At 42.8% G+C, this 72,089-nt stretch overlaps 2 protein-coding genes and 2 long non-coding RNA genes across 4 annotated transcripts; all 4 read right to left on the minus strand.

The window, feature by feature from the left end:
• Positions 1-5,405: 5,405 nt before the first annotated feature.
• LOC127302511 (uncharacterized) lies at positions 5,406-9,398 on the minus strand. The gene is made up of 3 exons (XR_011746121.1): positions 9,240-9,398; positions 5,932-6,004; positions 5,406-5,705 (listed from the first exon to the last, which is right to left on the minus strand). It is a non-coding gene; the product is annotated as an uncharacterized lncRNA (long non-coding RNA).
• Positions 9,399-9,479: 81 nt separating this feature from the next.
• On the minus strand, positions 9,480-10,317 carry LOC127302509 (uncharacterized). Its single transcript, XR_007852905.2, has 3 exons — positions 10,222-10,317; positions 9,945-10,040; positions 9,480-9,751 (listed from the first exon to the last, which is right to left on the minus strand). It is a non-coding gene; the product is annotated as an uncharacterized lncRNA (long non-coding RNA).
• A 4,753-nt stretch (positions 10,318-15,070) lies between these two features.
• On the minus strand, positions 15,071-16,031 carry LOC127302504 (dehydration-responsive element-binding protein 1A). Its single transcript, XM_051332969.2, has one exon. It carries the CDS (start codon positions 15,907-15,909, stop codon positions 15,190-15,192), a length of 720 nt encoding a protein of 239 aa, XP_051188929.1. The 5' UTR covers positions 15,910-16,031; the 3' UTR covers positions 15,071-15,189.
• A 21,516-nt stretch (positions 16,032-37,547) lies between these two features.
• On the minus strand, positions 37,548-45,130 carry LOC127302508 (dehydration-responsive element-binding protein 1A). The gene is made up of 3 exons (XM_051332974.2): positions 44,531-45,130; position 43,439; positions 37,548-37,967 (listed from the first exon to the last, which is right to left on the minus strand). Exons 1-3 carry the CDS (start codon positions 44,971-44,973, stop codon positions 37,692-37,694), a joined length of 720 nt encoding a protein of 239 aa, XP_051188934.1. The 5' UTR covers positions 44,974-45,130; the 3' UTR covers positions 37,548-37,691.
• Between the last annotated feature and the right edge of the window lie 26,959 nt (positions 45,131-72,089).

The following is a 72,089-nucleotide window of genomic DNA, read 5'->3' on the forward strand; positions in this document are numbered from 1 at the left end:
TGTTCATCATCCAACAAGAGAGTGTAGAGTCTAGCATCTATCTATTTATTTTGTTAAGTGATCAATGTTGAGAGTGTCCACTAGTGAAAGTATGATCCCTAGGCCTTGTTCCTAAATACTGCTATCGCTGCTTGTTTACTGTTTTACTGCATCTTTACTTCCTGCAATATTACTACCATCAACTGCACGCCAGCAAGCACTTTTTCGGCGCCGTTACTCTTGCTCATATTCATTCATACCACCTGTATTTCACTATCTCTTCGCCGAACTAGTGCACCTATTAGGTGTGTTGGGGACACAAGAGACTTCTTGCTTTGTGGTTGCAGGGTTGCATGAGAGGGATATCTTTGACCTCTTCCTCCCTAAGTTCGATAAACCTTGGGTGATCCACTTAAGGGAAACTTGCTGCTGTTCTACAAACCTCTGCTCTTGGAGGCCCAACACTGTCTACAAGAATAGAAGCACCCGTAGACATCAAGCTATTTTCTGGCGCCGTTGCCGGGGAGGAAAGGTAAAAGGTACTCACACTCCGGATCTCGGCTACTAAACTATTTTCGCCGTTGTAAGTACTCGAAGCTATTTCCTTTAGATCCTGCAATTGCATCTTTTTGTTTCTTGTTTACACTAGTTAGGCATAATGGACAACAATGAGCTTCTTATTCTATTTCCTGATTTAAGACATGGATGGTTTGATGCGAAAATTAAAAAACCTATGGAACATATTAGTATGAACGCTTTGAACACCATTGTTGCTAATGATATGGAAAATTCTAAGCTTGGGGAAGCTGGCTTTGATGAGCATGATATTTTTAGTCCCCCAAGCATTGAGGAGAAAATTTACTTTGATGATACTTTGCCTCCTATTTATGATGATTATAATGATATTGGTCTTTTAGTACCGCCTGTTATGGAGGATAAATTTGATTATGATTACAATATGCCTCCTATATTTGATGATGAGAATAATAATGATAGCTACTTTGTTGAATTTGCTCCCACTACAACTAATAATATTGATTATGCTTATGTGGAGAGTAATAATTTTATGCATGAGACTCATGATAAGAATGCTTTATGTGATAGTTATATTGTTGAGTTTGCTCATGTTGCTACTGAAAGTTATTATGAGAGAGGAAAATATGGTTGTAGAAATTTTCATGTTACTAAAACACCTCTCTATGTGCTGAAATTTTTGAAGCTACACTTGTTCTATCTTCCTATGCTTGTTACTTTTTTCTTCATGAACTTGTTTATTTACAAAACTCCTATGCATAGGAAGCATGTTAGACTTAAATTTGTTTTGAATTTGCCTCTTGATGCTCTCTTTTGCTTCAACTACTATTTCTTGCAAGTGCATCATTAAAACTGCTGAGCCCATCTTAATGGCTATAAAGAAAGCACTTCTTGGGAGATAACCCATGAGTTTATTTTGCTACAGTAACTCTATTTTATATTTGTGTCTTGGAAGTTGTTACTACTGTAGCAACCTCTCCTTATCTTAATTTTGTTGCATTGTTGTGCCAAGTAAAGTCTTTGATAGTAAGGTTCATACTAGATTTGGATTACTGCGCAGAAACAGATTTCTTGCTGTCACAGATCTGGGTCTAATTCTCTGTAGGTAACTCAGCAAATTATGCCAATTTACGTGAGTGATCCTCAGATATTTACGCAACTTTCATTCAATTTGGGCATTTTCATCTGAGCAAGTCTGGTGCCACTTTAAAATTCGTCTTTACGGACTGTTCTGTTTTGACAGATTCTGCCTTTTATTTTGCATTGCTTCTTTCGCTGTGTTGGGTGGATTTCTTTGTTCCATTACCTTCCAGTAGCTTTGGGCAATGTCCAGAAGTGTTAAGAATGATTGTGTCACCTCTGAACATGTGAATTTTTATTATGCACTAACCCTCTAATGAGTTTGTTTCGAGTTTGGTGTGGAGGAAGTTTTCAAGGGTCAAGAGAGGAGGATGATATACTACGATCAAGGAGAGTGAAAGCTCTAAGCTTGGGGATGCCCCAGTGGTTCATCCCTGCATATTTCAAGAAGACTCAAGCATCTAAGCTTGGGGATGCCCAAGGCATCCCCTTCTTCATCGACAACATTATCAGGTTCCTCCCCTGAAACTATATTTTTATTCCATCACATCTTATGTACTTTACTTGGAGCGTCTGTTTGTTTTTGTTTTTGTTTATGTTTGAATAAGTTCATCCTTGTGTGAGAGAGAGACACGCTCCGCTGGTTCATATGAACACATGTGTTCTTAGCTTTTAATGTTCATGGCGAAGGTTGAAACTGTTTCGTTAATTGTTATATGGTTGGAAACGGGAAATGCTACATGTAGTAATTGATAAAATGTCTTGGATAATTTGATACTTGGCAATTGTTGTGCTCATGTTTAAGCTCTTGCATCATATACTTTGCACCTATTAATGAAGAAATACATAGAGCTTGCTAAAATTTGGTTTGCATATTTGGTCTCTCTAAAGTCTAGATAATTTCTAGTATTGAGTTTTGAACAACAAGGAAGACGGTGTAGAGTCTTATAATGTTTACAATGTGTCTTTTATGTGAGTTTTGCTGCACCGGTTCATCCTTGTGTTTGTTTCAAATAACCTTGCTAGCCTAAACCTTGTATCGAGAGGGAATACTTCTCATGCATCCAAAATCCTTGAGCCAACCACTATGCCATTTGTGTCCACCATACCTACCTACTACATGGTATTTCTCCGCCATTCCAAAGCAAATACTTCATGTGCTACCTTTAAACAATTCAAAATCTATTATCTCTTATTTGTGTCAATGTTTTATAGCTCATGAGGAAGTATGTGTTTTATCTTTCGATCTTGTCATTTACTTCGGATAGACTTTCACCAATGGACTAGTGGCTCATCCGCTTATCCAATAACTTTGCAAAAAGAGCTGGCAATGGGGTTCCTAGCCCCAATTAATTAACTTTCATTAATAATTCTCTTCACATGTTTTCCTCTGATTCATCAGTAAGCAACTTAATTTTGCAAATAGACACTCCTCCATGGTATGTGATTCTTGGAAGGCACCCGAGGATTCGGTTAGCCATGGCTTGAGAAAGCAAAGGTTGGGAGGAGTGTCATCCATAAATAAATAAATAAAAACTAAACTAAAGTGCATGTGTAAACAAAAGAGAAGAGGGATGATCTACCTTGCTGGTAGAGATAACGTCCTTCATGGGAGCCGTTCTTGAAAGTCTGGTTGATGAGGTAGTTAGAATACCCACTACCATTCGTTGACAACAACAAACACCTCTCAAAACTTTATTTTTATGCTCTCTATATGATTTCAAAACTTGAAAAGCTCTAGCACATGATTTAATCCCTGCTTCCCTCTGCGAAGGGCCTTTCTTTTACTTTTATGTTGAGTCAGTTCACCTATCTCTCTCCACCTCAAGAAGCAAACACTTGTGTGAACTGTGCATTGATTCCTACATACTTGCATATTGCACTTGTTATATTACTTTACATTGACAATATCCATGAGATATACATGTTATAAGTTGAAAGCAACCGCTGAAACTTAATCTTCTTTTGTATTGCTTCAATACCTTTACTTTGATTTATTGCTTTATGAGTTAACTCTTATGCAAGACTTATTGATGCTTGACTTGAAAGTACTATTCATGAAAAGTCTTTGCTTTATGATTCATTTGTTTACTCATGTCATTACCATTGTTTTGATCGCTGCATTCATTACATATGCTTACAATAGTATGATCAAGGTTATGATGGCATGTCACTCCAAAAATTATCTTTGTTATCGTTTACCTGCTCGGGACGAGCAGGAACTAAGCTTGGGGATGCTGATACGTCTCCGACGTATCGATAATTTCTTATGTTCCATGCCACATTATTGATGATATCTACACGTTTTATGCATACTTTATGTCATATTTATGCGTTTTCCGGAACTAACCTATTGACGAGATGCCGAAGGGCCAGTTGCTGTTTTCTGCTGTTTTTGGTTCCAGAAATCCTAGTAAGGAAATATTCTCGGAATCGGACGAAATCAACGCCCAGCATCCTATTTTTCCACGAAGCTTCCAGAACACCCAAGAGTCGCCAGAGGGGGGCCACTGGGCCCCCAGATGACAGGGCGGCACGGCCCAGGGGGGGCACGCCCCCCTAGTGTGTCACCGCCTCGTCGCCCCTACGACTCCCCCTCTTCGCCTATATAAAGGTCCCTGACCTAAAAACCACGACACGTTCAACGAAACCAGAGAAAACCTTCTAGAGCCGCCGCCATTGCGAAGCCAAGATCTGGGGGACAGGAGTCTCTGTTCCGGCACGCCGCCGGGACGGGGAAGTGCCCCCGGAAGGCTTCTCCATCGACACCACCGCCATCTTCATCAACGCTGCTGTCTCCCATGAGGAGGGAGTAGTTCTCCATCGAGGCTCGGGGCTGTACCGGTAGCTATGTGGTTCATCTCTCTCCTATGTACTTTAATACAAAAATCTCATGAGCTGCCTTACATGATTGAGATTCATATGATGATGCTTGTAATCTAGATGTCATTATGCTAGTCAAGTGGATTTTACTTATGTGATCTCCGAAGACTCCTTGTCCCACGTGTGTAAAGGTGACAGTGTGTGCACCGTGTGGGTCTCTTAGGCTATATTTCACAGAATACTTATTCACTGTTATGAATGGCATAGTGAAGTGCTTATTTATATCTCTTTATGATTGCAATGTGTTTTGTATCACAATTTATCTGTGTGCTACTCTAGTGATGTTATTAAAGTAGTTTATTCCTCCTGCACGGTGTAATGGTGACAGTGTGTGCATCGTGTAGTACTTGGCGTAGGCTATGATTGTGATCTCTTGTAGATTATGAAGTTAACTATTGCTATGATAGTATTGATGTGATCTATTCCTCCTTTCGTAGTGTGAAGGTGACAGTGTGCATGCTATGTTAGTACTTGGTTTGGTTATGTTGATCTGTTATGCACTCTAAGGTTATTTAAATATGAACATTGAATATTGTGGAGCTTGTTAACTCCGGCATTGAGGGTTCGTGTAATCCTACACAGTTAGTGGTGTTCATCATCCAACAAGAGGGTGTAGAGTCTAGCATCTATCTATTTATTCTGTTAAGTGATCAATGTTGAGAGTGTCCACTAGTGAAAGTATGATCCCTAGGCCTTGTTCCTAAATACTGCTATCGATGCTTGTTTACTGTTTTACTGCATCTTTACTTCCAGCAATATTACTACCATCAACTGCACGCCAGCAAGCACTTTTCTAGCGCCGTTACTACTGCTCATATTCATTCATACCACCTGTATTTCACTATCTCTTCGCCGAACTAGTGCACCTATTAGGTGTGTTGGGGACACAAGAGACTTCTTGCTTTGTGGTTGCAGGGTTGCATAAGAGGGATATCTTTGACCTCTTCCTCCCTGAGTTCGATAAACCTTGGGTGATCCACTTAAGGGAAACTTGCTGCTGTTCTACAAACCTCTGCTCTTGGAGGCCCAACACTGTCTACAAGAATAGAAGCACCCGTAGACATCAGCAACCCACACACCTTCCGCTTAGACATAGAAAGGAGGTCGTGGCAGCACATAGGACCATCAGTGGGTTTGGGTCCTAAGCCAACATCTTCGACATACTCCTCAAAATTATATAGAACCTCAGTTCTTCTAACTCAGAAGTGTTCTAGTACATTCTGAGTTACCTGCCAATAATACATTGACAATAGAGTAATAGGTCAATACTCTAAATTATTTCAGTAATACTACCTAGACCAGTGCAAGGATTGACTTAGAATACGAAAGAATTTGTAAAAAGAGAAAGTGTATAAAGAAAAATATGTATCAACTAAATTTATCAGCAGCACAGAATGCAACAACAACAAGAATTGTTGTTTATTGACCTAAGTACATAAAGAATACACCACTTACCTATTTAATAATTTGGAGTTAGATAGTCAATATGTGAAGGAAACAACATCTGTGGCACAGGTGGCCCCTGAACCTGCAAAATGTGTGGGAGTCATCAAATAAATCAAATGTTGCATACCACGACAAACTGTAGATTGCTATCTGAATAATTCATCTTTCATACATCCAAAAATTTCTTCATAGTAAGGTCACACTATCGAAGATCACACAAGTTACTGACAAACTGTGCATCACATCTCTTTTAGTTTGATCACAATTTGGAGCTCTTCAACACTTCAGAGCTCTTTTGCTGCTAAAGCTATAACAGAGATGAACCTCTACTATCAGGCTATGGTGGTAGAGCGCAGTGAGAAATTCTCCAGCTGGTTGAAGTACAAGCTGAGGTGTCATAAAATGATGCGGTTTTGGGCTCTACTTGGTTAAGTACAAATTGATCCACCTACAATTAGCGGGGATGAAACCTGACCACCTTCCATATCATTAGGAAGACAAAATAAACCTCAATTCAAGCACCAGGTGCAATCAAAGCAATAGTTCTCATATAAAAAATATCATGTGTAGAATGAATTTCATACAAATCCACCGCAAGAACAGGTCATTTTTACTACTGCTGCTGAACAGCACGAGGTAGAAAAATGAATAAGAAACTTCATTTGTTCAACAAAGTGATATACCAAAGGAAGATTTAATGTGGCCGTTGTCATGGATGCACCGGCAACAGGTATGCTGATGATGCAACTAACAAACAGAGCCAACAGAGGATGAACCATCTCATATAAAATGATGTGTCTATGTCTAACAGATTGGTTAGCAACCCAGGTCCGATATGTAAAAAAGAGGCATGATTTTTGGGCCGGGTCAGGCTGTCCGGGCCAGGCTGCCCATGCCCAACTGTAATTATTGCTATAAGCCTGTAAGCTATGAATGACATTGACAGCTTAGTCAGTATATTCTTATTTCTGCTTTAAGTTGCGCTTTACGAAAATTAAATCATCCACATTATAAATATTTATCCACATATGGAGAAATATCTGTAGACGGGTTATATTCATGTTTTTTTGCAAAGTATATTCCTGTTTCTAGCCTTTAAAAAAATTATATTATCTCCAGAATTTGTATCAGTGAAGATACATAGAACAATATGCCCTGAAGTGTTCAGTTATATCACTCTTAAATTTCATCCTTTCGATTCACATATCATCAAAATTGGTAACTATTCACCGATTCCATTAATCGGGAAATTAACCGGAGACAATATATATCACGATGAAGCCACTAAAACCTGTGCAATTATGCTATTATTCAACAACCCCTATCATCTTGGTTAATCTGCACCACTCAGGTGTTTTGACGTGTCAATTTTTGTTCTTATAGGTTGTACGAAGATATTTCAGGAAAGTGTCAGGTCAAATTTCAAATTTTAATATCATAATAAGTGTACTAAAAGGCAGGTCATCCGGATATGGTTGGTAAAAGCTAAAGAAGGAATATAAGATGCAATACTTATACACAAGTAGCAGCACCTTGATACCTAGGTTCTGGATCATATAAACTGGGATATGTACCTACTGTATGGGGCATCTCTGAGAGTTAGTATGGTGATTATTTATAACAACTCCCCAAAATGAAGGGAGTGGCGGTGAAATAGAGAAAGCATATAATAGCCATTTACCTGAATTAAATCAGAGAGAACAGAGGATGAAGTAGTGCAGTTGAGATCTGCAATGAACCAAATCCACACAGGATTGTTAGATAATCTCGCTGATAGGCAAATTGCTTTCAAAATTTGACATAGTGAAATGTTTCAATACCCCAGAATACTGAAAACAAACACCTACCCTATAAAAAAATAGTGGACCTACTCAAGCACTCTTTAAATTGAAATAATATGACGATCCATACAGCTGGATATATGGAAAAAAAAAGAAATACAGCCTAGGCGGTTTATCATTCCCTGGTGCGAGCGGAGAAACAATGTGATATGCTTCTGAGAGATCTATGTAATGAGCACGTGATCAAACTGAGAAATAAAAAATCAAGAAAAAAAGGATTGAGAGCATGACCATCTCTGTAGTTTTCCTATCCTAGAAAAAGGCAGAGAGCGAAACCAGAACTTATTTCAGATCACGGCACAAGAAACATCAAAATCAGAAAGCATTTCTTAAAACAAAGGAGAATATTGAAGAATGATAAATATACTAAGTATTCCCAATTGTAGCCTTTTGCCCAAAGTCACCTGGTCCGCTCATAGTAGCCGGAAACAGGGAACGGTGGCGCGTTCCCTGAATCGGGAACGTCGTCCCGGATTCGGGATCGGGATCGAGAAGAGGGACGGAGGGATTCATCTTAGAAACGCGACCCGGTACAGTCGGTACGCCTCTCTTGCAAAACTGTTGGAGTCGATCTATTTTTGGAGGAAACGAAGCTGGTTGTGCGGCTACGTAATAGGGATTTACTCAGGTGGAGTTGGACAACGAAAGGAAACGGTAGGGTTTGTACTAACTTCCTACCTTCGGAAACCTACCATTGTTTCTATGCAGTAGCAAAGGCGTAGCATGGAATCTTGGCAGGTTCTTGTGATCATGCTGGCAATCTGTGCATCCTACAGGTTACATGTGAGGACGGTGATCATGCCGGTTAAAGCACAAATTGAGGCCTCATACAAGACTGCAATTTTGGGCTTCACCTGGTTAAAGTACAAACTGATACACCTAAAAAAAGAAAACACACAACTCAAGTATAGCACAATTTTGTGTTGAAACCATGTATGCATGTGTTATGTTGTGCATCTTCATAGGCTCCACAATTAGCGTAAGAAAAAATTGGATGAAACTTGATTGCCTCATATACAATTAGGAGGACAAGAAAAGCCTCAATTAAAGCACCAGATGCAATGAAAATTAAAGTTTCCATATAAATACATCATGTGCATAATGAATTTCTCTACAAATCCACCACAAAAACTGAGACTTCTTTATTTATCATGCTAAATAATGCGAGATCAAAAATGAAGAAAATTAATTCAAGTGTTTATCCGTTCAAAAAAATAATGGAGTTATCCATATATGGACATTCAATAGCCTCAGCATAGACAGTTATATTTGGCACAACGAATGTTAAAATAACTACAACTGTTCATCCGTAACTACTATTTAGCTTTTAGATATTTATCTGCAATTGCAAAGTAACACTCTTTGACATGGTTAAATATAGACTATGCAATGACATTTGTCGTCTCCTTCAATTACCACTGTCATGAAATGAACTAAAGGTGCTACAGAAAAAAAATCTCAAGTACAGCTGCTTACTTGATGGCACATTCATTACATGCTACAAACTAATCGATTTGATAGCTCTCTCTTTCAGCTCCTGAGATACCATTGAAGGAATGATGTCAATATGACAAATATCATCAAACACACCATCTTCCTGCTGGTACTGGAGGGTAACAATACTGCAAAAGAAACAAAAAAAGGTCAATCACCAGGAAATTATAGTAGATAAATGCAAGTTTGCCCACCCAACTGCAAACCTGTAAAAATTAAAAACTAACATGTATTCAGAAAACAAAAGTAATGCCAGAAGCCTCTCTGTGTTATAAACTTGGACATTAATACTAAATTCAATCTGAACTGAATTAGAAAGAAAGTTTGCCTTATTCAGGGATGAAAGAGAACGCAAATGATCAAATCCAAGGTCCAGATTTCAAAGATTTATACTTTCTGCAGATAATCCACTAATGTCTCAGAACAGGCCCGGTGTTCCTGTAGGACTTGAGATACAAAAGCAGCTTCGGATGAGCGATGGTTGCATCCGACACCTAGCAAACGAAAAACAAGCAACAACCCACATTAGAATAGAAGTGTCCTCATCTAATCATACCACAACTATCTAACAACGTCAACATGTTGCGATAGATGGGACAATAGCATATATAATGGTTCGGAAATTATCAACATAATATAGAAGATCATTTAAGTAAAATCTATGACCAGATAACTTTTCAGACTCACCTTTCCAGTTGGGACATGGATGCCCACTTCCTCAGCACCAGATCGTGGACTGTCAAAACTTCGAGCGGCAAGCGTAGGTGAATCACCTGCGTCAATCTGAGAAAAGATATGATTTCTAATGCCTTTAGCGAGTATGTAATCATCCAAAATAAATGGAAATGAAACAGTACAATTGATACTTCACTATTCCTAAATAAATGAAAATAACAAAGGAGTATGCATCTTAATCTTAAAACGATCTCTTGAAGCCACTTGAGAAAAATCCTCGAAAATGTACCATTATCGATGCAAACAAACGAAATGCTGATGCATGCCTCTGCACGGGTAAAAGAAAAACTTCTTTCCATGGATACTGCCAGGAGAAAAGTACATATTAAATTCACAAGCATTGGATTCAAGAACTTTTGGAAACATGATACAAACCTAATGAAAAGACAACAAACTAAAATAAGCAGATTTGTTCAGTTGCACTATTAAACCAACCAGGGAGGGATTGTACGGGTATGGAAGAAGAAAATAGCATCAGATAATGCACACTTAGTGATTTTCCTAGAGATTTAGGTGCTAATACAAAAAATAAAAATCCTCCTGCTTATCATCTAGGGCGACATAATTTTTCTTTTCGGCATCCAAGGCGGTGCATTCCTTCTCGTCCTCCTCGGACTTCCAGTCCCAAATCCAATTCAGCTAGAGAAACGATACATACAAATCCAGAGTAAGCAAATGAATAGTCTACACAGAGAACACAATGAGCCAAGAAATTAGCACCACAAAGAATTATATATATCATATCCGTGACTCAATCTAACACTCCAGGCTTACATACCATCACACCACAAAGAATGAAACAAACAAAGGTCCAAGTAGGGGATGAAGCCATACCTGTTGTCGATCCACTACAACAAGACATAGGTTTATGAGAAGCCTCACATCTTGCTGCAAAGTTAGAAAAGGTTAAACCATGAGGAAAGCCTCGATACCTTGGAGATCTGCTGCACAAAAAGGGATTCAGAGATAGAGATGATGGCTGAACCTGGCTATTGGTGGATGGAGCTGCAGGCCATATGAACACCAGCTGGTTGAAGAGCAGCAGCAACGCCACCTGCAGACCACGATCCTGTCCGATCCCACACATCGTTCCTCTGCTTTCCCACGTGCTCCTCCATGGCAGGTGTGTCGGCGTGAGCTCGGGGAAAGGGAGGGTCGTGGAGGAGCTCCGATGGCCGATTGCCACATCGGTTCGATAATCCCCTCCAGCCATGGTCGTGCCTCCTTTCCGTGTGGGCGCTGCCTGTCCTCGCGTGTGGCTGCCGAGCCGGCGGCGAGAGAGAGGAGAGGAAAGGGCAGCAAGGGAAGGGGGGGCTGCGGGATGGAGGAGGAGGAGGAGCTCGTGGCGCGGAAGATTTAGGGCCGAAAGGCAGCTGCGTGGATTGGGGAAGAACTGCTAGGGATTGGCTAGGCTTTGTCTCACACACGACCACACATCAGCCAATCCCACTCCTGCTGCCTCCTTATCCCGTGCGCGCCAAAAGAAAAAGAGGGTGTGGAGGAGCCGGGCTCGATGAAGACGAGCTGGAGGCTGAGCTTCCTCGGCCGACTCGCACGACAAGGGGGGGGGGGGGGGAGGGGGAGGCGAATCGTCCGCGTCTGGATTGGGGAGGACATGGCGAGGGGATTGGCGAGGACGAAGCGTGCGCGTCGGTTGGGAGCCGACGGCTAGGGTTTCGCTAAGTGGGTTTCGTTTTATACTGCCGTGGTAAAAAAATGAACGGTGTGGATTAGCTGAAGGCGGATCTACCGGCCAATAAAATCTGATTTACCTGCTTGCCCCATGGGGTTGCCTCTATTATACCTTTAGATACGGAGTACATTTCTTACAGGAGAACCGTTGGTTTGTAACAGCACTCTGTACGTGGTCAGTTTCATAATACTGAACTCTCGATCACTGAATCTGGCCATGGAGAGAACAGTTCTTGTTCAGGTTTAATTAGTCAACAGCATATGGCTGACGCCTGACGAGACGGTCTGGCATCCAAGTTGGAGATGAGACCGAAGATTAATATGCGTCGCTGTTACGAAATACGATCAGCGATGACATCATCGATCGGCAACCAACAAAACAAGCAGCTAGTCAGGCGGCCTTTCGTGGCTTCTGAATACGCAAGTGGTACGACTGCAGCAAGTGTGGAACGCCTTTGACGACTGGGCATTGAGCTCACGCTGTTGAGTTGACTGAGCAGAGGAATTCTACAAACTATAAAGTAGACGCTGACATTTTGTTGGGCAATAAAATAGGCGCTGACTTTTTTAAGCTACGGAGCCGGATGTGAACTAATTTTTCTATGCGAGCGAGCTGTTGACTTTCTAGGAGGTCAAAGAAAACATCAGGGTTAGCTTTTGCGTCTTGAAGATGCAGGTGAGATGGACGGGCTGGATGTCAACGGGGCTTGCGACGTCACACCTCATATATACAGGGTGTTGGTCAGCATACTAAAATTCCAAAAGTTGTTCTTGCACATGAGCTCGACTGATCTCTCTATTTTGTAAAAGCATTAAAAAGCATATTTATATTTTTTTCTTAAAAATGAAAATAATTCTAAACTTTGTCAATGAGATATACCCTACAAACATGCAAAATCACATTACTAATTTGTATTATGGACTACACAGAAATAATAATAAATAAATAAACACATTATTTTTAATTAATAGTTTGCATGTAAGTGGTATACATCACGGTCTTCATCTGGATTTGTTTTCATAATCTTTTGAAACTGTTCCTACATTTCTTACAAAAATGGGATAACTGGTGCTCATGTTCACCAAATCTCACCACACACTAAAATTCTTCTACATTCGCACATGGCAGCACACACTAAAATTCTTCTACATTCTCACATGAATGCATGTTCATATTTTCCGTAGTGTTCCCGTGCTGATTTCTAACGAGCGAAAAAGGATACTTGAGTCAATGGGCTTTGAACCTGCTCCGTTCATCAGTTTAAAAGAGAATGAACAAGAAATGCATCTTTGTTCAAAAAATGCATCGTGCATATCTCACCATTGTCCCAAACTGTCCGTGGTTTTGTCCACCCTCATCCATGCTCCCATATTCATGGGAAGTTTGGGGCAGCCCGCTTGAGGGTAGACATGTACCGCGTAGGCAACATCCTCCCAACCCCACATGTCGTCGGCTCTAGCCTATATGTACCCTCTCTATCTCTTCCTCATCACTCGCTTACTCTACTGAGGCTCTACCCTCTCTCCCCCTGTACAACCATTCACTGAATTGGTTCATCATCCATAAATGTCATCCTCATTTTTCTTTATATTGACGTCTGGATTTCTTATGATGGAAAAGGTGGACTTAGGTCTTGGTCAGAGAAATTTCAAGGGATTTCCCGTGAACCTTCCTTGGAATCTTCAAAGAAAGAGGGGAGGCGGAAGGCAAGCCAACGGGAGGCCAAGAAGATCGCAACCACCAAGTGGCTAATGATAGAGAGTGTCGATGTCTAAGAGCACGAACGAGCCCACTTCAGATGGAAATGAATGACACTGTAGAGGAAAAGCGGGAGGACTCCACCGGGACGCCACTGCCCCTACGACTGAAGATCGTGGTTTTCATTGCACAGGTAAGGCATCGAACCCTCGTATAATTTCTCATCACAAAACATTGATGACTCCAAAGAAGTTGAAGCTATGTCAATTGAAAGCACTCGAGCTATGTTATGTGTATTATCGTTTCGGCTTGAGTTTGAATCATCGGAAGGAGTAGTAGTTTAAATTTGTGTTTGAATGATGTATTTGGGCCTGTAGTGGATGATTTTCATGTAGAGTGCACCATCATATACCGATCCAAGGGGCACATGATTTTGGTGGGGCAGTAATTTATCTTTCTTCTTTGAAGTTTCTTTTTAAAAGAATGTAAGAACTGTCATCTGCACTAGAAATCGCCTTTTCGGAATGGGGAGCAGGCCCTGGCCTATGCATCAATTACACACAATGTTTCATAGTTCAAGAGTAATACATCTCATGGATCACCCAAGGTGTACATAAAGATCCACCAGCGAATAAAATAAATGTGTGACGCTTATGCATGTTGAATCCTCTTAGTAAGCCGCCAACCACCCTAGCTGTAAATAACCTGAGGAACCATCTTCAGTCAGCTTCATCCATAATCTATGTGCCCCCGTTGCGCCTCCGGTATAAGGTAGGACCATTCATGTATCAAGTGGGAACCATACAGATAAGATGTAGAAAATGAGCATTCGTACTTTTGTTAAACACAATTTATTATGCCAATTTCATATAGCCCACATTAAAGCATAAATTCAGGTTCATATCTGTTGTTTAGGTTTTTTGTCAATACCATTTAGTCAATTTCCAAACATATTTATATCGTCACTAATATCCTAAAGGCAAAGATTAATATATACGCAAGCCAAAAGCAGTTTTCATCATGTGTAGACATGAAAATGGAGCGGAAACTTTCTCACTTTTATGCACAAAAACAAAATGGAAATATGACATAAATAGAATTTTGCAAAATAGAAATGGAAAGGAAAATGTTTTAGCGGAAACGAAAAGGAAATGGAACAACATGTTCCGGCACAACAGACAAGGAAATGATATTTCCGTTTCGTGCAAATATGAATTTTTAGTTTTAGGGTTGATGTGCATGGCCAAATTCAATAGACCCATTACATAACCTACTTGTCAAGCCGAAGTTCCAAAGCGGCTCATCCCAAAACTGACGACCATCTAATCATTCATGCATTGACGAGGTTGCACAGTTTAATCTTCCCCCTATTTTCTAGTAAATTGAGCAGCATGCTAGAATTAAGAAACAAACTTATTGGCTTGCTAGAATGCTTAATTTTTTTCTTGCATGGTTTAAGCGTTCTCTGTGTTCCGGCGAATATTCACATAGCTCTGCTTTTCCACCGTATTTGGTCTATATTTATCTTAGAAAATATCTTCTTCTATTTTTGTTTATGAGATTTCTGTATTTGTTTTTTGGTTTTAAAAAAGTAAAAAACTAAGTGTGGCACTCCGTAGTTGAGCTGAGAGCAAAGGTATCCTCGGTCGGAAGGTCCGGTCGATCTATACAATGCAAAGATCACCAATTGTCAATCAAAAGGCATGCTCTGTTTCCTGAATTTGCACAATCACATTACCAGAAAATTTGGTATCGGAAACCAAGACATGAAAAAAAAAGGAGGATTTTTGAAGTGGCGCAAACTAGCTAGCTCTGGTAGCTCCAGAGCGGTACATCGGCGAGGTTGACCTCGCCGTAATCGCCGAACGCCGCAGACGCAGCCAAGAAAGGCGGCGCCATGAGCATCATGCCCTGCGCTAAGCTGGAGTAGTACAGGTCCCATCCCATATCACTGAGGACTTCCAGCTCGAACGGCGAATTGTCGGCCTGCGAAGACGCCTCCTCGTCGTCGGTGAGGGAGGAGGAGGAGGAGGGCGTCGAAGAAGACGTGCCGGAAAGAGCGTCCTCCTCGCCGAGCTCCTGGCGCCGCTCGAAGTCCTCGACGGCCTCGGTGACGGCGTGGCGGACCTCCTCGAGGCTGCGGTAGGATGCCGGCACGGCGAGCAGCTCGGCGGAGTCGGCGAAGTTGAGGCAGGCATCGCCCGCGGCCAGGGCGAGCATGGCGGCGTCGTGCGCGCGTGCGGCGATCTCAGCGGTGTCGAAGGTGCCGACCCAGAGCCTGCTTCCACGCCGCCCTGGCACCCGCACCTCGCACACCCACCGCCCGGCATTGCCCCTGCGCCGCACGCCGCGGAACACCGGGTGCCGCGTCTCCCTGAACTTTGTCCGCCCCGCCGGCCGCTTCGTCCACGCCGTCTGCTTCTGACTGTGCCCCTGCTGCTGCTCCGGCGAGGTCGAGGGCGAGTGATACTCCCCGCTGCACGACAAGCCTGACTCCCCGCTCATCTCCCTCTTGATCGGACACATGTTCTGAAGGCGAACAGAGTGTTGATCCGAATCACAATCCAACAGGCCTCGGAGGGTTCTTGATGCTTTTTGGTTGCCGAAGTGAAGTGGTTTTGCTCTGCTATGAGAAATTTGAGCGTAGTGGTTTTGGAAGCTGCTACTTATAGGTGGTGAAGAGCAGGGGGCAAACCGCGGCGAGTGAGCCAGTGGCTGAGAGGGCACAGGCTGGAGCTGGAGACGGCGAAGGGGGATGCATCCCGGTAAGCCACAAGGGCGAAGATGAGAGGGAGACTTGGAGAGTGACCTCACGATTTCTTAAATTTATCAGAAATCCACTAGTCTACCAGTACCTTTCAGCACATCTTTTGCTTTGGTCTTATCGTTTTCTGCCTATCCCTGATTACTTTGGCTTTGCGCCCCAACGTGCGGCCGTCTTACTAAACCTGTCAAAGTTCTTGGAGCCGCAGTTTGCGAAGCTCGGTTTTTGGTGTGCCGGATTCATGGGATCTACTAGATGGTCAGTTGTCTTTTGCATCCCATTCTTAGCATCGAAAATGATTAGGTAGATATAGTGAGCTTCCCTTTAGTTCAGGTGTCTCGAGGTATACGATATTTTTGACTTCTAATAGAAGTTTTTAAATTTTTCTCTAGTGAACAAGGTGACATGACTCTCACTTGTTGTCGCGTGTGCAGGTCTTGCGCGGTGCCATTGGGTATTTTGAGTATGTTTTTTTATCAAATATTTGTTTAATAAATGAATTAAATAAAGTTGTATGTTTATCTTTTCGATTCAGAAGCTAGGACGCTCCCTCCATTTAAAAATAAAAATCTGATTACTTATCGACTTGTGTTATCGCCTGCGTTTAGGAACTTAATTTCGAGAGCAACCACGTGTCTCATTAGAAAATCAAGTTACATGAATAAATAAACGTGGAAATTCAAAGATTAACCATGATAAAACAATTGTCTTGAAAAATTTGCAGATATAATTCTAAAGGATAGAAAATATATAACTATCCCTATATTTTCAGCACTCTCCGAAACCAGCGGCTTCCATCAGACTCCAACGCCGCCTAGATGCATGTATGAAGAGACGCCGAGCCTCCACCATTGCCAGATCCAAAAAGCACCATCACCGCTAGATAAGAATACATAATTAGCACTACGTATAAAAGTTTTTTCAAATATCCATCAAACGATTGTGAGTGGTTCGAATATTTCAATCGTCAAGCACAAAGACAAGAGGTGGTACTCCCTCCATGGCGGTTTAAATGGAAATTACGTACTTTGATAAACAAGTTTAACTACAAATTTGGCCAACAAAATATGAGATATATGCCACAAAAATTATACCATTGATTCGTATATAAAAAGTTTCCAATAATATAATTTTTCTTATATGTATCTTATATTTTGTTGATCAAATTAGTATTTAACTTTTTTCTCGAAATACGTAATTGCTCAGTAAACTGGTATGGATGTAGTGTAGTACTATAATCTAACTACCATGTCAACAGTGTTTTCCTTCCTGAAGGTGCTGCTTCGTACGGGGCGCTTCAGAGTGCTTAAGTGCATGGTGGGCTAAAAATGGAGGGCGCGATGATTGTGGGTCCCATCGTTTCGTCGCTTCACTATTGCCTTCGTTATTTTTCCTTTCGGACATGTTTGTGTTGCTGTCCCACAATTTTCTTGGGGAGGTGCAGCGCATCACGTCGTGTCACGTTCGAACGCTCGCTGCCCAAGTCAAGTTGCCACTTTTAACTTTTAATACCAAAAGGTTATCGCTCGCTGCTCTCTGTTGGCTGCGAGGCCATGGAGTATTTTAGTGGTGCTTGTCGCTTCGGGCTGGGAAGGGAGCGACGGCGACGGCGATCGCCGTGACAGTTGCACACGCTTTCATGGTTATCCAGTTGGTGCCTGCTGCTCTGATTCATACGGGATCGATTAAAATAAGGTACGTACCAGGATTCATCCAGCTTGCGTCTTGCTCGCCGAGTAGTGCAGTGAACTGTTTGTCCTTGCTGCTGATTCTAGTGCCTGATGATGCTAATCCAGCACAGCAGCAACCAGCTATAAGCATTTACAGTACTCCGTAGTACTTTTTTCAGATAACATTCTAGGTTCTCTCAAGGACCAAGTTAAATGGAGTCTAGTTTATTAATAAGAAAGTGAATTCTCAATGGGTACCGCTCAGACTCGGATGGCTGCCATTATTCAATCTTTATAGCATTATAAATTTTAGGAATCAAATTATAGTATAAGGACCCAAAATGATTTTATCATATTTTTTATCGGTTAAACAATTTAAAACAATGCTACACATGCAAATTTGGTTCAGATGTCATTATCCACATAAAGTGCCAAATATTGTTCAATTCGAATTATCTAAAGATACAGAAGATAATATCTATTCTTCCATGTTTTGCAACCTATGCATTGTATATTCAGCAAAGTGTTTTTTTCTCCATGAAGGCGTTCACAACGGAATTAATTGTGTTACTTCTCGGTAGTCTAATGTTTGTTCTTTGTGAATAATGGATACAATGACACTTCATTTGTTGTTAACTATTTATAACAAACTTTCTTATTTCCGTCCAATGTGCATATTATAATGGATAAAACTTTAAAATGTGTTAATGCAAATGTACTTCCATACAATATAGGCACTACTTTGTCATGATAAAATTAAGCGAGTTGTGTTTTTTCTGATACATCGGCTCTCTAATAATCAAACATTTACTATGAGTCCCCAAGATATGTGAAAACCCATTTTATTTCTTTAAATGTGCGCATCCATATATTATTTCATATAAGATAATTAAATAAATGTGTGTGTATGTACTATGGCCGGTCTCAATGTGTTAAAAAAAAGTAATTCTACAGAGGGCTTGTGACAAAAGTCTTGACTTATTTTCCATGAATTGGGTTTAAATGCATTCTTTTTCTTAGGTATAAGGAAAGAGAAATTTCTAGATTATACGACTATTGATCCCACGTGTCGGCAACATTTATGAGGAATAAAGATATTATGGAAGACATGCTATTCTCGTGAAGTTAGATACTCCCTCCGTTTCAGTTTATTAGTCTTCCCTGTATCGCTATATCGCCAATTTAACCTATATAATTATAATTATATAATGCAAAAATTATATCATTAAAAAATAGAACATCTAAAATTTCTAATAATATAGTTTTTATAACATATAACTAATGCTAACTTGATCTAATTTGCGACCTAGGGATACGCGCACGCCTAATAAACTGTGAGAGAGGGAGTACGCTGGATTGGCATGACCCGATACAAGGGCCCACCTTTGCATCCTAATGTCGAGACCAACGATTACCTGTGAAAAATAATTATAGCTACCATTGTGTGTTTGGTTAAACAATTAGTAACCAATGATGCATTTGTTTCCAGTAGTGCAAGGTACCTTATGTCATGTGAAAAACGTTATTTGGGCACTATATCCCAGTGTCTAATATATTAAATATCACATACATGTAACTAACTATTGTGAAATTGCATGCAGATTGTCCTTTGTATTGGGTTATTTGTTTGGATTTTTAGTAAATAGCGAACAAACAATAGGATTCATTTGGTAGGTGTCCTCGAAACTTGGCAGGGTTATTGGTACTTTCGTGGTCAAATGTAGGTTTTTCCCCTTTATTTAAATAAATCAACAACAAAAAGATGCATAGTGTGTGTTCGATACCTAATAACATCTCTCGTAATAGACACGTATATGAATTTAAAGATTTTTTCAACTATTTGCACACTTATTTTATTGGTTTATTATCATCTTGTAAACGCGTGCAACTTAAACCAGGACAAAAAATATTGACCCGCAATATGCCTAATTGTGCCAAAAAACAATCAAACTCAGCAAACTTATGCATCTAGCCACGATAAAAAGTAAATATATCTTATTTTAAAACTTTAGTGATGTATTTTAATAATTAATTATTTTAGTACTATTGATTATCCTTTTTTCATGCAAATATTACTGTGATTATGATGATAGTTGGTATTTATCATTTATTTCTGGAGCGCAAGTAGAATAACACACTAAACTTGAGCATCCTACATAGTTTTGGTACTAATTTCATCATTAATATGTATTTTTTTTGTGTGAGGCACCCATTTCCTTTGAACCGTACAAATTTCATCATGATTATGTTGCATGTTGGTCATTTTATCATTTATTTCGTGAGCATAAATAAAACAACACATCAAACTGGAACACACTAATTGGTCTCTTACGTCTCTAACATTTCACTGATAATGCTATGGAATTGATTAGCAGAAATGTCATGTTATATGTATTTCGTGGTGCCATTATTTTGATCCGAACACCTTTATAATTCCAATATAAACGTAGTATCGTACGTGTCACAAGACAACTTAGCATTTCCTATGAACTGAAACTTCTAACCTTCTAATACTATTTATTTATACTTAAATCCTGCAATTCGAGGAGGCCCTTAACACAAGAAACTTGGCTTTTTTCAATAAAGGGAATATATTAATATCTAAAGATACCAATTACACCTAGCCTCTGAAACAACGCACCACCCTAATGGCACTACGGATGCACACAGCCAAAAAACGAAAAGAAAACTAAGAAACAAAATTTCCACTACAGTATCTCGGGCCTAACAACAGCAATACATCCACCGCCAAGACAACACCTGAAAAACAGACTCTGCAAAAACGACGTCTCCAAGAAGGGAACAGTGCTCTAACACCGTTGTCGCCCGATCAAAGATTTTAAGTTTTCACCATGTAGATAGTCCCCACTCTCAAAACAGTGCCTCCAACAAGGTCATTGCCAGACACAACCAGTTAAGGACAGACTTTAGTTTTTCACCCTGAAAGGTGGGATTCTGAACTTTACATGTGTTGTCGCCCCCACTTACAAGAAACTTGGCTATGTTCACACTATATGGATAACGAATAATAACAGTAGAACTTTGATTCTGGCGATGTTTGTTCAGGTTTACATATTCAACGGTGTACGACTGACGCGAGGGTCCGGCATCCATCCTTACCGGAGCGAGACCGAAGCTTACGCATGCGTCGCTGTTACGAAATACGATCAGCGATGACATCACGGCGTCGACATCGACCGCTGAGGGCTGACGGCTGCCAGGCTTGGCTGTTTCAACTCAACAAGCAGGCAATCAGACCTTAGAGCATCTCCAGTCGCGTCCCCCAAAGCGTCCCCCAAACCGCGCCGGATTGAGCGTTTGGGAGACGTGTTTCGTTCGTGCCGTGTTTGGAGGATGTCGCTCCCCAGTCGCGTCCCCCAAACGCCGCCCCCAATCAGGAATTCAAATTGTTGCATTCAAAAGAGATCGTTCCCGCCGAATCGTCGCGATCAGAGTAGTGGCGATCAAAGTACTAGGCGTGCGATCATATTACAGACCATAGTGCATGCTAAATTAGAATAAGGGGTTGGTCATCAGCGACGTATCCTGGCTCGCGCTGCTCGTACGCCGGGGAGTAGAGGTTGTTGGGGTTGAAGCCGCCATGCGGCAGCGCATCCTGGTAGTGGGGCGACAAGTTAGGCGTCACACACCAGGGAGTGCCGGAGGGGCCGTCGTTGTAGAAGGCGGAGGACGACGGAGAGAACACTCCCGGAACGTACACCGGCACGTTCGTACTATATGGGCTCGTGTTGGTGGCGGCGAGACACCCGGCCATTAAGTGCTGGTGCTGGCGCGCCGCCACAGCCTTCTTCTCCTGCTCCGCCGCCCTCCGTCCTTTCCGCTCCGCCGTCGATAGCTTCCGGCGCAGACAGTCTTCCTGCCATTGATCGTCGGTCCATCCTTCCGGCTTCTTCTTCGAAGCCGGCGCCTTTCGCGGCTTCGCGAACGGCGCTTTCGCCCCATTCGTCGCATTGCCCGGCGGCTTCTTGGCCGCTTTCTTGGCCATCTTTTTGGGGGCTATCGGCGGCGCCATGGAATGGGGAGAGGGTAGCGGCGGCGGGTGGACGGCGGGAGAGGGTTGCGGCGGCGAGTGGACGGCGGGAGGGAGAAACAAATCGGCGGGATAGGAGAAATGAATCGGCGGCGGGATATGTGTTGGGAGGCCAGAAATGCGCGGCGGGATAGGCGCGATATGGCGGGAGAGGCGGGATTTGGCGGGAATGAGAGACGATTTTTCACTGAGCCGCTGACGCGTCGGGCCCGCGTCGGCTCGCCTCGCTTTTCGGTGTGTCCGGCGTCCCCGGTGCGTCCCCTGTGGGACGGGGACGGGCTCGGGGCGCCGGACACCGTATCAGGCCACGCCGGACAAAAATGGGCTTTGAGGAACGCGACTGGAACGTATTTTCTGTCCGGCGCGCCCCAAATCCCTTTGGGGGACGGTGTGGGGGAGCGACTGGATATGCTCTTAACAGGCTGGACATGACCTCAGAGTGAACGCGCGCTTCAGAGTTGACTGACGAGGAGATTGGAATTCAAAAACTACAAAGTACTCCTACAGTCACCTTTTGTTGGGGAATAAATTAGGCGCTGACTTTTCTAGCTATGGAGTAGGATGTGAACTTAATACAGTATCTTCTATGCGAACGAGCCGCTGACTTTGTAGGGGTTGAATGCCCGGCCCTCTCGCCTCTCGGAGATGGAGAGATTGCATGCGAACGGGGCTTGCGACGTCACAACAGGGTTAACATCTGTAACGTTTATAGCTAGTTTGCACTTTACACTGCTTATTTAAAAGTGGACATAGCTGTAAAGAGTTGACAGAGAATGAATGAAAGTGGAGTATATATATTGTTGATCAACGAGGTTTTCCTATTTATATACTAGCCACAAAGGGGGAAAAGTGTATTAAAATAGAGATGCGACACATAGCAACCAGTGACAAGTTGCAAATAAAGTGAAATTGGCCGGATCCTAGTTGGAAGCAGTCCATTTGAATTAATCTACTCAGCTTGAACTGCCTGGAGGCCCCGGAGACTATCCTACATATAAATAGAGTCGAAAAACTCCATGTAGTCCTTTATTTTCAATATTTTGAAATCAAAATTTTAAGTTTCAAAAAATCTGGAAAAAAAATCTAGATGTAGCAAATGATGAAATCAACAAACGTGCAAAATCTCAATGTAACTTTTTTAGTATTTTAGGCTACAAAAAAGAGAATTATGTGGATCTGAGTATGATGAATAGTGCATATTTCAAACCTATAGAACTTGTCAGATTTTATTATTTTTGTGTAGCTTAAAATACTAAGAATTTCACATTAAGATTTTGCACGTTTGTAGATTTCATCATTAGTTACATCCAAGATTTTTTTCCAGTTTTTTTTAAAAGTTAAAATATAATTTTTGATCTTTTAAAAATAAAGCATTACATGTAGCTCGGCCTATATTTGTCCACTCTCGAAGTCGAAAACCTAGCGTCATGAGTCTTTTTGCTACTCATGGCATTGCGAGGATATCTCAAACATATATAGAGATTCAGACATCCACTTAGAAAAATACAGAACTGTTGCTTTGGTTTCCTCTCAGATTGGTCATAGTAGTAACATGCATGTGTTAGTAGTTTATGTTATTACCTACATAGTGGATAGTAACTTATATGTAGTTTCATGCACTGTGTTATTTATTATATTGTAGATTCATCTTGCCTCGGGTGTGTGATGTTATGGTAACATAGCAAGTTACCACCTCACTTTTTTTTCATTTATTGTTATTCTATGTCATAAAAATGTCTTGAAGTGTATGATGTTACGACCTATGTTACTCTCACTACGAGTAGTTTCATCTTTGTGCACATGTCTATATGCTCATAGCACAATAATGTTACTTGTTTTGAGAGTTGTGCAATAAACTAGACATGATTAGCTCAAATGGGGAGAAATAAAAAAGATCAAGCAAGCGTAAACTTCAAAGCCAAATATGAAGCAATTCACGGTTTATGATTTGATTATTTATTGTTAACTTGTACTCATTCTAAATATTTCGTTTTAGTCTGTACTTGTTCGGACATTCCGTGATATCGCATCTTTGGTTCAATCACATAAAACCTTGAGTTGATCTTGCCTCATGAAAAACTCGATGAGAACCTTGAGAGTGAACTTCTGAATAAATAGTAGGTATGTTTAAATATGTTATAATTCAATGAGGTACTCCCACTGATTCTTTTGAATTTCAAAGTCATCACACACTATTTTTCTAAACATACTTTTCAATGTTGAAGTAAACGTTGAGAACGACTTTCGTGAAGGAGTTAGCAAGGTTGTCGCATGATTTAAGTTGCAATATGTTTATCTCCCTAATTTTGTATAATTCATGAGCATAAAATATAGGGGTAATATGCTTTGTGATTTTTCTCTTTACATTGTGTCATATGAGCAACACAAGAATATTACCTTCTTACATACTGGTTGGAAATTCGATAGAACCACTGTCACAAGATTGTTGCATATGGTTTATTTTCATATGAACCTACTTGCATTAACAAGATGATTCATAACATACAATTATCTTTAAAGGATTGGTGGGCATAGGAACAGTCGGTATATTCTACCATATCAGTGTCTAGATATATCTCTAAAACTGAAAACAAATGAGGAGTTGCATATGATCTAAGTTTCCAACTTCCACTATTTGCTACTGAATCAAGCTAATAAGTAGTTTTGCATGGCAAGAAACTTTTGATTACCCTCAAATCATGATATAGCTTTTTTTTACCAAAAGGAGGTTGAGACTCTGGCCCTCTACATCAAAGAGATGCGTGCAACATTTATTGAAATTTATTCAACATAAATCTGGCAAGAAGATACATCAAATAACCTAAAGCCACAATGCAACACATGCAAACTCAACAATGAGGAAAGATAATGCCATCGGGGATGTATGCCCTAAAAAGACTTACAATGCCCCACCAACAATACCAGGGACATCACTGAGTCACCCTACGGCGAACTAGGAGCACACATCGGTCTAGCAGGGCCTCTGTGAGCACCTCATGCACACGTCCTAGAAGTTGTCTCCGTCATCAACCGCCAAACATCTTTAGGGCAGAGATCCGAATAATCTTTGCCAGGCCTACCATCGACGCCTCCATGGTGCCAAATAGCCCCACCACCCTGTGCTCACCCATCAAGATGCATTCGCCGCCGAGACTCCACGACACCACGCTGCCAAGACCCATCGTCATCGACGCGGTCAATGCCACGCTGCTCCACGTAGTTGAACACCATGTACCATTAGCCACTTGCCCCACAAGCTATGTTCAATTCCCACACGTTGCCCGCAAGGGGGACAACGACGGTAGGCAACATTCAACCCGAAACCAGATCTAGGGTTGAAGGAGTTATGCCCTCGAGGCAATAATAATAATAATAATAATTTATTATCTATAACTCCATGGTTATTATAACGTTTATCATTTGTGCTATAACTGTTGTGTTACATTAATATGATATTCGAAGAAAAGATCACAAAAACAAGTAGAGAGATAAATAAGAAAGAAAAAGTTCATATTCCTGCCTTTAAATATGACTAGCTCGTTTGTTGTTAGATGATCAATCTTTTTTATCATGAGCATTGTAACAAGGGCGTTTTTTTGTTGTTTTACATGCACATTTCTCTTCAAAAGTTCCCCTGAGCAATATAGGAAGGTGTGCGAACTACATCACCGACGCCTTCAACCGCCGCTAGAGCCTGGTATTCACCAGTAGTATCACACGACCACCTTGATCTCGGCATGCTTGCCCACCTGGCACTCCACCATAGACTGCACCGCCGCAAGGAGCCAATCTCATGCCCATGTACCCGTAGGTCCTTGGAGCTAGGTGCTGAGTGCGGAGTTGATGAAGGAGAATTTATGCGCAACGTTGAGTGGAACCCCAAGAGGAAGGTATGATGAGCACATCAAGAAGTTTTCCCTCAGTAAGAAACCAAGGTTTATCGACCAGTAGGAGAAAAACGTTCTCTCCCGAGGTGTTGCGAACCAACTCGTGGCAGGGCGCACTGCCGGCGTCAGCAGCAACGTGGAGACCTGCACACAAACAACCAAGTACTTTGTCCCAACTTTCAGCGAGGTTGTCAAGCTCACTGGTTTTGCTGACAACAAAGGATTAAACGAACCGTGTGGAAGAAGAATTGTTTGCAGAGAACGGAACAAAAAAATGTTGTAGAAGATTGCAATTAAAAGAAGAAGGACCGGGGTCCACAGTTCACTAGAGGCGCCTTCCCAATAAAATAAATATGTTGGCAATTGACAAACAAAGATTCTGCTAATGGTCGGTGCAGAATACATGCTATGAAAGTATGCAGGCATTACAACAATATACATAGACCGTAATCCAACTGCATCTATGACTAATAATCCACCTTCAAGATTGCATCCGCGACACTCTCCAGTATTAAGTTGCAAGCAACGGACTATCGCTTTAAGCAATGTGTGTAAAGTAAACAATGAAACTACTCATGAATAGGACAACGCTGTTTTCTCCCTAGTAGCAACAACACATCTACAACCATAGAGAACAAGGTCACTTCCCATGGTTAAATAGAGGCATGAACTCACTATCGAGCATAAATACTCCCTCTTGGAGTCGCTAGCATCTACTTGGCCAGAGCATCTACTAGAAACGGAGAGCATGCAAGATCATAATAACATAATACATAATCTCAACCAAAGCAATCTCTCTATAAATCGGATCCACATCAAACCAACATATAGCAATTACAAATAGATGATCTTGATCATGTTAGGCAGCTCACAAGATCTATACATGAAGCACAACAAGGAGAGGACAACCATCTAGCTACTGCTATGGACCCATGGTCCCGTGGAGGACTACTCACGCATCACCTCAGATGAACACATGGCGATGTAGAGGCCTCCGGCGATGATTTCCCTCTCCAGAGGGGTGCCGGGATGGACTGCAGAACCCTCCTGAACTAGGGTTTCGGTTGACAGCGGCGTTGGAACTTTTCGTGGATGGAGGATCTGGTCCCTGGGGTTTTTCCGATACAAGGAATAAATAGGCGGAAGGGCGGAGCAAACGAGGTGATGAGGCGCCAGTACATGGGCTAGGCGCGGCCAAGGGTGGGGCCGCGCCTGCCCTATGTACTGCCACATGGCAGCTCTCCTGCGCATGTCCTTCTGGCTCCGTATTCGTCCTAGAAAAGTAAGACTCTGGGCTTTTGTTTCGTCCAATTTCGAGAAACTTTCATGTACAACTTTTCTGAAACACAAAAACAACAGAAAACAGGAACTGGCACTGCGGCACTGCATTAATAGGTTAGTCCCAGAAAATGCTAAAAAAGTGTGGAAAAGTGCACATAAAACATATAAGAATTGTAACAAAACAAGCATGGAGCATAAAAAATTATAGATACGTTTGGGACGTATCAACATCCCCAAGCTGAACTGCTGCTCGTCCTCGAGTAGGTAAGTGATAACAAACAAATAATTATTGAGGTGACATGCTGTCACACTACTTTGATCAATCTAAGTGTAAAAGCAAACATAGCTGGAATCATATAATCCTAACATAAGCATGATAGATATAATCAAACAATAAAACTTAATAACCATGCTAAAACATGAATAGTAATCAAACAAAAGAAAATGTATAACGTGCATGGAAAGCAAAGTGATTGTCAAGAGCATAGCATAGATACATAATAAAGTGGTACTCAGCTTGTGCCATAAGTGGAAGCAAAACATAAATGCTTGGACACCTTTAAAAGATTATAAGGATGACTAGAAACAAAAAGTTTGAACAAGCAATACCATAATTATGAATAATTCAATTAAATCTTGGGACCATGCACATAAAACTAAGAATGGCAACTATGCTCTCATAAGTGGTGCATAAACTAGAAGGTGGAAACTCAACATAAAAGTAAAAGAAGGTCTCTCTTTGAGAGGCAAGTAAGATCATTCATGTGATAGAGCTTTTTATTGAAACAACAAGAGTATAAAATGCACTTTTGAGAGGTGGTTGTTCATGTCAACGAGTAGTAAAAAAGAGCTATTGTCATCTTCCATACTAAGCAAGTTTGAGAGCGGTTCCGAAATATTTTGGCGAAGCCTCTTTTCATTTATACTACTTATAAAATTGTGACACTCCTTCCAACCTTTGCTTACACATACCATGGCTACCCGAATCCTCGGGTGCCGACCAAGCAATCACAAACCATGGAGGAGTGCCCTTTTCTTATAATTTTCCTATTCTCTTCCCCTATTGGAAGTTGTGGTCAAACCAACTCTTCTTTTTTTATATACTTTTTATGTGACAAGCAAGATGAAGCTCGCGAGTCTTTGAGTTACTTAACTAGTATGGAAGACGACTGATACGTCTCCAATGTATCTATAATTTCTTATGTTCCATGCTAGTTTTATGACAATACCTACATGTTTTATTCACACTTTATAATGTTTTTATACATTTTCCGGGACTAACCTATTAACAAGATGCCGTAGTGCCAGTTCCTGTTTTCTGCTGTTTTTGATTTCAGAAAAGTTAGTTTACGGATATTCTCGGAATTGGACGAAACAAAAGCCCACGGCCCTATTTTCCACGGAAGGTTCCAGAAGTCCGAAGGAGAGACGAAGAGGAGCCACGAGGCGGTCACACCATAGGGAGGTGCGGCCCCACCCCTGGCCACGCCGCCATATGGGGTGGGCCCCTCGGGAGTCCCCCGACTCTGCCCCTTCGCCTATATAATCCTCCCGACGCGAAAACCCTAGTACCGAGAGCCAGAATACGAGAACAGTTCCAGAGACGCCGCCGCCGTCAACCCTATCTCGGGGGGTTCAGAAGATCGCCTTCGGCACCCTGCCGAAGAGGGGAATCATCACCGGAGGGCTCTACATCACCATGCCCGCCTCCGGACTGATGCGTGAGTAGTTCATCCTTGGACTATGGGTCCATAGCAGTAGCTAGATGGTTGTCTTCTCCTCTTGTGCCATCATGTTTAGATCTTGTGAGCTGCCTATCATGATCAAGATCATCTATTTGTAATGCTACATGTTGTGTTTGTTGGGATCCGATGAATATGGAATACTATGTCAAGTTGATTATTGATCTATCATATATGTGTTGTTTATGATCTTGCATGCTCTCCGTTGCTAGTAGAGGCTCTAGCCAAGTTGATACTTGTGACTCCAAGAGGGAGTATTTATGCTAGATAGTGGGGTCATGTCTCCATTGAATCTGGGGGAGTGACAGCAACCCCTAAGGTTGTGGATGTGCTGTTGCCACTAGGGATAAAACATCAATGCTTTGTCTAAGGATACTTATATCGTTTACATTACGCACATTACTTAATGCAATTGTCTGTTGTTTGCAACTTAATACTGGAAGGGGTGCGGATGCTAACCCGAAGGTGGACTTTTTAGGCATAGATGCATGCCGGATGGCGGTCTATGTTCTTTGTCGTAATGCCCTAAGTAAATCTCATAGTAGTCATCATGATATGTATGTGCTTTGTTATGCCATCTTTATTTGTCAATTGCCCAACTGTAATTTGTTCACCCTACATGCTATTTATCTTATTGGAGAGACACCACTAGTGAACTGTGGACCCCGGTCCATTCTTTTACATCTGAAATACAACCTACTGCAATCATTGTTCTCTTTTGTTTTCTGCAAGCAAACATCATTCTCCACACCATACGTTTAATCCTTTGTTTTCAGCAAGCCGGTGAGATTGACAACCTCACTGTTAACTTGGGGCAAAGTAGTTTGATTGTGGTGTGCAGGTTCCACGTTGGCGCCGGAATCCCTGGTGTTGCGCCGCACTACACTCCTTCACCAACAACGTTCACGTTGCCTTCATCTCCTACTGGTTCGATAACCTTGGTTTCTTTTTGAGGGAAAACTCGCTGCTGTACGCATCATACCTTCCTCTTGGGGTTCCCAACGGACGTGTGCTTTACCGTCACAAGCAACGACAACCACAATTTTAATTTACTTCCTCATGAGCTAAAAACAATGTCACAAAACGAGAAATTGTTTGAATGTTTTAAAGGTAGCACACGAGCAAACTACTATGGAATGGAAATGAAATACCACATATAGGTAGATATAGTGAAAACTTGGCATATTTGGTTTTTGGTGGTTGGATGCATGAATAAAATACTCACACAAATGGAGGCTAGAAAAAGACCGGGTGCGACCAACTAAGAGAGGATAATGGCCATAATCATGCACATCGACAAAATATATTAATCAAAGCATAAAGTGATACACAAGTTGCAAACTAAATGATCATAGAGGCAAGAATTGACTGTAATGTAGTCATAACATGTTGCAAAACATGTGCCAATAAGTCGACCCAAATAAAAACATTCGCAGGAGAATATATACCACAATATTATGCTTTTCTATTGTATGCTAAAAATAATGCATGAAACCTTCAATGCACACTAAACACTCTCAGTATTTGAGACTAACCATAATAAAAACATAATTAACAAGCTCATCATGAGAAAAACATCTAGCAAAATATGCAAAAATAACTATGCCATAGTCTAAAAATGCTTCCATTTGCATCACATACACATAAAACTTTTTTCATGCTTCCAACGCCAACCAAATGAAACCAAACAACTCTCATATATGAAAAACAAGTAAATGTCCAGAGAGCTATTGAAACTCAAATAAATGTAAAAGTGGAGCGTGTCTCTCTCCAACGCAAAATACATAACATTGGAGCGTGTCTCACTCCAAAATAAACATGCAAAACAGCGGAGCGTGTCTCACTCCAAAGTAAATATGCAAAGCGGTGGAACGTGTCTCACTCCAAAGTAAACATGAATGATGGGATCAAATTTTATTGAAAGTAAACACACAGCAAAAAGTAAGGAGCGTGCTAGGCGTCGGCCGACCGATCCCGCCCGCGGATCGGTCGCACGCCCGCCGTCCGTTTTGCCTCATCGGTTGGTCCAAAGTAATCCTCCCGTCACGTCCCTTTCACACGTCGCTTTCGTCGGTATTTGCTGTGCCTGATGCCCTGCTTGTGCTGAGTCAGGTTCCGATGCCTCACATCGTTCTATTGCACAGTTGCTGGCCTGATGCATGCACGCACACGAACAAAAGCATTGAGTGCATGCCTTGCTTTGCTTGCATGTAATAGTAGCTACTAGCTTCTGCTCCACACGAATCGTAGTTGTTGCTAGCTGGCTTGTGCATGGCTGCATAGTACTCACTAACCAGCAAGCATCAGGTCACGTTGTGGGTGGATGTTGCTATTCCTAGCTTACGTCGGTGCATGTACAAAATATATATACGATTACAACAAATCATCACAAGAAATTATGAGAAAAAAGCTAATTTGCTTTGGTTAAGCAAAATTGTTTCTACAGACTGAATTGCAACAAAAAATAACCAACTATATTTTTACACACAAAGGATTACAACAAAAATTCATATGTTTGCAAACAACGCAAAGTGGTTAAGCAGAAATTTTTCTACGGATTGAATTACAACAAAAATAACAACTACTCTTTTACAAAAGTTACAAGAGATTACAACAAAAATCCAAACAATGCAAAGTGGTCGAGCATCAATTAGTTTTCTACGGATTGAATTACAACATAAATCACCAACTACTTTTACAAAAGTGACAAAGCGATTACAACAAAAATCAATATGTTTGCAAAAAATGAAAAAATGGTCAAGCAACAATTAATTTGCTACAGACTGAATTACAATAGAAATCATCAACTATTTCTACAAAAGTAACAAGCGATTACAACAAAAAATAATATGTTTGCATATAATGCAAAAATGGTCAAGCAACAATTCATTTGCTATCGATTTAATTATAACAAAAAATAACAACTATTTATACAAAAGTCACAAATGGTTACAACAATAACATATCACTAACCTCAAACCATCATCCATGGCAGCCCGGACTTGCTGATTAGGGACCGCCAGACACGAACATGGCTTGCCGAAGGCCCCTAGGAACTAGACCGTGCGACTCCGAACCGTCCCCATCGGTCTATCGTCTCCCCGTAATCATGTTAGTCACAGTTGTCGGAGGGATCGAAGAACATCGCAAAAGTAGTCTCGAAGGTCTCCATCTTTGGGCAGGATAAGTGTCGGCCTGATCTCGATGGTCGCGAACATGCTCAGACCATAACGTGAAGAACCGACGAAAACCATGACGAGGTGGTCGGGCTTAGCGAACTAGCCATCGACAGAACCGGCGAAAACCAGGACGAGGTGGTCGGGCTTAGCAAACTAGCCATCGGCTAGCCATGCATCCATTTATGTAGCACACATGGCGGCATCAGCCAAAATAGACTACATGCATATATACGTCAGCGCAAACGATGCGTACATGGATGCGCTTCTGATTTATTGAGAGCGAACAATGCGTGCTGCCTAGCTAGCTGGAAGGGCACAGGATCACATCATGTGGCTACGATCAGCGCGCGCGGAAGATGGTTCAGACGGAACAACCGATCGTTGCACTCGATCGGCCAGCCGATTACAAGTCTTTTCCAAAAAGTAAAGACGCTCCAAGGATAACACATATCACATGAAGGAATAAAAATCTAGCGTGTTGAAAAATGACCTGGTGTTTTTTGTTGATGAAGAGGGGATGCCGTTTGACGCTTGTAATTCTTGGATATTTCTTGGGGGGTCCAGGGGACATCCCCAAGCTTGAGCTCTTGTACATGCTTCATCTTATTGCATCATTCTTCTCTCCCTACACTTGAAAACTTTACAAAACCCAGCACAATTGATTAGCAACATTAGTGCAAATAAAAATATATCAAACCAGCAAGGCTTCAGTAATGGCACATATCAAACACTCATTTTAACATATGCTACTGTAGCTACTTCTTCCCAAAGCTCTTTTTCACAAAAGAACTTAAAAAGACGAAGCATAAGACGCAAATGCAAAATATGGCAGAAATCTGTCAAAACAGACCAGCAAGCAGAGATCGTAATTAAATAAATAGTTCTGTTGCTCAAATCGAAAAGTGCTAAACTAACGAAAGTTATCTAACATACTGGGGCATACGAACAAAAAATTTCAGCTCAAAATAACGTTCTGGCGATTTTTAAGAATTTGTTTCGTGACCAGCACGAAATATGTTTCAGGATTGCAAATACCCCAAACACTGCTTTATTTCTATTACAGGCTACCCTTGGCACAAAAAACGAAATAAAAACGATAAGGAGAGGTTATTACAGTAGAAATAACTTCCAAAACTCAACAAAGAAAAAAATAACAGAAATAAAATATGGGTTGTCTTCCATAAGCGCTTTTCTTTAACGCCTTTGAGCTAGGCGCAGAAATGGTGCAAATCAAGTATTGTCAAGAGGTGGCTCATCAACACCATAAGTTTTCCTATAAATAGAGTCATAATGTGACTTCTTTCTTTTTTCTAGGGAAGTGTTCCTTTCCTCTTTTGAGTGGAAATTGATAACGAATTATTCCATCTCTCATATCAATGATAGCACCTGCAGTTCTAACAAACGGTCTTCCCAAAATAATAGGGCATGAAGCATTGCATTCAATATCCAAAAAAATAAAATAAACGGGGACATAATTATTATTCACTTGTATATATAAGAACATTACAACTCTTCCCAAAGGTTTTTTTGCAGCAACATCAACAAGAAGAACATCCAAGTAATATTTTTCTAACGGTGGCAAGTCAAGCATATCATAAACTCTTTTAGGCATAACAGAAATACTTGCACCAAAATCACATAAATCATTACAATCAAATTCTTCTACTCTCATCTTAATAATAGGTTCCCAACCATCTTCTAACTTTTTAGGAATTGAAACCTCATGTTTCAACTTCTCTTCCCTCGTTTTCATAATAGCACTAGCAATATGCTTTGTAAGAGCAATATTTTGTTCACTAGCATTGGGAGTTTCAACGAGATTTTGCAAGAACTTTATAACTTCAGTAATGGTACAACTTTCAAAATCAAAATCATTGCTACCAAAAATAAAAGGACAATTATCTCCCACACCTCTAAAAATTTCAGCACGCTTGTCGGGAACAGTTTTAATGGGTTTATACACTTTTCTATGTGGAGTGGGGACTTTTCCTACATTTTCGATTTTGCTAGTAGTGGTAGGAGGTTTGGTAGCATTCAAAGGTTCAGCATTACTATTGGTAGTGATTGTGTAAACCTCGGCTAAATTATTTTCTCTAGTCATCTCATCTTCTCTTTCCCACCTAGCATGCAATTCAGCTAACAACCTCATATTGTCATCAATTCAAACTTGAATAGCATTTGCTTGAGCAAAAGTTTTATTCTCAGTATTATCATGAGGAACAACCTTTAATTTAAGAAGATCAACATCAAGAGCAAGGCTATCCACTTTAGAAACAAGAGCATCTATTTTGCTCAACTTTTCCTCCACAGATTTATTAAAAGCAGTTTGTTTACTAATAAAATCTTTGAGCATACCATCAAGTTCAGAGGGAGCAATCTTATTGCTGTTATAAGAATTACCATAAGATTTACTAAAACCACTTCCATTGTTGGGAGGATACGGCCTATAATTATTGCTACCAAAATTATTCCTATAGGCATTATTATTGAAATTGTTGCTCTTAATAAAATTCACATCTACATTTTCTTCTTGAGCAACCAAAGAGTCCAAAGTAACATTGTTTGGATCCATAGGAGCATTATTATTTGCAAGCATAGACATAATAGCATCAATCTTATCACTCAAAGTTGAAGTTTCCTCAACAGAATTTACCTTTTTACCTTGTGGAGCTCTCTCGGTATCCCACTCCGAATAATTTACCATCATATTGTCCAGAAGTTTTGTAGCCGCCCCAAGGGTCATAGACATAAAAGTGCCTCCAGCAGCTGAATCCAATAAGTTCCTTGAAGAAAAATTTAGTCCTGCATATAAGGTTTGAATAATCATCCAAGTAGTCAGTCCATGAGTGGGACAATTTTTAACCAAAGATTTCATTCTTTCCCAAGCTTGGGCAACATGCTCAGTATCAAATTATCTAAACTTCATAATATCACTTCTCAAAGATATAATTTTAGCAGGAGGATAATATTTTCCAATAAAAGCATCTTTGCATTTAACCCAAGAATCAATACTATTTCTAGGCTAAGATAGCAACCACTCCTTAGCTCTACCTCTTAATGAGAAAGGAAACAATTTCAACTTAATAATATCACCACCTACATCCTTATATTTTTGCATCTCACATAGCTCAACAAAATTGTTGAGATGAGAAGCAGCATCATCAGTACTAACACCAGAAAATTGCTCTTTCATAACAAGGTTCAACAAGGCAGGCTTAATCTCATAAAAAGCTGCTTCGGGAGCAGGTGGAGCAATGGGTGTGCAAATAAAATCATTGTTGTTGGTGCTAGTAAAATCACACAACTTAGTATTCTCAGGTGTAGCCATTTAATAAAAATAATGCAAGCAACAGAAATAAAAGCTATACTAATTTTTTTTGGATTTTCGATATAAATTGCAAACTAGATAAAAATAAAATATGCAAGCAAAACAATAACAAAGTAAAAGAGTTGAGAGTGAGAGACTCCCCTCGCAGAAGAGATGCTTTTCTCCCCGGCAACGGCGCCAGAAAAAGTCTTTGCTGAGCGCGGAGTTGATGAAGGAAAATTTATGTGCAACGTTGAGTGGAACCCCAAGAGGAAGATATGATGGGCACAACAGGAAGTTTTCCCTCAGTAAGAAACTAAGGTTTATCGACCAGTAGGAGAAAAACGTTCTCTCCCGAGGTGTTGCGAACCAACTCGTGGCAGGGCGCACTGCCGGCGTCAGCAACAACATGGAGACCTGCACACAAACAACCAAGTACTTTGTCCTAAACTTTCAGCGAGGTTGTCAAGCTCACTGGTTTTGCTGAAAACAAAGGATTAAACAAAACGTGTGGAAGAAGAATTGTTTGCAGAGAACAGAACGGAAATATGTTGTAGAAGATTGCCATTAAAAGAAGAAGGACCGGGGTCTACAGTTCACTAGAGGCGCCTCCCCAATAAAATAAATATGTTGGGTAAACAAATTACAGATGGCCAATTGACAAACAGAGATTCTACGCTAATGGTTGGTGCAGAATATATGCTATGAAAGTATGCGGGCATTACAACAATATACATAGACCGTAATCCAACTGCATCTATGACAAATAACCCACCTTCCGGATTGCATCCGTGACACCCTCCAGTATTAACTTGCAAGCAACGGACTATCGCTTTAAGCAATGTGTGTAAAGTAAACGATGAAACTACCCTTGAATAGAACACCGCTGTTTTCTCCCTAGTAGCAACAACACATCTACAACCGTAGAGAACAAGGTCACTTCCCATGGTTAAATAGAGACATGAACCCACTATCGAGCATAAATACTCCCTCTTGGAGTCGCTAGCATCTACTTGGCCAGAACATCTACTAGAAACGGAGAGCATGCAAGATCATAATAACATAATACATAATCTCAACCAAAGAAATCTCTCTATAAATCAGATCCACATCAAACCAACATGTAGCAATTACAAATAGATGATCTTGATCATGTTAGGCAGCTCACAATATCTATACATGAAGCACAACAAGGAGAGGACAACCATCTAACTACTGCTACGGACCCATGGTCCCGTGGAGGACTACTCACGCATCACCTCGGATGAAGACATGACGATGTAGAGGCCTCCAGCGGTGATTTCCCTCTCCGCCAAGGTGCCGGGATGGACTGCAGAACCCTCCCGAACTAGGGTTTCGATTGACGGTGGCGTCAGAACTTTTCATGGATGGAGGCTCTGGTCCCTGGGGTTTTCCCGGTACGAGGAATAAATAGGCGGAAGGGTGGAGCAAACGAGGCGACGAGGCGCCAGTACATGGGCCAGACGCGGCCAAGAGTGGGGCCACGCCTGCCCTATGTACTGCCACATGGCAGCTCTCCTGCGCGTATACTTCTGGCTCCGTCTTCGTCCCGAAAAAATATGACTCTGGGATTTTGTTTCGTCCAATGCGAGAAACTTTCATGTACAACTTTTCTGAAACATAAAAACAGCAGAAAACAGGAACTGGTACTGCGACACTGCGTTAATAGGTTAGTCCCAGAAAATATTAAAAAGTGCGAAAAAGTGCACATAAAACATATAAGAATTGTAACAAAACAAGCAACATCAAAAATTATAGATACGTTTGGGACGTATCACTAGCTGAAGGACGCCCCGACCGCCGAGTTGTGCATCGCGTCACTGTAGCGTCGCTGAAACACAGGAGGAAGACATTGGCAGCGGAGCGTTGTTCTTGCCGAGCGCCCACGAACCCGTGAGCCAGAATGCCTGCCAAGGATCGTCTCACCCCCGGATCACCACCCCACAGATCCAGATCAAGGCGCCCACGATCCTCCTCCAATCACCACTATCTCCATGGACATTAGTGAGAAGACGACAACCCAGGTGACGCCCCGCCACCGGAGTGCGCCCAGGCTTTGCCAGAGGCGCCTCAGGCGGGGGCAAGATGAGTGGGAGACAGATTTTTTTCTTGGAAGAAGGCAAGGATTGTCATGTGTACTACTGATCACCTAAAGTAAGTTTCTCTACCAAAGCAAAAGCAGTTTTCATTAATGTATGTAGTTGAGCTGATGCGCAGAAATTCCTTGGTCATGAGCTCTGGTCGTTCTATACAACACAAAAATTCCCTGGTAAAAAAAGCATGCTCTGTTTCCTGAATTTGCACAATCACATTACCAGAAACTGCACGCAGTGACCGTACAGAACCAAAATTTGTCCAACACGACACCGAAGGAGAGAGGTAAAATTTGAAGTGGCGCGAACTAAACTAGGTCTGGTAGCTCCACAGTGGCACATCGGCGAGATTGACCTCGCCGTAATCACCGAGCGCAGCAGCTGCGGTCGGCGGCGCCATGAGCATCCCCTGCGCCAAGCTCGAGTAGTACAGATCCCAGCCCATATCACTCAGGACTTCCAGCTCGAAGGGTGAATCCTCGGCCCACGAAGACGACGTCTCGTCGTCGGTGACAGAGGAGGAGGAGGAGGAGGGCGTCGCCGACGACGTGCCGGACAGGGCGTCCTCCTCGCCCAGCGCGTGGTGTCGCTCGTGTTGAAATATTGGGCCCACTTTTAGTGGCCCAAATTAGATTTCAGTTTTTCCTATAAATCTCAAAGCCCACATAGTGGCAGCCTTGTGAGTTTGAGCCCAAGTTGGTGGCAGCTCACTAGGGAGTGGCAAGAGGTGGGAAGTTTAGTCCCACATGGAAAGTTGGGAGGAAGTTAGACCACCTTATAAGGTGGGTTGTTCCACCACTAGTAAGTGAGTGAGAATAGGAGTGCTACACGCGCGCTCCTCCTCCTCCTCGCTCGTCTCGTCTCGTCTCGACTCGACTCGACACGACACGTCACGTCACGACGCGCGCCGCGCTCGTGGTGAGTGGATTGAGCCTCGAGCCGAGACTTTCCTTACTTTTTGTAGCTCAGGAAAACGAACAGAGTCCTAGACGGACGCGTCGCAGTTAGTCGGTTCGGGTCGCCTTCCCGAGCCTATATAATCTCCTGCCCGGCTACCAGATCGAAACATATCCAATACACGTTGCCTAGGGTTTCCCGAGCCTATATAATCTCCTGCCCGGCTACCAGATCGAAACATATCCAATACACGAGTTAGGGTTTCCACCTCTCTCTGCTTGCGCCGCCATCGTAGCCTACCCCATCCCGCGAGCCGACGTGCATCGGCGAACGGGAGAGCAGGTCTCCGGAACCGCTCGTCCTTGCGATCCTGTACGGGAGAGGGCGAATTAGGTTTTTGGGAAGCGCTCTGCGCGACTGCTCAAGCTCTTCATCACGGGTCGCCTTCCGTCCAAGTCGGGCGGTGCTGCCTACCGTCGTCTTCAACGCCATCTACTTCGATCCGTCGTCCCTGTCGTCAACAACGTTACTGCAGCGACATCACCTGCTACACCTCCACCGCCACCTCCACCAGATCGGTACGTGCGACATATCTCGATCTGTTTAGCGATGGATGTTGTACTGTTTGCTCTGCTACTGTTCATGTTGATCACTACATCTAGTATGTTTGAGTTTCACATGTTAGTAGTTACTGTCGTCATGCTTAATATTCTGGAATTAATCATGGAAATTGTGCCTAATTATCCAACAATCCAAAAACCTAATTGTAGGCAATTTCCTGAGTTAACAATGGCTGGTTTTGCTGATGCACTGAGGCCGGATAAGTTTACCGGTGTGCACTTTAAGAGGTGGCAGGTTAAGGCCACGCTCTGGATTACTCATCTGAAAGTGTTCGAAGTTAGTGATGGTTTACCTGAAGGAACTATATCTGACCAAGATCAGAACAAGTTCAAGGAAAACAATACTCTCTTCGTCGGATGCGTTCTGAGTATTCTTGCTGATCGTCTGTGTGATGTGTACATGCACATAACAGATGGTAAAGAGCTCACGGGATGCACCGAATGCTAAATTCGGTGCAACCGATGCAATGAATGTTGTACATCATGGAGAGCTTCCATGACATCAGGATGGTAAACAACCGTTCTGTAGTCGAACAAGCTCATGAGATACAATGCATTGCGAAAGAGCTCGAACTCCTTAAGTGTGCCTTACCTGACAAGTTTGTGGCTGGATGCATTATTGCTAAGTTGCCCCCTTCATGGAGGAACTTTGCCACAACCCTCAAACACAAGAGACAGGAGATATCAGTTGAAAATCTGATAGCGTCTCTTGATGTTGAGGAGAAAGCTCGGGCTAAGGATAATACTGAGAAAGGAGAGGGTCGATCTAGCGCCAACATGGTGCGTAAGAAACCCTACAAGCAAGAACAAAGGGAATAACAAGCCCTCCTTCAATAAGCCTATGAAGACTACAACCTTCAAGAAGAAGAAGATGATAAACAAAGCAGATCTGAGCTGCTTTACCTGTGGAGAGGCTGGCCACTTTTCTAAGGACTGTCCAGAGAGGGCAGACCGCAAGAAAAAGGGAAGGCAAGTCAACACGGTGACCGCTAGCAATGCTGATGGGTACGGTAATCTCTTTACTGTTCTTTCGGTATTTCAATCTCCATGTTGGTGGATTGATACAGGTGCTAATGTTCATGTGTGTGCTGACATATCCATGTTCACTTCTTACCAGGTCGCCCGGGATTCTTCCGTCTTGATGGGGAATGGGTCACATGCTTCTGTTCGTGGTGTTGGCACGGTAGATCTGAAGTTCACTTCGGGGAAGATCGTGCAGCTGAGGAACGTGCAGCATGTTCCTACTATGAACAAGAATCTCGTTAGCGGCTCCCTTCTATGCAGAGATGGGTTTAAGGTTGTTTTAGAGTCGAATAAAGTAGTTGTTTCCAAGTTTGAACAATTTATTGGTAAAGGCTATGAGTGCGGAGGCTTGTTCCGCTTTTCGCTTTCTGATTTCAGTAATAAGTCTGTGAACCATATTTGTGGCAATGTTAGTGATGATACCAGTGTTTGGCATTCTCGTTTATGTCACATTAATTTTGGTTTAATGACTCGGCTATCCAGTTTAAGTTTAATTCCGAATTTCACCATTGCCAAAGGTTCTAAGTGCCATAGTTGTGTGCAATCAAAGCAACCTCGGAAGCCTCACAAGGCGGCCGAGGAGAGAAACCTGGCACCTCTAGAACTCATACATTCTGATCTATGCGAGATGAATGGTGTGTTGACAAAAGGTGGAAAGAGATATTTCATGACATTGATTGATGATGCGACTAGATTTTGCTATGTTTATTTGTTGCGAACTAAAGATGAAGCTTTAGACTACTTTAAAATTTATAAGGCTGAAGTTGAAAATCAACTAGAGAGAAAGATCAAGCGTCTTAGGTCGGATCGTGGTGGCGAATATTTTCCTAAAATCTTTGATGAATTCTGTGAGGAACATGGCATTATTCATGAGAGGACGCCTCCCTATTCACCCCAATCAAACGGGGTTGCCGAGAGGAAAACCGCACGCCGATCGACTTGGTGAATTCCATGTTAGCCACTGCTGGTTTATCAAAGGCATGGTGGGGGGAGGCTTTGTTGACTTCATGTCATGTCCTGAATAGAGTTCCTAACAAGAATAAAGATAAAACCCCTTACGAGGAGTGGGCTGGGAGAAAAACATCACTTTCGTATTTGCGCACATGGGGATGTTTGGCGAAAGTCAATATTCCAATTACTAAGAAGCGCAAACTTGGACCAAAGACAGTGGATTGTATCTTTCTAGGTTATGCTCCTCGGAGTGTAGGATATAGATTTTTAGTAGTTCAATCCGAGGTGCCTGATATGCATGTTGATACTATTATGGAATCTCGTGATGCAACATTTTTTGAGAATATGTTTCCTATGAAAGATATGCATAGCATTGCTAGAATTTCTACTGAGATAATTCCTGAGTCCAGTACATCTAATGAGTATTTTGAACAATCACATGAGAGTGTTCGTGAGAAGGATGACAATGACGCTCCTAATCGGAGCACGAGACGAAGGATTGAAAAATCCGTTGGTGAGGTTGTCATTGTGTACCTTGTGGATGATACTCCCACGTCCATTGCAGAGGCATATGCATCTCCGTATGCAGATGATCTGAAAGAAGCTGTCCATAACGAGATGGACTCGATCCTTTCTAATGGAACTTGGGAGCTATCAGAACGACCCCATGGATGCAAGCCTGTGGGCTGCAAATGGGTGTTCAAGAAGAAGCTAAGACCTGATGGTACTATTGAAAAGTACAAGGCGCGGCTTGTAGCGAAAGGCTACACACAGAGAGAAGGCGAAGATTACTTCGACACCTATTCACCTGTCGCTAGACTTACCACCATTCGAGTACTACTATCCATGGCTGCCTCCTATGGTCTTATCGTTCATCAAATGGACGTAAAGACAGCTTTCCTTAATGGAGAGTTGGAAGAGGAAATCTATATGGATCAGCCTGATGGGTTTGTAGTAAAAGGTGAAGAAAGAAAGGTGTGCAAGTTGCTGAAATCCTTATATGGCCTGAAACAAGCACCTAAGCAATGGCATGAGAAGTTTGTGAACTTTAACTTCGTAGGCTTTGTTGTCAATGAGGCTGACAAGTGTGTTTACTATCGCTATGGTGGGGGCGAAGGTGTTATACTATGTTTGTATGTGGATGATATTCTGATCTTTGGTACAAACATGAGAGTAATACACGAGGTCAAGTCTTTCTTGTCAAAGAGTTTTGATATGAAAGATCTGGGAGAAGCTGATGTGATTCTGAACATCAAGCTGATTAAGAACGAGAGTGGGATTACTCTAACGCAATCCCATTATGTTGAGAAGATCTTGAGCCGGTTCGGCTATATTGATAGCAAGCCTTCTTCAACACCTTATGATCCCAGTGTGACACTACGCAAGAACCGGAGGATTGCCATAGATCAATTGAGATATTCCCAGATCGTTGGCTCACTCATGTACTTAGCGAGCGCGACTAGACCCGACATCTCTTTTGCTGTTAGCAAGTTGAGTAGGTTCATGTCAAACCCGGTACTGATCATTGGCATGCACTTGATAGGGTCATGCGCTACCTATGTGGTACAATGAGTTATGGGATTCACTATTCAGGGCACCCAGCTGTGCTTGAAGGATATAGTGATTCGAACTGGATCTCAGATGTAGCTGATCTGTATGCCACAAGTGGGTATGTATTTACCTTTGGAGGTGGCGCAGTGTCATGGAGATATTGTAAGCAAACCATATTGACGAGATCAACTATGGAAGCAGAACTTACTGCTTTGGACACAACCACTGTTGAATCAGAATGGTTGCGTGAGCTCTTGATGGACTTGCCTGTGGTTGAAAAACACATTCGGCAATCCTTTTGAATTGTGACAATCAAACCGTAATTGTCAAAGTGAACAATTCTAAGGATAACGCGAAGTCATCAAGACACGTCAAGAGACGTTTGAAGTCTGTCGTGAAATTGCGAAACTCCGGAGTAATAACTGTTACATATATTCAAACAGACAAAAACACAGCAGATCCCTTTACAAAGGGACTATCACGTAATGTGATAGAAAGTGCATCGAGGGAGATGGGTTTGAGACCCGTTGATGTTACACCATAGTGGCAACCCAACCTTTGTGATCGGAGATCCCGTGAATTAGGACCTGGGAAGAACAAACTAGTGGTTTAATTGAGGAGAGTATTATGTAACCCTCTCTATGTGAAGATGCACAACTCTCGATTCTTTGTAATGCAGGTTGGCAACAAGCCTTAATGTGTTTATGTTGGCTATTTTAGCAAAGATGCTGTCCTACAGAGCATTCTTGAAATAACACACCTATATGAGTCCGATTGTTAAACGTCGCAATCTATGAGATTTGGGTGATCTCTAGTAAACTCATGAAGAGACCATGAAGTATGACGCATATGCTTCACCCGCGGGGTAGGCTACTGGCAGCCATGTACTGGTCATGACTTTGAGTGAAACCCTGTTCACGCAAAACTTGCAATTCAAGGCTTAGTCCATTGTTCAAGTGTGAGTGGATGTAGCTTAAGGTTCTAGGCGGAAGTTCAACTTAACAGTCTCCGCTGAAACACTGGTATATAAACAAGCAGTGAGTATTGGTAAATCTCTAAATGGGGATTTGAGATCTGGTGGGGGATTGTTGAAATATTGGGCCCACTTTTAGTGGCCCAAATTAGATTTCAGTTTTTCCTATAAATCTCAAAGCCCACATAGTGGCAGCCTTGTGAGTTTGAGCCCAAGTTGGTGGCAGCTCACTAGGGAGTGGCAAGAGGTGGGAAGTTTAGTCCCACATGGAAAGTTGGGAGAAAGTTAGACCACCTTATAAGGTGGGTTGTTCCACCACTAGTAAGTGAGTGAGAATAGGAGTGCTACACGCGCGCTCCTCCTCCTCCTCGCTCGCTCGTCTCGTCTCGACACGTCACGACGCGCGCCGCGCTCGTGGTGAGTGGATTGAGCCTCGAGCCGAGACTTTCCTTACTTTTTGTAGCTCAGGAAAACGGACGCGTCGCAGTTAGTCGGTTCGGGTCGCTCCCGGATCGTGGGCTATCTGTAACCGACTCGAAACGTTCGTGCGACGTGGGCGTGGCCCACGCACGTTGCATAGGGTTTCCCGAGCCTATATAATCTCCTGCCCGGCTACCAGATCGAAACATATCCAATACACGAGTTAGGGTTTCCACCTCTCTCTGCTTGCGCCGCCATCGTAGCCTACCCCATCCCGCGAGCCGACGTGCATCGGCGAACGGGAGAGCAGGTCTCCGGAACCGCTCGTCCTTGCGATCCTGTACGGGAGAGGGCGAATTAGGTTTTTGGGAAGCGCTCTGCGCGACTGCTCAAGCTCTTCATCACGGGTCGCCTTCCGTCCAAGTCGGGCGGTGCTGCCTACCGTCGGCTTCAACGCCATCTACTTCGATCCGTCGTCCCTGTCGTCAACAACGTTACTGCAGCGACATCATCTGCTACACCTCCACCGCCACCTCCACCAGATCGGTACGTGCGACATATCTCGATCTGTTTAGCGATGGATGTTGTACTGTTTGCTCTGCTACTGTTCATGTTGATCACTACATCTAGTATGTTTGAGTTTCACATGTTAGTAGTTACTGTCGTCATGCTTAATATTCTGGAATTAATCATGGAAATTGTGCCTAATTATCCAACAGCTCGAAGTCCTCGACGGCCTCGGTGACAGCGTGGCGCACCTCGTCGAGGCTGCGGTAGGAGGATGCCGACACGGCGAGCAGCTCAGCGGAGTCAGCGAAGTTGAGGCAGGAATCGCCCGCGGCGAGGGCGAGCATGACGGCGTCGTGCGCTCGGGCGGCGATCTCGGCCGTGTCGAAGGTGCCGACCCAGAGCCTGCTCCCGCGCCGTCCCGGGACGCGCACCTCGCACACCCAGCGCCCGGCATTGCCCCTACGACGCACGCCGCGATACACCGGGTGCCGCGTCTCCCTGAACTTGGTCCGCCCCGCCGGCCGCTTCGTCCACGGCGTCTGCTTCTGACTATGCACCTGCTGCAGCTCCGAGGACGTGGAGGGCGAGTAATAGTCCCCGCTGCACGGCGAGCCTGACTCCCCGCCCATCTCCTCCTTGATCGGACACATCTTCTGATGGCGAATTGAGTGTTGATCCGAATCACAATCTAATAGGAGCTAGCGGCTACCTCAGTGTCTCTGTTCCTTGGCCTTGGAGGGTTCTTGATGCTTCTTGTTTGCTGAAGTGAAGTGGTTTTGCTCTGCGATGAGAAATTTGAGCATAGTGGTTTCGGAAGCTGGTACTTATAGGTGGTGGCGCGCAGGGGGCAAACCGCGGCGAGTGAGCCGGTGGCTGAGAGGACACAGGCTGGAGCTGGAGACGGCGAAGGGGGATGCATCCCAGTAAGCCGCAAGGGGGAAGATGACAAGGAGACTTGGAGAGTGACCTGACGATTTTGTTTATTTATCATCACAAATCCACTAGAACGACCAGTACCTTCCATCACATCCTTTGCTTTGGACGTATCGTTTTCTGCCTATGCCTTGGTTACTTTGGCTTTGCGCCCCAACGTGCGGCCGTCTTACTAAACCTGTCATAGAGCCGCAGTTTGAAAAGTTCGGTTTTTGGTGTGCGGGATTCATTAGTGCTAAATGGTTTTGCATCGTATTCTTAGTATCAATCTGAGTACTTAGAGCATCTCCACCAGTGTCGTTCAAATAGGCGCACGAGGCAAGCACGCCAACACAGCCGTATGGAGGCGCCAGCACTCTATTTGAGAATGTTGTTCCCACACCGGTATCCCCATATGGCGGTCCTAAAAAAATTCTTTTCTTCATAAAATATTTTAAAATAGCATATCAATCACATAAATTATTCATAAAATATTTTGATATAGTTTATAACAAATAGACATGAAATTATTCATACAATATTTTGATATAGTTTAACACAAATAGAAATTAAATTATTTATATAATAATTCAAATTAAATCATGCATTGTTGGCGGCTCCTCTCCTCGCCCACAAATACGCAGTCAGATCCGCCGAAAGTTGAGCATGAACACCTGCATCTCGGATTTCCTGATGCATGTGAAGGAAATCAGCAAATTGTGGTACATGATCTATCTCAGCAGAGACCCTTGATAATCAAATGGTTGATCATCATGCATAGGTTCGCCGCGCTCGCTCTCAATCATCATATTGTGCATGATCACACATGCGTTTATCACCTCCCACATGACTCGGACCAAGTGAGAGCAAGGTACTGGACAACGGCGAAATGCTACTGAAGCACCCCAAAAGCACGCTCAACATCCTTGCAAGCTGCCTCCTGGCATATTGTAAAATAAGCATCCATCTCCGAAGTTGGAGTTGTGACTGTCTTCACAAATGTAGCATACGTCGGGTAGATACCATCAACTAGATAGTACCCTTTGTTATATGCGTGGCCGTTTACCTCAAAGTTCACGGCAGGAGCTTGTCCCTCAGCTAGCCTGGAAAACACCGGAGAGCGTTGCAACACGTTGATATCATTGTTTGTTCCTGGCATGCCAAAAAAATCATGCCAAATCCAGAGGTCATGGTCTGCCACCGCCTCGAGAATAACACTGCACTCACCAATATGCTCCTTGTAGATCACTTGCCAAGAAAAAGAGAAATTCTTCCAGCCCAATGCATATAGTCAATGCTTCAAAGCATCCTAGGAAACCATTGTGCTGCATTTTGCTCCAGGATCCGAGTTGTATCATCTGCCCTTGGTTCTCTCAAATAGTCTTTACCAAACACCGCTATGACGGCTCGTCAAAACCTGTAGAGAGTCTATGAACATGTCGACTCCGCCATCCGCATGTAGTCATTGTATGTATCTGGAGGAGCTCCGTATGCAAGACAACACATTATAGCAAGTGCACTTCTGGATTGAGGTGAAGCCCCACAAACTTGTACAATATTGCTTGATCATGAAATAGTCCTCGTACTCCCTGACGCCAAAGACAATCTTCATGAACATATCCTTGTTTATCCTAATCCGGCGCCGAAATTCCTTTGGCGAATGAGACACGTCATCGACGAAGTAGTCAACGTCAAGCAGCATGGCGCCGGCTTGACGATGCCGACTGACGTTCCTCCTCTTGCCTGGCTTTGAGCCGCCGCGTCGAGGCACGCCGAACAAAGGCTGGCGAATGCAGAGGAAGCTCGTCGGAATCAGTTGTTGTTGTTGCCGCCGGACAGCCGCAGCGTTCTGCTCCTCCGTGAACAGTTGCACCATCATCTCGTTGTCGCTGTCCATCGCGGAAATCTGACGAACACCTTGCGGAGGGGTGGTTGTGCAGAGGAGGTGGTGACCTCTGTTCCGGTTAAAACATCAGCCGATGGTCGAGGGGTAGAGGCGGTGTCGATGGACGGCGGTTCCTGGACAGGCGGCGGTGTCTCCATTGCAAGAAGGGGCCGCGACGGCGACTGTGGCAATGGAGATCTAGAGGGGTGGGAGTCGGCTCGGGCGTGGGTGGGAGGTGGAGAACGCGGTGCGTCTGGCTGCCAGGCGGAGCCCACACGCGGTTTCTGACGTGCCACGAGGCGCCGGCGCCCGATCCGCGTCCTCGACGAAGGGGCCGACATGGGGTTGCCGGCGCTTCTATTGGGATCGAAAACGCGCAGGCGCTTTTTGGGGCGCGCCGGTGTGAGCACATTTTGGCCGCTGGTCCCCAAAAAGCTATCAGGGCCGCTATGGGGCGCCTGGTGGAGATGCTCTTAGCCACCGGTGTTATGGCTTGTGTTGTTAACTTAATTTTGAGAGCAGCCATGTATTTCATTAATAGAAAGTCAAGTTATATGACGAAAGAAAATGTGGAAAACTAAACAAATAGATAAATATAAAATATTTTTTCTAGCAAAACTTTGCAGACAGAACCCTAAATAATAGAAAATACTGACCAAACGGCTGGCTGGTGAGCTACTTGTGTAAACAAAATGGATTTACAGGTCAACAAAGATATGTACTGCTCCAGAATGATATGGTAGCCTTGTCATGAATATCATGTTGGTGGATAACAATGACCACTCTGCGACGTATAATAAAGTTGACGAGTTCGGATTCCAACAAATGGCAAGAAGCCATAAAATCTGGCAGATGTGTCAAAACGGTGTTCCTTAGTGGCAACATTGAGAAAGAGTTATATATGGTACAATCCAAATGTTTGTTTATCCTAAGGATGCTGACAAGAGATGCATACTTCGGCGTTCCATTATGGACCAAAGCAAGTATCCGGAAGTTGGAACCAATATTTTGACGATGTGATCGCATTTTTTGGATTTTTATAAATTTATGGAGAAGCTTGTATCTAAAAGAAAATGAGTGGGAGCTCTGTAGCATATCTAATATTTCATGATTGGAAATGATGGAGAATTTCTTGAAAGTATTAGAGGTTATTTGAACAGGAGCTTTTTGATCAAAGATCTTGGAGAAGCAGCATATATATTAGGCATCAAGATTTATAGAGATAGATAAATACGTTTAATAGAGATTTCACAAAGTACATACCTGACAAAGTTCTTAAAAAGTTCATAATGAACTGTGAAAGCCCTCGTGCCATAGCCAATGCCAAAGAACCAAGGTCTCACAAGAACTTCAAACATATCAAGCACCGTCCAAGATAGGGACATAAAGATTTAGAAAGTACACACATATCTGAATGTGGTAGATCCATTGACTAAATCTCTCCCAATGGCAAAAACATGATCAACACAAGAAATCCATGGATGTTAGATTTATCACAATGTAATATAGATTATTGACTCTAGTGCAAATGAGACATTGTTGGAGATATGCCCAAGATGCAATAATAAAGTTTTTATTATTATATATTTGTGCTTATCATAAATACTTATTTCTCATGCTATAATTGTATTAACTAGAAACACTAATACATGTGTGATTTATAAAAGGACCAGAGTTCCTAGTAAGCCTATCATTTAACTAGATCATTTATTAAATGATGATCAAGGTTTTCTGATCATGAACATTGGATGTTGTTAATAATGGGATCATATCATTAGGAGAATGATATGATGGACACGCACCCGGTGTAAGCATAGCAATAAGACCGATTCATTAAGTTCGTTTTGCTACATCTCTCAAACAGGAAGTAACCTATTCCTTAGACCATGAGATCATGTCAATCGCTAACACCGGAGGAGAACTTTGATGACATCAAAAGACACCGTAACATTGTGATCATAAAGGTGGCATTGGGTCTAAAAGTGATATTTGAGGCTCATGGATCAAGAGTGAGATTTATCCATTCGAATGATAGAGAGATATACTCTGGGCCCTCTCAGTGAGATCACATCCAAGAAGTTTGCAAGCACATGACTAGGTTATAGGGATGTCATATCACGAATTGAATAAAGAGTACTTATTGCTAACGAGATCGAACTAGGTCTAAGTGATACCAATGATCGGATCTTTAGTAAGTAAAATATCGCAAGACAAAGGAAATTAATCGCAATGTTTATGGATCATTCGATCACAAGGTCATCGTTGAATATGTAGGAGACATTACGGATCTACAGGTTCTGCCTCCTGAAGAAGGCGAGGGTACGGTGCTGCAGTACAGATCTGGGTCGTCTCTGCCGCCGCCAGTGTAGGAATAGAATATTTTTGCTAGGGGTAATGGAGGGGTAACCCAAACAGGGAGGTGACCCCCAGCTTTGCTTTGCAACGCCGCCCATATTTCCCCTTCTCCCGCCATCTCGCACCAGAGCGCCCGTGCACACGAAGTTGTCAATTTTCATTGTGCCCCGTGATACATAGCAAACGTATCTATAATTTTTTATATTACATGCTTGTTTTACACCAATTTCTATATGTTTTGTTTACACTTCGCGGTATTTTTATGCATTTTCTGGAACTAACCTATTAACAAGATGCCATAGTGTTAGTTCCTATTTTCTGCTGTTTTTGTATTTCAGAAAAGTTTTACATGAAATATTTTTGGAATTGGACGAAACAAAAGCCAAACCTCCTATTTTTTCCGACTCGAAGACGGAGTCCAAAGAAGAGATGGAGAAGTGTTGGGAGGTGGCAACACCATGCCTAGGCGCGGGCCACCCCTGGCCGCGCCTAGGGGTGGCGTGCCCCCCCGGGCTCCCACCGACCTTGCCCTTCCACCTATATATTGCCTTCCGATTCGAAAACCCTAAATCAATCAGCCTCGGTCCACGAAAAGTTTTGTAGCTCCGCCACCATCGAAGACAAGTTTCGGTGGACAGAAGTCTCTGTTCCGGCACCCTATCGGGACGGGAAATTGCCCCCAGAGCCATCTTCATCGACTCCAACGCCATCTTCATCGATGTTGCTGACTCCCATGATGAGGAGGGAGTATTTCTCCCCCGAGGCTGAAGTCTGTAACGGTAGCTATGTGGTCTATCTCTCTCTCTCATGGTGTGATCTTTATGTGATCATGAGCTTTGTAATCTAGTTGAATAAGTAGATGTTACTCTTCATCTATTATGCTACTCAAGTGGTTTTATTATGTGATCTCCGGAGACACCTTGTCCCATGGTGTGAAGGTGACAGTGTTCACACCGTGTGTGTCTCTTAGGCTAAAGTTTACATAAATACTTATCGTGAGTTATAATTTGAGTTGGATGTCTCTATAAAATTGTGGTGTTTGTTAATACTATCTTTGGATACTCAAAGTGACAGTGTGGGATGTCCCTAGATTTGGAACACGAACGTTAAAGAGTGCTTTTCCAGCCCTACAAGGTGAATTGATGTTCGATATCCAGCCGGAGAGTGGTTCAGAGTAGCATATTGAAGAGATGATATTTATGTATTCAATTATCATATCATTGTTGAGAGTGTCCGATCCCTAGGCCTTGTTTCTAAGCATTGAAACACCATTCACAACCAGTTCTGCTACATGTTTGCTTGCTGCCATTTTTATTTCAGACTGCAACTAGCACTTATAATCATCCATATTACTTGTATTTCACTATCTCTTCGTCGAACTAGTGCACCTATGCACCTGACAAGTGTATTAGGTGTGCTAGGGGCACAAGAGATTTCTTGTATCTTAATTGCAGGGTTGCTTGAGCGGGATATCTTTGATCTCTACCTCATTGAGTTCGATAAACCTGGGTGATTTACTTAAGGGAAACTTGCTGCTGTTCTACAAATCTCTGCACTTGAAGGCCCAACACTGTCTACAAGAATAGAAGCATGTGTAGACATCACCCCGGCTTACCCCTAGAAAAACAACTGATTCGGGCGCTCCTCTCGGGCCTGCCCCGGGAGTGCTTTGAGACCCATGATGGCCACAACGCAGACCCTCTCAAGCCATCCAAACAACATTTTCCGTTCGCAGCAGGCATGGCTGAAAAGCATCCGACCTACCAAACGTGCTCTAAGGGCATATCCAGCGGCTCAACGCAAACAAACGCGAAGTGGTCGCCTGCATCCACGCGGTTAAAATTTGGGTCTGCCCCTTGGCCATTGGTCCGACGCATAGTGACTGGGTTGTCCGCTCGGGCACATTCTAGGCCCAAATTTGGGATGTGTTTGCGTCCGTGCGGGCATGGTGCGATCAGTTGGCCGGTCCGCTTTGGAGGTTTCCGGTACCGTCGGGTGGTGACTGACAGAAGCAAAAAAGTTTTTCATTACTAATTGGTTGGCCAAAAAGACCATCTTTATAGAGATGGTTAGAGTCTAGTTAAGCTAAACTACGATTGCAGTATCTACTCGCAATTGCGCGGCCTACTATGGCAGGGTTATTGGCGACATCTCGTACGCTCGCCTGATGGCGAGCACTTCGGCGCGTGCTTGCGCCTCCGCCACCAGGACGTGACAACGATCGATGTCCCACGGGATGCTCTTGAACGACGTGAGCATCGCCTGCTACTCATCTGTCACGCCGACGGCCTCGTCGTCGCCAATGTTGAGGATGCTGGCATCCGCTGGCTAGGCTGATGGCAGCGGTCTCCGCCCCAAGGACGTGCAGGGCTTCCTGTGACTCTTGTAATTGTATCTCCGCCTGGATGTTGCCGTGGGTCGCCGACGGTTGGCGGTGGGGCGACTCGAGGAATGCCCGCTCATGCTCCTCGGCGACGGCTGCATGCTTCTCCGCCTCCTCCGCCATGATGTCCCAGTACGGCCGTAGAGCTCATCCTCGCAGGCATAGACGGCGGTCTGCTCCTCCTCAAACGCCTCCCGCGTATCGAGCGTCGCCCTGCTCGACGTAAATGGACACACGAAGATATTTGGCCGATTTTCTTTCAGTGTCCCGACCCAAACGGACGCAGCCGGTTCCTTTAGGTGACCGGAATGCATTGGACCGTTGGAAATACCTAACCTAGAAATAACTGTTTATAGATCCTCTAGGTCTATTTTTACGAGGCGATAGTACAGCCAGATGAAGTAATTTCAAGTTGTCATTGGCAAGCATCAAGATTAAACGGAGGGACTAGTGTATCTCACGACCATGCTTCCATCCAGTGATGACGACAGGCCCGGGGAAGCCCCGAAACCGAGACCGCCCACCATCCGGATCGACCCGGGTATATGCAAGGAACGGATTTACCGGTAGAGAAGCTGCACCTGCACCGCGTGCGGCGATTCCGTCGCTGCCCATCCCATTCCTTCCCGTACAGCCACTTGCGCCCGATGACAAAACTCAACTTTTTCAATCCCCCATCGCCTGCTGCTACCCAACTTGTGGGAGAAGATGCATCTCATCTAGCTCCATCCAGCTGAAAGTCGCCGGTGGCCCGTGCCCGTTCACACCCTCGCTGGCCGTGACCGCGCCCACTCCGGCTCCGCTGCTGCTCCCTGTTGCCTGCGAGGCCATGGAGAATTTTAGTCGTGCTTGTCGCTTGGGGGCTGGGAAGGGAGCGACGGCGACGGCGATCGCCGTGACAGTTGCACACGCTTTCATGGTTATCCAGTTGGTGCCTGCTGCTCTGATTCGTACGGAACGGCACCGATTATTAGAATAAGGAACTATATTCATCCAGCGGCGTCTCACTCTCACTGGCCGAGTAGTGGAGTAAACTATTCATGCTTACTGCTGATGCTAGTACCTACCTGATGCTAATCCAGCACAGCATCAACAAGCTACAAGCATTTACGTTTTTCCAGATAGCCTTCTGGATAGTGCATGCCCTAACTGACCTTTCCCCTGCTCTTTCTTTCCCCTCCCTGGTCTCTCTCGAAGCCTCCTCTTCTGGTCTCTTCTTCAACTCTCCCGGGCCGGACCGGAGCTGCTCCTGCCGGCGTGGCTGGTCGGAGTTGGCAAAGGGATGGTGCCGGTTGTAGATCTAGAGTTTGTTTCGTTGTAGATTTTCCCTTAGTGGAGTTTGAGGGTAGGTTGGTGGTCTCTGGCGACCGGACTCACCGCGCCTTGGATCTTCTCAGCTTCGCTGTGCCTCGCCGGTGGCAGGCGGCGGCGCAGGTGGGGCTGCTGGATCTTTGCATCCCTCTGAATAAGGTTGGCCACAGGAGCTTCGATCTGGGTGGAGTGGACCACACCCGGGTCTCTGTGACTGCTACTCGAGTTGCGGTGGCGCTCTCTTGGGGAGAGCCAAAGACGGCGACGGTGGGAAGCACTCCAGGCTCCATAAATAAGGTCTGTGTTTCCGGCTTCCTCTGTATTTGGGGTTTGGCGGCGTTGCTTTCCCATCTGGCCGGCCGTGGTGGCGAGGAGATGTGGAGGTGTGGCGAGGCTGTCTGCAACTTTGGAGGTAGCCATGGAGTTCGTGGTACTGCGCTTTTTTGGAGATCATCCTCGGCAGCACATGTTTGGCTGCCGACTCAAGGTGCTGGCGGGCAGCAGCTCCAAGCCTTGACGCCGTCGTTGCGTCAGGAGATCATCAACCTCCATCGGAGGCCCTTTGAAGGACTCGCGGCGGCGCACCACTTCCCCACTGTACCAAGTGACCAGGTTCCCGGTGCTGGTGGAGAAGGCTGTCGCTTGAGGCCTGAGCTCGTCGGCGGTTGCGGAGGACCCGATTGCATTTCCCTTTTCCAGTATAGGGTCTGTTCTATAATTGACAAGGGCCTTTTCCAGATTGTTTTACTTTTAGAGGTCCTTTTTGTAATTTGTACCGCACCGCTTCTTTATTATTGCAGTATCCTGGCCCTCTCGGGCCATCTCTGTTCAAAAAAAAAAAAAAACAGATAGCCTTCTGGGTTCTCCGAAGGAACAAGTTACGGTCGGATCAAGTCAAGCTTATTAATCAAAAGTGATTCTCAATGGATAGTACTCTGCTTTGCGCGAATCCAAAAAACTATTAATACGAAACCTCGTATTACAGAAATGCCATATTATTCAGTCGTCACAACACTCGAAATTTTAAGAATCCAATTAATGAACAAGAACCTAAAAAATATTGTTATCATTTTGATATGGGTTAAAAAGGTTTAAAGAAGGTGTGACTATAGAACACTGGTGCACATGAATTTTTTTGTCTAAGATGTCTTATTATCCGTATAAAGTGCCAAACTTTGTATTAATATTGAATCTATAACTCAAGTTATCTAAAATACCCAAGAATATGTTCTGCAAACGATGCATCTTATATTTAGCAAAAAGTAAATTTCTCTACACAGGCATTCGCGAGGAAGTTGGGTAACTTCTTGGATAGTCTTCTGTGAGCACTGATATATACACGGCATAATTTGTACGACGATGTTGTACGATCGGACTCAAAGCTACGTTAGATCAGTAGGTGGGCCATATCAGTAGGTGGGTATCCCCTCTGAATCTAGTTGTAGTATGACAATCGTACCAAACATTGTCATACGTGAGGCATTTTGGTTCTTCTATTTGTATTTTGTGAATAATGGGTACAATGACACATCATTTGCTATTAACTATTTATAACAAACTTTCTTATTTCCACCCAATATGCATATTATAATGATACTAATTTAAAATGTATCAATGCAGATGTACTTACATATTATTAGACACTACTTTGTCGTGATAAAGCAAAGCGAGTTTTTTTCTGATACATCGGCTCTCTAATAATCCAACGTTTACTATGAGAACCCAAGATATGTGAAAAGTATTTTATGTTCTTAAATTTACGCTTCCATGTATTATTTCATAAAAGATAATTAAATAGCAATGTATATGTATGTGTTATGGTCAATCTCATTGTCTTAAAACAGTAGTTCTCATGCGTCGCTTGTGACAAGAGTTTTTGACTTATGTTTCCATGAATTTGGGGTTTAAATGCATGGTTCTTTATCTTACGTCTAAGAAAATAGAAATATCTAGATTATATGACCATTGATCTTGCGTGTCGGCACTCGGCAGCATTCACGTGGAATAAAAAGACAATGGAACACACAATATCCTCGTGAAGTTAGATACGCTGGACTGGCATGACCATGCTGGGAAAGGCCTTCTTTTGCATCTTAAAGGACGCTAATCTATGAAATATAGTTATAGCTACCATTATAGATTTAGTAAAACGCGATTAGTAACCAGCGATGTATTTGTTTCCAGTAGTGCAAATTACCATCTGTTCTGTGAAAAATGGTATTGCATGCATATTGTCATTTGTATGGGATTAAATGTTTGGATGTTTAGTAAATAAAGAACAAAAAATATGAAACTTTGGCAGGGTTATTGGTACTTTCGTGGTCAAATGTGAACTTGGTTCCTTTATTTAAATAAATCAACAACGAAAAGGTGCACGGTGTGTGTATGTGTTTTGCCCAATCCAGTATAAGCGCAGTGCAGATAATCACAAATACATACGTACACTTACCCATAAGAACGCACGCACATCATATCTCTATGAGCACCCTCGAGAGACTGAGTCCAAGAAACTAATCCAGCGGGGTCTTGAAATTAATTAAGACACACATGTGTCTGATGGTTGATGGGAACGCCGCCTCCCACCGAAGAGTAGTAGAAGTAGTAGAGGAGGAGGAGGAGGAGGAGGAGGAGGAGGAGGAGGAGGAGGAGGAGGAGGAGAGGCTTTCAGTGGCGACCAAATCTCAGGATAGGAGGAGTGGGACGACACCGAGGACTGCCTCGGCTGCCTTGCTTACATGGTGCAGCAGGCCATGTAAGCTGGCACGGTGGACGAACTCCCTCTTATGCTAGAAGGCGTGGACGAGGAGGAGGCAATGAGGCACGCCTTGGAGGTCTCACATGAGCAGCCACCAGCGTCGCCTCCCTATGCATCGTCGGTGATTTCTGTCGGCATGTCCGAGGGGGTGGCCATGGAAGCCTTGCACGTGGCGCCACCACCTTCGTTGTGGGATTAGTGGCCCGTGCAAGCCCTAGCCTATCTTCCACCACCTCCAATAGTGTACCCGCTCCCTTCCTAGGCACCCAACTGGCCTTGGGATCATCGGCCACCAGCAGCAGTCCCTCCTCCTCCACTGTCGGTCCACCATCTACCCGCGTGGTCGTGGCTGATGCTAGCGACCGATTTTAGTATTGGTGCACGACGTAAACGGACAAGAGGCGTATTGCGACCGATTTTTGTGTGTGTGGTTCGAGGTAAACGGGCACAAATTGTGTCTAAAATGCTTAGTCTGTAACATTTCATTGATAATCCTAACAGTAGCAGAAATGTCATTTTGTATTTCATGGTGCCGTTATTTTGAACTGGATACCTTATACTTTCAATATAAACATACTATGTGTTACGAGACAACTTGGAATATGAATTGAATCTTCTAACTATGTAATACTGTTTGTCTATAAATCCTGCAATCCGAGAAGTCCCTTAACATAGTGTATATATTTGCATTGCTAAATCTGATGGGTAGATTGAGGGAGTGATTCCACATCTTGTTGATGGTGGTTTATCAATCCTTCAGTATGCCGATGATACGATCATTTTAATGGACCATGATCTGAAAAAGCTCACAAACCTAAAATTAATTTTGGCATCCTTCGAGCAATTTTCGGGTCTAAAAATTAATTTCCATAAGAGTGAATTGTTTTATTTCGGTGATGCACAGGATGATGCAACTCTGTATGTGGAGTTGTTTGGTTGTGGGCAAGGTCAGTTTCCTATTCGTTATTTGGGGATTTTGATTCATTATCGGAGACTTACAAATGCTGAATGGAAAATAGTTGAGGAAAGACTTCAAAAACAACTTAGTAGTTGAAAATGTAAATTGTTATCCCTTGGGGGAAGATTGATACTCATTAATTCAGTATTGACAAACATGGTACTGTATATGATATCTTTTTTTTTTCTTTTGCCAAAAGGAGTCCTACAAAAGCTCGATTATTATTGATCGAGATTATTTTAGCAAGGGGATAGTGAGAAAAAAAAGTATCAACTGGTTAAACGGAGTACAATTTGTAGACCCAAAGATCAAGGTGGGCTTGGAGTTCATGATCTTCAGGTCAAGAATTCATCTTTACTAGGTAAATGACGTTTTAAGCTTCTTATTGAGGATGGGGTCTGGCAAACCATACTGAGGCGAAAGTACATCGGCTCGAAAGCACTTCTCCAAGTAGTTTGGAAACCAGGGGATTCACATTTCTGGGCTGGGTTGATGGCATTGAAGAAATGCTTATTTCACCATGGTACTTTTTCTATGAATGATGGAACACAAATACGGTTCTAGGAGGATATTTGGTTAGGCACCACACCTCTATCTAAACAGTATCCTGCTTTGTATAGTATTGTTCGTCGCAAAACTGATACCATTGCTACTGTAATGGCTACCTCACCTCCGGATGTGACTTTCAGAATGAATTTGTTGGGTACACGATTAGTTGCATGGAACTCCTTACTTGTTCGTTTGGAGGATATTCAACTGTCGGACGCATGTGATGAACTTATGTGGAATCTACATGCCAATGGCAAATTCTCGGTAGATTCCCTTTGCAAAGCAATTCTTCTATCAGATACACCAGTTGATAATAACAAGAAAATTTGGAAGATGATGATACCGTTAAAAAACAAGATCTTTGCATGGTATATTTGTCGAGGTGTTATTCTCACCAAAGATGATCTTGTTAAGCGGAATTGGTATGGAAGTACTCATTGTGTTTTCTGTCATCATGATGAGACGATTAAACACTTGTTCTTTCAATATCCATTTGCTAGATCTATATGATCAATCATCCAAGTAGCTTCCAGACTTTATCCTCCGACTAGCGTTGCCAATGTCTTTGACAATTGGCTTCATGGTATTGATTTAAGGTTTCGAAAACTTACTAGGATGGGTGCACTTGCAGTTATTTGGGTGTTATGACTATGTAGAAATGACAAAATTTATTCTATCTTGCAGGTTATATACATATGTACCGGTATTCTCTGTTTGTAGTTTCCTCTTCAAAGGGTGGAGAATCGCGACCTCTTTATGGAGTTATGTACACGATTGGAGGCTACAGCGAGGGATACTTTTTCCCTACATGGGTGCCCGCATAATCTGCGATTGGAGCTCCTCCTGTTTCTTAGGGGTTCTACATTTTATCGTCCCGATATGTAATCCGCCTTTTTTCTTCCTATATTAAATATGTAGAGAACCTTTAAACGGCTATGTATATCATGGTTATGCAGAGGTGAGGTTTAATTCCTTGTTTTAAGTAATGAAAGTGCCTTTTATCTAAAAAAAAATATTTGCATTGCCTTTGTTCACACTACATGGCAGATAACGCAATAATAACAGTAGAGAACTCTGAATATGGCTATGCGCGCTTGTTCAAGCTTACTTAATGAACTGACACATGGTCCGGTATCCATTGATAGAGACGAGACCGAAGATTAACGCATGCGTGATCAGCGATGACATCACGGCATCCACATGCATCGATCGGGCTGACGGCTTGGAACAAAACAGGCGCAATGGCTTGGCTGTTTCAACCTCGATCAGCCTTACAATTAGTGGGATGCTACACCTCCATCATAGGCGTGGGATGCTTTACCTTCATCACCGGCGGCATCGGTATATGTCCCGCCGGATGCCAATTGGCTGTAGACGGTACTGAAGTTCGTCATGATCGACGGTGACGATGACGAGTAGGCGGAGACGTTAGTTTTTATATTTTTATTTTCCTGTTTTCATGTTCAAGAAATGTAAAATCAAAAAAATGTGTCGTACCGCTAGGCACCCGATGCAATGGATGTTCAATCGATTTCGATCATTTGAACCGACGCAAATAAACACGTACGGATATTTTAAACTCCCAAAATACGTCGCCCTATTAAAGATGCCCTAACGCGGGCAGTCTAGCCTTATCCGCCCGGCCTCTCTATCACCGTGCAATTACACAAACTTTTCGCACGGACTCGTGGATATGTAATTGGTGCCTGCTGCTCTGATTAGTACGGAACGGGATCGATTAGATTAAGGTACTATCAGGATTCATCCAGCTGCGTCTGATGCTACCTGATGCTAATCCAACATCAACCAGCTACAAGCATTTACTTTTCCTCAGATAACCTTGTGGGTTCTCAGGATCAAGTTAAACTTTCGGTGGGATCAAGTCAAGCTTATTAATCATAAAGTGATTGGCAATAGGACTGCTTTCTGCGAATTAGTCAATTATTAATACTAAACATCGTATTCCAGAACAATTATTTGCTACCAACAACGTGAATGCTCACGCCAAAAAAAAAAATAACGTGCACGCTGAGGCATATTATTCAATCCTTACAACACTACGAATGTTAAGAACTGAACAAGAACCCAAAATTAGTTATCATATTATGTGCTCTGTTAAACTGTTTCATAAAAGTTGTGACTATAAAACAATGCTACACATGCAATGTTGGTTAAGATGTCGTATTATCCATGGGCCAAACATTGTATTGATGAAATCTATAACTCGAATTATCTAGAAATACCGAATATAACAGCTATACCATTGTGTTATGCAAATGATACATTGTATGTTTAGCAAAAATAACATTCTTTTTTCACGCAGGCGTTCACGACGAAGTTGCATTATTTCCTGGATATTGTGATGTTTTTTGTGTGTGAATATAATAGATACAATGACACTTCGTGTGCTATTAACTATTTATTATAACAAACTTTCTTATTTCCGTGTGATGTGCATATCATAATGATCATTGTTCAAAAAATCGAATGATTAATCGCTATTTGGTGGGTCACCAATTAGCTGATTAACTCATTTATCGACCGATTAGCTGATTAGTCGGCCAATTCACCTATTAATCGCTAATTGCCATCCAACCAAATTGAAACTGAAAAGCGATTTCCTTATGTTGATAATGATACAAATTTAAAATGTATCAATGCAAATGTACTCCATTCTATTAAACACTACTTGGCCATGATAAAGTCAAGCTAGCTATGTTTTTGTCCTATTACACATGCTCTCTAGTAATCCAACATTTACTATGAGACCCAAGATGTCAGAAAAGTATTTTATTTTCTTAAACAAACACTTCGATGCATTATTTCATACAAAATAAGTAAATAGCAAGGCATATGTATGTGTTACGGTTGATTTCGTTGTGTTAAAATAGTAGTTCTAAACCCTGGCTCGTGACAAGAGTCTTGCCTTATGTTTTTATGAATTTGGGATTTAAATGCATGGTTCTTAATTTTAGGTGTAAGAAAATAGAAATCTCTAGATTACATGACACATTTGTTGTTTCCAGTAGTACAAGTTACCTTATGTTCTGTGAAAAATGGTATTTTGGCACTATATCCCAGTGCACAATGTACTAAATATCACATTGATGTTACTAACTATTGTAAAATGGCATGCATATTGTCCTTTGTATGGGTTCTATAGTTGGATATATAGTAAATAGAGAACAAACAATATCATTCATATGGTAGGTGTCCTAGAAACTTTGGCATGGTTTTTTTGAAAAGGAAGACTGTGAGGCAAAAAGCCCCACAGCAATTTATTACCAACCTCAACACATATGTACAAAAACAGAAAGAAAAAGGAGGAAAAAGGAAAAAAGAGAGACCCTACTTGTACAAACTAACACAAAAACTCATAGATCTACTGTAAGCTGCCTATCCAGGCTACTCCTAGAAACTTTGGCATGGTTATTGGTACTTTCGTGTTCAAATGTGACCTTTGTTCCTTTATTTAAATAAATCGACAACGAAAAGATGTACGGTGCCTGTGTTCGTTTTGTGAAACCTAGTACAGCCACAAACACTTATAAATACATGCACGTATGTATTTATAAGTGTTTGTAAATCCTAAGAATGAACACACACACTAGTCCTATAAGCACCTCTAAAAGAATGAGTCCAAGAAACCGATCTAGCAGATCTTAAGATTAACGAAGTCACACATGCGCCTTGTTGTCGATGGAAACGCCATCTCCCACTAACATATATTCCGCCTTTTATGAGATACCAAAGTTATTCCTCCTTTTATCATGCAACTTGGTCAGTTTATCAGTTATTTCTTGACCATAAGTAAAACAACACACTAAACATGAACACGCTAATTAGTCTCTTACTACATCTCCAGTGGCACGGCGCAAATGGACCAAACATGTCCGTTTTGGTCCACGTGGATAGAAAATGGTAAAATCCTAGCCTAGCGGTCTGATGTAGTGACTAACGGGGGCGCAATGGGTGTCCGCGTCCTCCAAACTTGGGCCAAATTGGCAGAGGGTGACATCGCTTCCCTTCTGGGTGTATTGGTCATTGCGGCGCCATCAATGGCACGCTTCGGCTTCCGTGGTAGCACATGCAGGTGGCTGCTGGGATTGTGTGCCGCCATCAATGGCACACGCCTGGAAACCAACATCGACATTGATGGCAGTCGTGTCATTTCCCTAGGGTATCGGCTTTGCCTCGCCATTGCCACCATCTAGCCCACCTCTCCTCCACCACGTCCCTCTCTATTTCCCACAGAACATGCAACGCGACCTCGGCCATGGGAAATGGATGTCTATACAGGAAGCCGAAGAACGACCACGAGGCCAATTCATCGACGCGAAAAAGATGAAGCCGCACATTCGTGTCTACATCATTGTCTACATGTCATGGGCCCTGTACCGGGTGGGCACGTTGTGCGCACCCGAATGGAACAACGTCCACCTCCTTGATGTATGGCTTCTTAGCCACAATAGAGGGTTCCCAGGCCGCATGTGCCACAATAGGGCCGGGAGCGGCGACAGGAGATTGCCCAGCATGGGCCCTTTCTGCCGTTTGACCTCATTGCCTACCCCGCGTACGACATTAACTCACTGTTGTTGGACTCGTTCTTCCACCATGAATGGGATCTAAGGCGCCGAGCAGGGTTCATCGGTGATGATGGGTACAACTATGCCACTCCTCTCACGAAAGGAGGAGGAAGAATAATAAGGGGAGGACGAGGCCAGCGACCAAATCCCGAGATATGAGGAGCGGTACGACACCGAGGACTGCATCGGCTACCTTGCTTACATGCTGGAGCAGGCCAAGGAAGCGGGCATGTGGACTAGCCAACTAGCTTCCTTCACAACCGATTAAGTCAGAGCGAAAAGAGAAGGGGGATTCAACTTACCAACCAGGGAGGTGAGCCATTTAAAACGATTTCCATCCTCCAATGAGAGAGAGGAAGAAGATGACTGATCTTTATTATTTTTAATAATGGAAGTGAATTGTATCTCTTGTGATACAAAGATATATATCGCATGGACAGGGAGGAGGCAATGAGGCTAGCCTTGAAGGTCTTGCTAGAGGTCCTAAGGGTGGCCTTGGAGGCCTCGCGCTTGGCGCCACCACCTTCGTCGTGGGATGAGTGACTCGTGCAAGCCTTGGCCTATCCTCCACCACCTACAATGGTGTACCCGCTGCCTTCCTGGGCACGCAACTGGTCTTGGGATCATCAGCCACCTGCGGCAGCCCCTCCTCCTCCACCACCATCTGTCTGTGCCGACAACCAACTTGTTGTGGCTAATGGTAGCAACTGATTTTACTGTTCGTACCCGACGCAAACGGATCGAAATGGATAGGAGGCGCGGTGTGGCTGAATTTAGTGCCGTAGCCTCATGCAAACGGATTGAAATAGACACTAACTGTGTCTGAAATGCGTTGGAACCCTAGAGATGCCCTTAAGTCTAACATTTCGTTGAAAATCCTAACAGTAGGAGATATGTTATTTTATAGGTATTTCACGGTGCCATTATTTTGTTCCGGATACCTCATACTTTCAGTATAAACGTAGTATGTGTTACTACCTTCGTTTCAAAGAATAAGAGGCATATTTATTTCAGTATGAACTTTGACCATAAAAATTGAGTAATAAAATTTTAATTATATTATATGTAATTAGTATCGTTGGACTTGTATTGAAAATCACTTTCTAATGATGCTAACTTTATACGAATAACCCTTATATATTTGAAGTAAATCTTAGTTAAATAAAAAATACAAACTAGGAGAGTGTCTTATTCTTTGAAATGGAGGGAGTACGAGACAACTTGGTATTTTCTATGAACTGAATCTTCTTCTAACCTTGTAATACTGTTTGTATTTAGATCCTGCCATCCGAGGAGACCCTTAACATAGGATACTTGCATTGGGTTTGTTCACACTATATGGATATGGAGTAGAACTCTGAATATGGCTATGCTTGTTCAAGCTTACTTGATCAACTGACGCGACGGTCCGACATCCATTGATGGAGGCGAGACCGAAGATTAACGCATGCGTGATGCGTCGCTGTTACGAATTACGATCAGCGATGACATCACGGCGTCCACATGCATCGGCTTCCAACAAAACAGGGGCAATGGCTCGGCTGTTTCAACTCAACAAGCAGGCAGTCGGGCGGCTTTTGGTGGCCTCTGAATGCCCAAGTGGTACTGTACTACAGTACTACTATAGCAGCAAGTGTGGAACGGCTTGACCGGCTGGACATACATGACCACAGAACAAAAGCATGCATTCTGACTGACCAGACGATCGGAATTCAGAAACTATAAAGTAGATAGATGCTGATTGACCTTTTCTAGGAAAATAAATGAGGCGCTCGCTGACTTCGTTTTTTCTATGCGAGGGAGCCGCTGACTTTGCACAAAGTCAGGATTTTCTCGCCTCTTTGGTTGTCAGATGGGTGTGGATGTCAACGGTGACGAATACATCATCGTCTTGTTTGGCGCTGTGATGTCAACGGCAACGGTGTGCATGTTGCGGCGGCGGCGTGACGAGCGTCGCTCCCTGAGGTCAACCTTTCAGGCCGTGGTGATGACTTTGTTTCTTTTCTTCGTCGGAACAGGTTCTTACATGGGCCTTACTCATACATGTGTGGCCCATCTGCAGGCCATCTGGACCACATAGTGTACTGGGCCGTTAACTGCATGTACACCATTTCACGGGGCCGAAAGTTCACTAGTCTGTCAACCGGTCTGAACAACTTGCGCATGGTCTGTTATAGGGCAAAACCTATACACCGACCAGGTCGGTGGCTACCGGCCACCGCACACCCCCTGGTCGGGTATGGGCCAGGCCCATTTATATCTGTTTAGTATGTAGCAGTTCGTTTTTTCTTTTTTTTTTCTGGTTCTTTTTTCGGTTTTCTTTTCTTTTTTCTGTTTTCGGTTTTTTTAATATTTTTTCAGATTCGAAAATTTTTATTGTTAAAAATTGTTCAAATTTAGAAAATGTTTAAATTAAAAAATGTTCAAATTTGAAAACCGTTCAAATCTGAAAACCGTTCAAATCTAAAAACCGTTCAAATCTAAAAACCTTTCGAACGTGAAAAATGTTCAATTTTTTTAAAAATGTTCATATTCAAAAATTTTCAAATTTTGAACAAATAATAAAAAATGTTAAAATTCAAAAACTGTTCAAATTTCGAAAAAAAAAATTAAAAAATGTTTCAAATTCTAAAAATGTTCAAATTTTAAAAATATTTAAATTTCATAAAAAACGAAATTTGAAAATTCCAGATTTTAAAAATCGGTTTTATAAAGAATCAGATTTTAAAAAACGTAAAAAGAAAAATCGAACAGAAAAAAACGAAATAGCAAAAAAAAAAAGGGATTGTTGGGCCGGCCCAACAACCCGCCTGGGGGGTGTGCGGCGCCTGGTCCGCGCCGACCAGGTCGGCATACAGCACCCCCCCTGTTATAGCGGGTTCTTGCGCAAACTCGCCCATGGCCGCTAGCAGGGCTGTTACTTCGAAATGCTCTTTTTTTTGGGTGCCTTTCTTCGTTTTTTCCCTTCCTTTTTGGCTTTAACTTTTATTATTATTTTTGTTTCTTTTCCCTTTTAATTTTCTTGTTCAACGTTAATTCCATTTCGAGATCCTTGTGATCAATTTTTTATAACCCATGAGTATTTTGTCGAAGCCATAGCCATTTTGTATGAAAAACATGAATATATTTTAAATGCCTTAATGCTCTTCAAAACACATAAACATTTTTATAGAACCACCTCAACGTTTCTTATAATATAGGTGAATGCTTATTTTTAACCATGAACCTTTTTTCAAAAAACATTTGAAAACTATATTCAAACATGTGACCATCTTTCTAAACTACAAAAACATTTATTTTCATATACGCGAACACTTTTACTTTATTATTGAAATTTTCTAAAACATGATTTAAAATTTATTTTTGAGATTTAAAATTTCCAAACAAAATATCTTGAGAACTTACACTTTTGAGATCCTTGCGTCGAGATCATCAAAACTAGATCCCATATTGACAACTTTTGTGAAACTTTTTTTTGTACTTTCAAAAGTACCATAGTTGTATTTCAGATTTACATAGGTCTTAATCGTAGTTGTAGTTCGGTTTTTTGGTATAGTTTGTATTTTGCTACTGTGGTCTTTTAGTGTATTTCTAGTAGTGTACTTGTACTTCAATTTTTTTTTTACTTTGTACTTTCGTTTTAGCAAGTTATTATATATCATGGTTATAAATTCTAAGAACCCAATTAATAGACAAGAACCAAAAAAATGTTTATCTTATTGTTTTATGGGGGTTTAATGTTTGAGGATTCCATGTGCCACAAAAACGATGCTACACCATATTATCCAATAAAAATGTTTACATTATGTGTGAAAAGTGCAAACTATTATAGTAGTAAGTATCATGCAACCATCATCGTGCATATTAAGAAAATATTTTCAAGTAAACGACCACAATGAGATGCGCAGACCGTTCACTATAGTTAGAACCCATTTTGGAAACATGAAATTGTTATGTCTCAATGGACATCAAGAGGCCCAATCATATTGCGTGTACTAACTATTTATACCAAACTTTCTTATTTAAATGCGCTCTCATAATATATTGGATACAAATTTAACATTTATCACTACAAACATCATTATATGTAATGAAACTCAAATTAGTTGTGTCTCTTCTTTGATATATCGGGTCTCTACAAATCTCCATGTCACCTTGATTCCCCTAGGGTATGTGATTTTTTATATTAAATGTATGGTCCATATTTCATTTTGAGGAAGATAGGTAAATAACTATGTATATTTATGCATTATGGTGTGAAAGAACATCTCTCACAATATGTTTTGTGTGTTTGATGTCAATGTATGCGATACTCTAATGTTTGATGAAGTGGTGAATGATGTATATAGGTACATGAATATGTGTATGTCTTGTGTGGAAACACGAGTCAAAAGACAGCTGAAAAGGACCACCGGGCCGGATAATCCGGGCCGGATATTTGCAACATATCCGGCCCCCAATTTCTGGCTAAGGACTCGAAGAATTGTGGCTCAGTACAGGGGCCGGACTTTTGGCCGGACATTTGGCCGGAAATTCCATAGGGCCGGATTATCCGGGCCGGATTTTCTTGAAATATCCGGCCCCCGAAGAAATGACTAAGGACCAGAGGAAATGTGGCTCAGTATAGGGGCCGGATTATTGGCCGGACTTTTGCCCGGAAATTCCTTAGGGCCGGATAATCCAGGCCGGTTTTTCTCGAAATATCCGGCCCTCTCAAAAATGGCTAAGGACCAGACGCGAAGCAGCCCTGGACATGGGGCGGACTTTTGGCCGGACATTTGGCCGGATTTTTCCTCAGACCGGATTTTTGGTGGGGGGCGGATTATCCGGCCCCAACTTAGGCCGAATTATCCGCCCCCCGAAGTCTGCAACGGCTGGATTTCTGGGGGGGGGGGGTATATATACCCCCTTCTTCTTCCTTGGATGCTTGCTCAATCATTGCTCAAAAATCAGCCAAGCCTCACCTCCATTAGAGCCACCTCAAGAACACAAGATTCGCTAGATCTCCTTCCTCCCCCAACCAAAGCTCTTGATCTTTGGAGATTCGAAGGAGAAGACACCGATCTACATCCTCACCGAAGCGATTTACTTTTCCCCCTCATTTGTTTGAGGGCCCTCTTGCTAGTGTTCCTATTTGGTTCCCTAGTTGATTGTTGTTGATGTATTGTTGTTGATTGTTGTATTGTTACAGATTTGGGAGCCTCCAATTCGGTTGTGGATGTGTGCCCCAAGAACCTTGTAAAGGCCCGGTTTCCGCCTCGAGAAAATCCCTTAGTGGAAGTGGGCTAGGCCTTCGTGGCGTTGCCCATAGAAGATCTGAGTGAAGCCTTCGTGGCTGTTGGTTTGGCTTTCGTAGCAACCACACTCCTCCAAACGTAGACGTACCTTCTTGCAAAGGAAGGGAACTACGGGAATCATCTCCGTGTCTCCGCGTGCTCCACTCTCGGTTACCTCTATCCTATTCTATCTCTTATTGCGTAGCTATATCTTGCTTAGTTGTTTGCCTTGTCATATAGGTAAATTCACTTAGTTGCATATCTAGAGAATTTACCTTTGTGTCAAGCCTAAATTGGAAAAAGAACTAAAAATTGGTTAGCACCTATTCACCCCCCCTCTAGGTGCGGCATACGATCCTTTCAATTGGTATCAGAGCCTCGACTCTTATTTCGGGCTTAACCGCCTAAGAGTATGCCGGACGATGGACCTACGGAAGGGGAGGCTAAGATGGTCACCATGGATGATATCAACTCGTTGAAGTCATCCATGGAAGCTCAAATGGAAAGCATGAGAAAGATGATTTCCGAGCTTTTGACTCCGCCCCGTCCCGTGGCTCCCACCAAAGAGGTTAATGTCACGGATGCGTTAGAAGAGGGTGATGCTTCGGTATTACCCTCCTCTACCACACCCGTGGATGGTGATAACTTAAACACTATCAAATCTACCATTGCATCTCCTAGAGGAACTAGTGGAGGTGAGAGCTACAATCGAGTGGCTCCACCTTTTCTATCTCCCGATATACCGGTTCCTCACCCTCATATAAACATTCGAGGTGACCCACCTAAGTTTTCCGTTAATGATTTCGATACTTGGCAATTTGAGTTTAGCTCTCATGTTCGCAGTGCCTCCAATGAACTTTGGAGAATCATCGTGGAAGGCTTCAAGCCATACAACCCCGACAAGTTGACTAGAAGAGAAGCGGTTGATAGTCAACTCAACAACACCGCCTTGCACATGATTCAAACTAGTGTGGGGACAAAGGACTTGTCTCGTGTTCGGCATTTCACCACCGCCAAGGAAGCTTGGGAAGGTTTGGCCGCTAGTTGCATTGGAAGTGAGAGCACAAGAAGGAACAAGTTTAATGCTCTTCGGAGTAAAGCCGAAGGGTTCATGAGGCTACCGGATGAAGATCATGAAGACATGTATGGAAGACTTCTCACCGTTGCCGATGCCTTCCGGATTGTTGGTGCCACCCACATCAATGACACTTGGATCAAGGAAAAGTACATCGATTGCATGATGCCGTTTGAACCCATTGATGTCAAGACTCTTGTCGGTAGAGAATGCTATTCCTCTCTCACTTCTCAACAAGCCGTGCACGAGATGCAAGCTCTTAAGGTGCTTGAGCAAAACTCTCATGATTCTCGCAATCGAGCTCTTGGAATGACAAAAGGGTCCAACCTTGCCTTGGTGGTCAACTCCGTGGAAGAAGTGATCCCTCAAGAATCTTATAGGGCATCTTGGAGTATGTCCTATCCGGAAGACTTGGAACACCACTACCATGACCACATGGCATTCCATGCTAAATCCTTTTGGATTGACCCATCCAAGGCCAAGGAAGATAACATCAAGAGAAACAACTCAAGGGGGTTCACTAGTTCGGGCCCAAGGACAAGATCTTGCTACAATTGTGATGACAAGCGCCATTTCATTGCCGAGTGCCCCTATGAGAATAGGGAGACTCATGATGGAAGACTCATCCCCAAGGACAAGAGCAAAGTCTCAAAGGGCAAGTATTCAAAGCCCCTCAACAAGAAATTCTACAACAAGAGCAAGAAGGGCAAAAAGCCCTCAAGGATTGTGCTAATGACTAAAGAAGAATATTCTTCCGATGAAGTTGAAAGCTCTAGTGATGATGAAGAAGAAAGCTCAAAGGAAGTGGCCGCCATTGCCACTACCAACATTCCCTCTTCCTCTCTCTTTGATTCACCCAATGAGAATCCTCAAATCAAGAATGCACATTTCTTCATGGCAAGGTCCTCCTTGGACACATCAATTGTGCTATCAACTCAAGAAGAGTATACCTCCGGAGATGATGATGTTGATGATGAAGAAGATGCAACCTCAAATGGATTGGTTGCCCTTGCCTCCCTCTCCACTAACTCTTCATCAACAAGTGAATCTCCCAATGAGGTCATTCATGTGGAGGAAGAAAGTTGCCTCGTGGCTAAATCTTCCGAGATATCATCTCCTAACCCCTCTACGCCTAACATTTCAAATGATCTAAGGGTTGATCTTGCTAGTCTAAAAGTGAAACAAGAAATGCTAGAGTTTGATGATTTCATTCTTAAACTACAAGGTAACACTAAGAAGCATGTTTCAAATCTCATGGTTCGTATAGCTCAACTAAATGATACTCTTGAGAAAAAGTGCCAAATAGAAAGAGAAGACTCTCTTGAAATACATGCTCTTAAAAATGCTCTTGAGGAATGTCAAGAAACCATAGCATCTCTTGAAGAGAGGCTAGAAAATCTTGAAGAACCTCAAGATAAACTTAACAAGCTCACTAAAGCTAGAGATCTTGCTAGAGCTAAGACTAAGGTGCTTATAAAGGAAAAGGCCAAATTTGGTGTTGATCATGAGAAACTTGTGAAGGATCTAGATGAACTAGACAAGGCTCACAAAGCCTTGAAGAGTGAATACTCTCTCCTCTCCAAGTCTTATGAGCAACTTCAAATTAGGCTTGATTCATATGACATACCTAGTACCTCTACTCCCTCATGTGATCATGCAAATATTATTGAGGAAAATGCTAGGTTGAAGGATGAACTTGCTAAGGCCTCCTCTCCCCAAAATAAACTTTCCTTGGATGATCTTTTGAGTAAGCAAAGGTCAAACAATGGGAAGGAGGGACTTGGTTTTAATGCCAAGGCTAAAAAGGCAAACAAGCCAAAAGCCAAGCCCGCACAAAAGAAGGTTATCACTAATGATATAGCCCCTAAGGCCAATGTCATTAATAATGATGATGCGGGAATTGATAATCCTCACTATGTTTTATTTAAAGATTATTATGGTGATGTTTATGCAAAGTATGTTGGTCCATATGATGGTTATGTTGCTTTGTCTATTTGGGTCCCAAAGACCCTTGTTACTAACAAAAGAGGACCCATTGAGAAATGGGTACCTAAATCCAAGAATTGATCTCATGTAGGACTATGCCGCCGGAGGTTCAAAATGGGTACTTGATAGTGGATGTACAAGTCATATGACCGGCGGCAAGAATCTCGTCAAGGAGTTGAGGCCCAACATAAATGATATCACCGTCTCCTTTGGCGATAATTCTACATCCGAGGTATTGGGTTTTGGCAAGGTTGTGGTTGCACACAACATTACTCTTGTGGATGTCATGCTTGTCAAAACCCTTGGTTACAATTTGCTTTCCGTTTCCGCCCTTGGCAAGATGGGTTTCGCCGTCTTTATTGATAATGATATTGTGGTCCTCTTGTGGAGCAAGACTCTAAAATTCGTTTTCGTTGGGTATCGGGAACACAACTTGTATGTGGTGGACTTTTCGGGGACCACCACGACAAGTGCGATGTGCCTATTCGGAAAGGCGGACGTGGGTTGGTTGTGGCATCGCCGCCTAGCCCATGTCAACATGAGAACTTTGCAAAGTCTCCACAAGGGGAACCATATTGTGGGACTAATGGAAAATGTGTCTTTTGCCAAAGATCGTGTTTGTAGGGCTTGTGTTGAAGGCAAAATGCATGACTCTCCGCATCCAAGCAAGACCATTATCTCTTCCAAGAGGATCTTGGAGCTCCTTCATGTGGATCTCTTTGGTCCCGTTACTCATGCAAGTCTTGGTGCGAAGAAACATTGCTTGGTGATTGTTGATGACTACTCAAGATACACTTGGGTCTACTTTCTCAAGACGAAAGATGAGACTCAACAAATATTCATTGACTTTGCTACCGAGGTGCAACGCCAACACAACCTCCTCATTATGGAAATAAGAAGTGACAACGGCTCCGAGTTCAAGAACTACACACTCAATGATTTTCTTAGTGATGAGGGGATTCGACATCAATATTCCGCTTCTTACACCCCTCAACAAAATGGTGTTGCGGAGAGGAAGAACCGGACTCTTATGGATATGGCAAGATCTATGATGGCGGAGTATAAATCCCGCTATAACTTTTGGGCCGAAGCCATCTCCACCGCGTATCACTCCTCTAACCGGCTCTATCTCCGCAAGGGCTTGAACAAGACTCCATATGAAATACTCACCGGGAATAAGCCTAATATCTCATACTTCAAGGTGTTCGGGTGTAAGTGTTTCTACAAAATCAAAGGAGTTCGTTTATCTAAATTTGCTCCTAAAGCTTTGGAGGGTATATTTGTTGGTTACGGTGCCGAATCTCACACTTATAGAATCTTTGATGTATCCTCCGGGATTATCATTGAATCTTGTAGTGTGAAGTTCGAAGAAAATGATGGCTCCCAAGTGGGGCAAGTTGATGTTTGTGCAGGTGATGAAATACCTCAAGATGCCATAATAAGAATGGGTGTGGGATTTTTCCGCCCCATTGAGGGACACGGTGTGGCGTCTCGGGAAGAACTATGCTCTACCACGGTGGAGCCCTCATCTTCTCAACATCAACAAACCTCATCAAGTGAAGCAAATGATGCACCAACCCAAGAACAAGAACAAAACCCTCCCTCTTGTGTGCAAGATCAAGGTCAAGATCATCCAAGAATTCATGATGGCTCCGACGAGTATCCATTTGAAATTTGCTCCGCACCAAATGATGTCCAAGATCAAGCACATGAGATTGAGCAATCTCAAGAAATT

Source organism: Lolium perenne, chromosome 5 (genome assembly GCF_019359855.2).
Source record: "Lolium perenne isolate Kyuss_39 chromosome 5, Kyuss_2.0, whole genome shotgun sequence".
NCBI classification, from domain to species: Eukaryota; Viridiplantae; Streptophyta; class Magnoliopsida; order Poales; family Poaceae; genus Lolium; species Lolium perenne.

Bases quoted from the DNA above. Each gene is read 5' to 3' on its own strand.
- LOC127302504 (XM_051332969.2), bottom strand. From the start codon at position 15,909: ATGTGTCCGATCAAGAGGGAGATGAGCGGGGAGTCAGGCTTGTCGTGC.
- LOC127302508 (XM_051332974.2), bottom strand. From the start codon at position 44,973: ATGTGTCCGATCAAGGAGGAGATGGGCGGGGAGTCAGGCTCGCCGTGC.